Here is a 60,948-nt window from a genome sequence, read left to right as displayed (position 1 = left end):
CTCTCTCCTATTAATATTGCTAGAAGCAGCTAGCAATGTGAATGGGTGTTTCTGGCAAGGAGCAGACTTTCATTTTAATTGACACTTTCTTTTATATACTAAACCATGGGTGCCAAGTGTGCGCCTCACTAGTGGTTGTAAATGCTAAATCTATACATGGTTTCACCACCTCCTGTCAAGATAAATGCAAGCTTCATTTCCCCTCTGAGGAGTTGAGAGGAATAATTTATCCCTGGTTTGTTTGGGAAGATGTTTGCAGCCAGCCTCACGTGGACCCAGCTGCAAACATTTCCAGTGCCTTAAACAAGCTCAGCAGTCGTTTTTGTTCCTGTGAAACATGGGGCAGTTGGAATGAGAATTCAGATTGCTCACTTGTTCAGATGCTGTGATACAGAAGTGACAGCCGCAAAGGCCTAAGTGGGGGTGGGTTGATGGCCTCAGGTTCAGCCAGGCACTCTTGAAAGCAAAGCAGTTATTTACACAGAGAAAGGAAACAGGGAACCCAGGATGTGGGAGAGGGAAAATTGTTTTTAATAAAGATGATCACTTTTTGAGTGAGTTCCTTAGAAATAAGCAGGCTCGCATCTTCTCTCCTGTAATCTGGGTCTCTGAGCTGAGGCACACACATAGGACCAGTAAAACCACAGGGGCAGGTTTAATTTTTAATACTTTATCGCTCAACGTAAGGAAGGCTTGCTGTTAGGCTTTGGGGTGGTTTCTTCTAATAACCAAGTATGGTAGTCCATCAGGCAGCTGTCATGGCCGCTTTCTGTGGCCAACCACAGCAGCCAGCTACCCTGGGCCTCCCCTTCAGTTAGGTCTGTGCTCTTCAGAGTGACCCTGTGAAGTAGGCAGGGAAGTTACCTTCATCATACAGACTGGGACTTCTGCATCGGAGAAATGAAGCTTTTCTGTTCTTATACTAAACAGAACCAGCCTTGGAACCTGGGCGTTAGGGTCGCTGGCCATGCCTTCGTTACAGTGAACTGGCCACACTGCTAACAGTCCTGAGCATGCCTTCTCTATCACCAACAGGATGGGCTGATTTGACACATTCTGGTACATGCGAACTAATTTTCTGCATGAAGCCTCAGATTCTAAGCTTGCTTATAGAATGTATATTCGAGGAACTGAGCATTAAAAGAGCCCACAGTCCTTGAGGTTTTCTTTGATGATGATGTCTGTAACTGCATCGAACACGAATTTGACGTTCTGTGTGTCTGTAGCACAGGTCATGTGACTGTAGATTTCTTTGACATCTTTCCTCATGTTGAGGTCAAGGAACTGACTCTTGATATAATTCCCGGCATCCTCATAGGAGTTGTTTCCTAGTTTATTTAAAAAAAAAAAGTAATGTAGAATAAATTAACCTATAAATGTTCAATTTTTAGGTGACTGATTTGGTCCTTGGAGTAGTGTGTTAGGTCAGTGGTTCTCAACCTGTGGGTCCCGATCTCTTCACAGGGAGTGCAGCATATCAGATATCTACATTCTGATCCATAACAGTAGCACAATTACAGTTATGAAGTAGCAGTGACGTAATTTTATGGCTGGGGGTCACCACAACATGAGGAACTGTATTAAAGGATCGAGCGTTAGGACGGTTGAGAACCCCCGGGTCTGACTTTCTGGTAGGTGTCCTTGGAACGGTCAGTGGCTCTGGTGTATCTGTCTGCTCTTTCCCAGACACATCTGAACTTGAACCTTGTAACCATCCATCCCTTAAGTCAAGCTCCCTCGTGTGTCTTGGCCTATGGATGAGACAATCCCATCACTATGTTACTCCTGCCTGCACTTACCGTCATACTCCGGAAAACAGATACTGAGGTGGACTTTCTTAATTTTTTCCTCAAAGAGGTCCTTCTTGTTGAGAAAGAGAACGATGGACGTAGCCGCAAAGAACTTGTGGTTGCAGATGCTGTTGAACAGATGCAAAGACTCGTGCATGCGATTCTGGGGAGGAAACATTGTGTCATTTCAGTAGCTCTGAATCGGGTGAGATTATTAACATCTTGCAGTCTCCGTTTCCTTAAAGAGTTATGAAAGCTATGTGAGGACATGTGTTTGTGGTAGGAGCTGGCTACAGGGATACCTAAATGTGGAGACAGTTAGATGCCAGGGTACAAGTAACTCCGTAGTGCCACTGCTAGGCTGGAGCCAGGTCCACTTTAGCTCTTTGTCACTTGTATCTCCAAGATAATTTTGCTAGGCTCCTCGTAGGGGATCCCAAGTTTCAGCAGGGGGAAGACTGTGACATGGATTCTTTGGCCCTGGTGTCACAGGTAAGGGCTGGAGGATTTCCTAGCGCCATACCACCAACACTTCTTACTTCTCTCGTAGCTACTTTGACAGAGGAAGAGAGACATACTGTATGTCTACAGAGTCCGGAGTTAGCCACTGCTCAAGTCAGGTTAGCATTTAGGGAACAGCCCTTTGGGAACTGAGGATGCCACCATCTGACTTGAATTCATTCCTGTCAACTAATCAGGGAAAACTGAGTAGATGAAGGTGAGGAAAGCCCTTACTCACTCTAATGCTCCTGCTGTTGATACTTCAATACCTTGTAAGCTCAGTAAAATGGAAGAGATCTTGGAACATGAATAATTAAGACATTTGAGAACTCTACTGTGAGTCCTACAGTTAAAGAGAAGGAATGACAACCAAAGCTGGAATGACAGGAGGATAGACCAAAGCTGGAGTGACAGAATGATAGACTAAAGCTAGGAGGATAGATCAAAGCTAGAGTGACAGAAGGATAGACCAAAGCTGGAGTGACAGGAGGATAGACCAAAGCTGGAGTGACAGGAGGATAGACCAAAGCTGGAGTGACAGGAGGATAGACCAAAGCTGGAATGGCAGTAGGATAGGCCAGAGTTGGAGTGACAGGAGGATAGACCAAAGCTGGAATGACAGGAGGATAGACCAATGCTGGAATGACAGGAGGATAGACCAAAGCTGGAATGGCAGTAGGATAGGCCAGGGTTGGAGTGACAGGAGGATAGACCAAAGCTGGAATGACAGGAGGATAGATCAGAGCTGGAGCGCAGGAGAAGAGAAGCTGTGTTTTCTGTTGGGCAGCTGGCCATCATGGAATACATGTTTATGTGCAATTAGTGTTTTCACATCTTTGACTATTTATCTCGAACTCAAGAAAAGGGAATTGGCATGAAGGTAGACAACATAAGTTCTCCCTGCACTGTCTGTCCATCTGTCTCCGTCCACTTAGCATCATTTCCTCTGGATTTGTGATGGCCTTTAATACTTGGATTTCTAACCTCAGATCTAGATCATGCTCAGTCAGTTTGGAGCTTTGCAATACTAACCTAGATGCTACAGCAGAAAGGGTGTTTTCTGTGGTTACTGATAAAGGTAAGACAGACTGCTCTGTTAGGAGATAATCAGGCTGCCAGCTCAAGCTAGTTGGGGCAGTGACATGACGAGGTTTGGAGGAGGCTCAGGAGGAAAACCAATCCCACTGAAACTACAGGCCGGCCTCTCACCACTTCGTCATCCTCCACCAGCACCATGTCGTAGGCACTGAGGGCCGCACAGAAAATGATGCAGGTGACTCCCTCGAAGCAGTGGATCCATTTCTTCCTCTCTGATCTCTGCCCTCCCACATCAAACATCCTAAGGGAAGAAACAGCCGTTCATTCTCATCGGCATGGCCAGCATATGACTCAGTTGCCTTTGGTATTCATCCCAAGGGGTGGCCACTTGGGGCCAGTTAGTAGCAAATCAGAAATAAGAGAGGTAGGAGGAGGGGGAGGACAGTAATTAAGATGGGGCATCAGCTATGGCCGAGAAAACATGCTGTGAGACCTGAGATGCCCCAGGGTGCTGACCTGAAATTCAAATCTTTAACAGAAAACTTGGTCTCGATGATGCCTGTTGTCTTGACTCTGGATCGAAGCACGTCCTGCTCGTTAGGGAGGTAGTTAGGGTCTGTAATCCGGTCCAGCTGGTTCAGGTAGCTGAAAAAGAAGGTGGCATCGGTGATGTTACACTCTCCAAAGACTAAAGGAACCAAATGGTCTCCCCATAAGTCTACAGCTAACACAGAGTTAGAAGCAGGACTGGCGTCCACAGCACTGAATCCAGGATTCTGCTTGTGAGCTTAGAAAAGGAGAGGGCCAAGGGCCACACCCTGATGAAGCAAGCGCTCTGTCCTCCATTCTGCCTTTCTAGACAGGAAAGAGAGCTAAAGAGGCTTAGAAGACAGGAGACATCAAGACAATGTTTGGACCCTAGCCCCTGAGTCAAACTGGGAAATGGGAGCACGTTTTGAGAGTTGGAGATACTGAGGAATTAAGTATTTGGGTATGATGATATGATTTCTTCTTTATGTTTTAAGTACATAATGACATTCTTAGGATAAAGTGGTAGCTGTAGAGTACTTAAAGTATCCTAGTGGGTGGGGGGTGTCAAGTGAACTCGAAATGGCCATGAATCAGCCGCAAACTAGAAGGTTCACTGTATCTCACCTTTGTGTATTTGGAAGTTTGCATAAGAATGTGAGAGAGTTTAGGAAGGGTAGAAAGAGGGCATGTGAATAAAATGACAATATGGAGAGGGAAGGAAAATTCACTCAATGTCTCATGTACTCCATGCATTTAAACGTTTAAATTCTCACTAAACCTTAGAAGGCTTGAGATTCATTAGATACAGGAAAACTTCGGAGGAATTACTTGGGAGACTGAGACAGGAGGCCTGAGTTTCAGGCCAGCTCTGGCTACAAAGTAAGACTGACGCAATCCAAAACAAGGAAGCCCTGTGGCTCACTATAAAGCCTCAGCCTCGTAGTCACTCGAACCTGGACTCACGTACAGCCTCTGCTGTCCGTGCACCTTGGCCGAGTTACCTGACGTCCCTGAACTGCAGGTTTTCTACTAGAAAATGGAGCTGATGTGCCTTGAAGGCTCATGTACAAATAGATAAAGGGCCCTGAGACATGGGGCATGTCACGTACCTAGCAGGGTCAGAAACGTAGTAAGGGAGATTCCAGAAACGAAATAACATTATTTCAAGATTAGGTGACAGGGCGTAAACATGGGGATTGTAAACACGCAGCTGGTGCCCACTTCTGATACTGTACTGTTGGCGGTTGATAGCTCTGTCCCTTATCTTTTTGGAACCAGCTTTGCAAAGTTGATTGTCTCTTAGTGTCTGACCATCTTTCTTTGGTTTGCCTCTTGAGATAGAGCCAAGGGCTGCTAAGCAGAGCCCCTGGTTTGAATGTTGTGTCTTCTGCTTCCTAAGCCAAAGGGAATCATTGTAAAGGAATTTAAACTAGTGGGGACTGGCAAATGTCTCCATAGGCTTAAGTTCAGTTTGTGGGTCTGCAGTGCCCACTGCCTGGAACTGAAGGCTGAGTGATATTTCTCCTGAGCGTGACAACACACCCCCCCCCCCCCCGCCTCCCCAGGGTCTTACTAAGATGCCGAGTCATTGAGCTGGAACTCTGCAGCTCTGTCAAAGCAGGCTTGAACTCCACCGTCCTTCCACAACTTCCTGATGACGTCCACCAACTCAGGAGGCATGGTCCCCTCCTCGGTGGAGTCAGCCAGGTTGTTGAGCTGTCTCCCGGCATCCTGTGTAATCCAGAAATCTGACTGAGAATGAGCTGGGAGTAGGTCAGTGGCTTTCCAGGCAGGCTCTGGAAACTTACTAAGTGGAAAACATCTTGCGTTGCTCCTAACACCTAAGGTAGACCAACCTGTCTCAATGACGGTGCAGTTTAAAGACGTATGCTACTTTACTTCTACTTTACACAACCCAGGAAAAGGCTCCTGTATTAGCTTATAAAAGTCCTATAGCTCGGCAAACCAAGGAGAGTATTTTAGTGATAAATTAAGATAAAAAGGCAAAAAGGTGCTAGGAGTCGGTTTTGTAAACCTTTGCTCTCCAGATGTAGCTAGCCCTGGGATGCCTAGAGGATAGTTCTAGGTGCTTCCTGCAGGGCTTAGACTTCAGATGACCCTGAAAGTGGATTTCTAGAAGATACAGGTCCTTTGCTGCAGGGACTGGAAATTTAAAGCTATATTGGCCCAGAAATAACACAACCCAGGAAAAGGTTCCTGTATTAGCTTATAAAAGTCCTATAGCTCGGCAAACCAAGGAGAGTATTTTAGTGATAAATTAAGATAAAAAGGCAAAAAGGTGCTAGGAGTCGGTTTTGTAAACCTTTGCTATAAAGGTAGGAGTTGCTTACTCTTCTAGGACTAGGATGATTGGAAGTTCAGCAGATGCCATTTGAGTTTTGCAGAACTTTTCCTTACCCGACTCTCCTTGTGGTCTGCCGGTCTCTGGTCTACTTCTTCTCCTGCTTCCACCCTGAACCAGATAACATGAATCACGTACCGCACAGCTTGGCTCTGCATAGTCAATGCCTAGTGTGGACATGGCTCTGATGATGGCCAGGATGGACTGCAGCACGTTCCCATAGATGACAGACTTGAACTCTAGGCACTCTTCGGGTGAGTAGCCATCCTGGTGAATGATCCTTCAAGGAACAGACACTAAGCTTTTAACTGGACCCTAAGAACCAGAGCTAAGGGATTGAGACTCTCATGGGGAAGGGGTGGATATAAGGGTCAGAGGAAACTACCTGTATTCCTACTGCTGTCCCCAAGGGTAGGGTGAGGGAAGGGACATTGGAGAGTAGGTCCTTTAGTCCAGGGTCCCTCGGAGCTAACACCAACACTAGCCCCACTGGCTCCCCCCACCTCAGTCCTTCCCAGTTTATGTTTCTGCTCACTTCATCTGTTTGACGATAGTGCTCTTCCCTGACTCGCCCGCACCTGAAAGGGAAATGTTCACACTGTCAGTTCTCCCCAGTTCTCCCCAGTGGTCCAGAAGATGGTGTGAGAACAGTGCTTTCTGGGAGACACCGTGAGCTCACGCCATCCAACCTGGATTTAGAGCACTCTCCCCCTTTAGCACTATTTACATTAGGGGCTGGATCTATATCTATATCTCTATATCTCTATCTATCTATCTATCTATCTATCTATCTATCTATCTATCTATTTGCAGGGGTGGGGAGAGGTTGAGCCAGGGTTTCTCTGTGTAGCCCTGGCTATCCTGGAACTCATTCTGTAGACCAGGCTGGTCTCGAACTCAGAGATCTGCTTGCCTCTGCTTTCTGAGTGCTATGATTAAAGGTATGCACCACCACTCCAGCTATGAGGATTTCTTTCTTTAATGGCTGGCCGGTACATGGTAAGATGTTTAGAACTGTCCCTGGTCTCTACCCACTAGAGGCCACCAGTATCCTACTCTTTGTAAAAACCAAGTATCTCCAGACATATCTAGTAGCCCCTGGGACTCATAGTCTCCCCATTGGGAACTACTGATAGACTCATAGAAATTCCTTTAAAATATTCACACTGCCTATTTTTGACTCAGGCAAGTAGTCTTGGGTAGGAATGGAAAGACCTGGGCCTCTTCGTTGAAATGCTTTCCCCCTACAATCTTGATGGTGTCTGATATTGGTTAAAGCATTCTAATGTCCTCAGTCAGGCTAGCCCCTTGCCCATCAAGAACTCCAGGGCTCCCTGCCAACCAACTGACTTGATCCCTCAGTCCCCTCCCACTTTGCTTGTGCCTGTTCCCTCTAAGCTGCTTATCCTGAACCTAGACAATCTGCTTAGGCTTAAAAGATCTGTCTCTGCAGTCTCTGTTCCCTGTGTGTAACTCTTGGATTCCTTAGAGCCTGGGTCCAGCTTACAGATATCTTTAGTGTGTCCTTGGGCTTTGCTGCTCCAGTTCCCCAGGTTCTTTATGGACACCCATCCCAGGAAGTCAGCTTGCTGCTACATAGAGCCAGCGATCACACTTCAGAAGGACTGTTGTTGGTTTGGTTTCTTGTGGGTTGTTTTGTTTTGTTTTGTTTTTGTAAGCCAGGTGTCAGTTTCTTATTTTCTCTTTGAAAACATGATCCATTTCCCTGACTGACCCACCGAGGCGCTTTTATCATCTGCACCAGCCAGGAATCTGCTTAGAACGCATCAGACTGATGAAGCTGCCAGATGTCAGGGGCTTTAGAGCAATTACTTAATAGAAAACCAGGAGGGAGTTTCTGTTGTTAAAGACAGAAATTCTCCCCTCCCAACCAGGATGCTCTGCAACCAGGTTCCAACATTTATCTTGAAAGCAGGGAGGATCCAGTCTACTTGGCAAAAAAACAGTAGGCTTCTCCTTGAGCCTGTTGGGATTGTGTGGTGGTGCTTCATGAATGCACTGGTGAGAGACAGTCCTGTGTACTTACTTTACGGCACTGGTCTCTGACTACAGATCTGGTGTGTGCCTGCATGGCCCGGGTGGTTCTTGATAGTTGTTGCATCAAAAGAAGGTGTTGTTGCAGTTGGGTAGCCCAGCCTTGTCTTTGCATGATTCATAGTTCAAGGGGAAGTAAAACAGTTCTGATAACCCTGACATTTTGGGTCTCCTTGCAGTGACTGCAGGCTCCAGGGTAACTTGGCTAGCTCTAAGCTCTGCTTGGTTGCTTAACTCGAGGCTGAACCAGAGGGAGAGGGATACAGCCGCACTAGTTCATCTGCTCACGTCACTCACCGAGCAACAGCAGCTTGACAGTCTTGGCTTCCTTGTCAGCATCCTCCTGCAGCTTCTTCTCCAGCTCCTTGGACCTCCTGGCAAGTTCTTTGTCCTCAGCACTGATGCCACTCCCCATTTCTGCTGTCTCCTCTGAGAAGGGACGTTCCCTCTGGCTCTTAAATTTTTCCTATCTGTGAGATAGAGGAAAAGGAAAAATATGTTAGGATAGAGTAACATTCTCTTCTTCCCGTAAAAGCTGGGCGAGAGTGCGGACCGGTGGTGCTTGCCTACCTTGCCTTGAGACTCCTTACCCGAGCTGGAGAGCTCCTTCCTAATCCGGGGATTGTCCCCTTTATGTCTAGCGGAATGACAGATCAAGCCAATTAAAAGCTTTGCCAGGCAGATAAAGGGCAAAGACTAACATTTTGTTTGTTTGTTTTTTTGTTTTTGTTTTTAACGAGGGAAATGATCTGGCTTCTGACATAGCCAGAAGAATGCAGGTGCTGGAGCTCTGGGAGCAAGCGGCCAACTCCTCCCTTCTGAAAAGCTCATCTCAAAGCCTCCGGTCCTGTGGACTCACTTGCATCATAGAGCTGAAGGTTAAGGGTACAGCCCAAGTTGAGTCTTCAGATTACAAGGTCTCGGTTTTAAGAGATCCAAGGGATAATCCTGGCAAAACAGATGTGCTGCTCCAGGAGCTATTACTGGTTCTTTGTCCTGGCTCATCTCTCAGGATGCCTATCTTGTCCTTAGCACGATGTGTGTGTGTGTGTGTGTGTGTGTGTGTGTGTGTGTGTGTGTTTGTGTGCGCGCGCGTGCGAGTGGATGTATGTGAGACAGGGTCTTACTGTGTATCCGGCTTGCTCAGACTAGGCTAACCTCAAACTCAGATCCGTTGTTTTCCTCTTTTATCTCCCACTGTACGTTTTTTCCACTCAGGGATCAAATCTGATCTGCTAGTAGGTTCTCATCAAATCTCTGGTAAGTGAAGAAGTGAAGGACAGAGTGTGTGCAGAGAGACTGACTGTGTGTGCTTCTTCCCATTCCACACCAGCTTCACTTGGTCAAGTAGACTTCACTGGCATTTTGTGTGTGCGGACATCAGGGCCACCTCACACAGCAAACTTCTTCCTTGGGCAGCTGGACACTAGACTCTGCCTACTTAGAGGCTGGGTTAGCTCTGCCCCTCGCCCTCATCTCGGTGGTTCTTCCATGGGAGTGAGGAGACGACCAGCAGAGCCTCACAGACACGGAACCCACCTCATCTGTCAGCTCTCTGTGTCAGTGGTTTCATTTAAATGAGTCTTTCCGGGGCAGCCCCCTCACCTAGAGGACTTTAGCTCAGTGGCTCTCACCCTTCCTGATGCTGGGACTCTGATGCAGTTCCTCAGGTTGGGATGACTCCTATTCTGCTACTGCTCTGAATCTTAATGTAAATATCTAATAGGCAGGATATCTGCTATGTGACTTCTGTGGGTCTTGATCCACAGGTTGAAAAACACTGCTTTAGAATGTTGCTACCCCATATGTAATGCAAGGACCACATACCCTGGAGTTTTGTTAGAAATGCACTCTCAGTTCAAAAAGTCCAGTAAATAATCTACATTTTACCAAGACCTCAGTTAACCCACAGGGCATTCAAGGTTGGGAAGAAATGCCCTCAGGAACTGTTTCTTCCCAAACTTGCCTACTTCTTATGTCTGTTCCCTAAAATATGGTTGGAAGATCACATGCTTTTCAAAAATGTTAATCCTTTAAAATATTTGGAAATGGTATGTTTTAGAACCTATACATTTCAGTAACAGTGTTAATTCTGGAGCCTGAAATGTAGCTAATATAAATGATTATTATCATCTGGCAAGTTGGAAAAGTCTGCCCTACAAAAATACAACTTGGTGTGTATACATTGGCAATTCCTAGAAAGATTTTTGCTGTTTTTTAGCGATGTCCAAGTAGCTTAGCACAGGTTTGGACTTCTATAATGAAGGATGAGTGTGAAATTCCGATTCTCCTGCTTCCGCTTTCCAAGTGCTGCCATTGCAGTTGTATGTGTAATCCCAGGCCCATGTGCATATGAGACAGGTTCTCCTAGAACGCCTGTGTAGACCAGGCTGGCCTCAAACTCGGCCTGCCTCTGCCTCCCAAGTGCTGGAACTAAAGGCATGCGCCACCAATACTACCACCTGTTTGTTTTTAAAGATTGATTAAATTGGTCTGGTGTGCAGTCCAGGCATCAGATTTAAATTTCTCCCCCAGGTGATTCCCAGGCACAGCCAAGGTGGAAAAGAACCCTAAAGGTAAGCATACTGGCACCTTTTAGAGTCCAAATTTTGTCACAGTTGGGTGAGAAAAGGAGGAGAAGTTAGGTCCCCACCGACCAAACAGTGGAACCTGGATCCACAACTTAGCATCTTCCTTTGTCCTCCTTCCTGTGAGTATCTGGGAGACAAGGCTTTTGAGACCATGAGAAATAGCTGTGGAGGTGCCTGCCATGGCAATCCTGCTTTCTCAATCCCAAATTGGCAAGTGCTTAGTGACTTAAGGGAAAACAAGAGTCTTTTTGAAATTGTGACTGTTTGGAATCTTGGCTAGGAGGTTCCAGTAATTATACCTCACCGCCAGCCCTACCCTGCCCTACCCACAGTATTGGTAACTTACTCCAAGACCAGAGCTGTGCTGAAGGCTGCCCTGTTCAAAAGGGACCTGGCAGCAAAGGACAGCGCTGGGCCTATGCCTTTGCTGCAGGTGGCTCTGCAGCTCATTTCAGGTCACATAGCTTAGTAAACAGAGGTAATCTCCCTTCCCCTAACCCCATCCCACTGACAAAGAACAGTTGAGCAAAAGAGAAAACTGGACTATGAGAGAAGCCACTAGCTTGATTCACAGGGGGTGGAGTGGGGGAGCACACGTTTTTCACAGCCTCTGGTACTGCTTTTGCTTGGTCTGTGGCTGTTGCTGGAAGCACTCCATCCTCAGGCTTAAGTTGAAGAATTCTTGGTCCTCCCCTAGCTGCTGAGGGTACAGAGTCCTCCTGCCCTCCCTCTGGTTGTTGCACTTGATTACTAAATTTAGGGACAGTGTTCTGGTGAAGAGGGCAGGGCACAGGGAGGTACAGTGCCTGTCCTAGAGGTGAGAGACACACAGGGTATAGTGACTCCTTCTGCATGAGGGGGTGTGGCCAGCATCTCCCGGTGTTTGATTCACAGCCTTAGATGGCCATTTCATTGTGAGTGAAAGCAGTTGTTGTCTGAGGAATTTGGGCATGTTTCCTAAATGAAGGAGATTTCAGGATCCGCCTCACATTTAGTGAGAAGCTGGGCCCCAGATGGAGTGTGGGACATTGACACAGGAAGAGCTGCCTTTGGGAACTTGCAGTCTACAGGAGGAGGCTGGGTGAGGCTGGGTGAAGCAGAGTAACAATTAAAGGGTTGGTGCTAATATGGGGGATTCAGAACTGTTGAAAGCCTTGCTTCCATCCCCTGGTAGGAGAGGCAATTATATACACATCTATTGTGACTTTAAAAAGTAAGTGTGTGTGTGTGTGTGTGTGTGAAAGCCAGCAGCGCATACCCCTCACAGAGCATGCAGTAGGTTGATTCAGAAGTATCCTGAGTTCAGGCAGTGTTTTAAATAACAAGGGGTGGTTGTGAGGTAGACAGACTTCCCACAGGGAGCCAGGTCAGCAGAAGTGGAGGATGTGAGTCTGGGGAGAGGAGAGGATGAAAGAGAAGAGGTTTGAGGTAAATGTGGGCTTAGAGAGACTGGAAAGTTTGGTGTGACAGGACATGACAGAGTGGAAGTGCCGGAAGATGAGGGAAACTGAGGCCAGCTAGTGAAGGGCCTCGGATGACAGGTTCAAGGATTTGGCTGCAAGCCACTGGGTACCTGACCTGCAAAGATGCACAGCCGGTGCTCAGTGACTGGGGTGAGGGAGAGGAGTCAGCTGCTGGGTCAAGCTGGAGTCTAGAACGGTCTGCGGATGGGACGGGGTGTGGGAGGTTGCCCTGGGCAACCCTTTGCAAGTTTTAGATGCTTTCTCCCGAGTCTGTATCTGCTCACACATGTCTACCCTAGCCAGGCTGACATCACCAGGGAAACGAAGGTCAGGAAATCAGGGAAGCTGTTCTTCAGAAAAAACAGGAGTGTGCTGAGGTAGAGAGGGGTTCGGGAAGGTCCCCACTGAGAAGCCATGGTGAAAATAGGCTGGGAGGAGAAGGCTGTTTGTTTTTGGAGGGAAGATCCCAGCATTAAGGCTTCAGTACCAGGAAGTCCAAGGCCACAGGCTGACTCAGGCCTGCAGTTCCCAAACTCTGCTCTCGACACACAGTCTTGCCTGGGTTGAGTGGGTGGGGGACTGAGGCTTAGCTGGAAGCAGGGCAGACTTCCAAGCAACCACTGAAAACCATGTGACCTGGAAATATGGGGGTGGGGGATGGTTATAGACTAAAGGGTGTGTTGTTGCTGGTGGGACTTCAAGATGAAGGCTCTCACGAACTGGTTTGCCTGGCTTGGGTGGAGAACAGAATTGCCACCCAATTGGCTGGGTAGATCTGAATTAGGGGATCCACAGAGGCCTGGCCCAGGATAAGGCTGTGACCCTTTAAAATTATGTCAAAATCTGCATCTTACCAGAATGTAAGTGAGCATCTATATGGTCACATGGTACCTGATCGTTAATGTTGGGATTTATTTTGTTCACTCTCGGAAGCCAACAGTCTTACAATGTCTAAGGGCTGTATTCAGAATAGCCCACTTGCTGAGTCTGAGGGAGACTGCAGGTGATTGGAGAGCTCTGCTGGATTCTTGTTGATTTCTACGGTAACTTTCTGCCTGTTTCTCCTCTGTGTACTTCATATACATCACATGATTAGGACCATCCTGTCTGTGTAGTTCTTCGACTCCATTCTTGCATCTAACTTTATGTTGTAAAGATTTTCATACAATTAAAGAAATTCTCCAAGAACGGTGTTAATGGTTATATTTCATTGTGTTCATTTAACATTCCCCTGTTGCTAGGCCTTTATGTTTCCAAATTTTCTGTGGTAAACACTGCAATATTGAACAACTTTGTGGATATTTTTCTGACAACCCTCTAATTAAGAACAGATTTGTGATTCGTACACCCTGAGAAAATCCCTATGAGGTTTTCTGGGCCCTCCTACCTTCCTGAGCTAATTCAGAAAGATAGAACTTTTTTTTTTTCTTTCTCTTTCTTCCAACGTGTGTTTCCCTTCCCTTCTCTTCTTCCAGGAAGCTGAGAGTTACAACTTGTACACCCTGGGGCTTTTCCTTTAAACTCTAATAAAATTATTTTTGAGTTAAAAAAAAAAAAAGACTTGTTAGAAGTGGATTACTGAGTCAAAACAGTGCAACTTATAGCGATACTTGATTTTATTTTGCCAAACGGTTCTTAGATTATATTAGTATTTACAGCCACATAATGCGTGCCCCAGCTCAGTACACCATCACCTGTATCCGATGCTTTTAGTGGTTCCTGTTTTGATATTTAAACGTAACGGTGTAAGAATAAGGTTCTCCTTGTTCTATTTTAGTCTGATTCTCTGTGAGCTGGATTCCCATAACCCACTGGTCTCCCAAGTTTATGGAGGCCACCTGTAGGGTTTTTTAAAAATTTGTATTTTCATCGTTTTTCTGCAATTCTGGGGTTTGCTTTCGCATGTAAGGCAGAGGGATACTGCCCCTGAGCTGACACCCCCAGCCTAAGGCAATAGTTTTTAAAGTTTGTTTTAGTATAGCGGATAGGAGACTCCCTAGAGGCCACATCAGATGCAGATAGAGATGGGGGATCAGGACTCAGAGTTCCAGTTGGGGAGAGGAGGGACTGAAAGCAGCTGGAGAGACTTCAGAGCAGCTGGGTGAGGGGGCAAAGACTCCCCCAGGGGAGAGGCGAGGGAAGGGACCAACTGCTGCTGATAAAGGGGAGGACTTTCCTTTTCAGGGTTCCTGTAGGTACAGGCTGCCCCTGGGAGGCAGGAATCCTTGTTTGAGAGGGTGTCTGTGGCCCTATTCAAACAGCCCAATTTCTCATAACCCACAAGGAGAAATCAGTGAGCTGGCCATAGTGATCCCAGGCCAAAGAAATCTTCCAGGAACACTGATTGGGAAGTAACTTACAGGCCAGGCACAAGTCTAAGCACTTATAATTATCTCCTTTATCTTCATCAGAGCGGGTGTAAGAGCCAAAGTTAACCAGTAAAACCCAGAGAGAAGTTCACCATCAGTCAGAAAGTAGGTGGAGATGTCTGAATTTGAACCTAGGCATTCTGGCTAGTCTAACGTCAACATAGAAATTAATGTGGGATGGTGAACCGGCTTTGAAGGGCACATCCTGCCTACCAATGACTGATAGAAGGAAATAGATTCAGGTGGGAATGCGGAGAATTCAAGGGCAGGGCTTCTGCTTGAAATGGATTCTGGGACCCTAATAATAGCTACCTGACTTTGTGCCAGACATTGTGCAAAGGGGATTTACCTTCAGTCCTCAGTAACTCCTTTCTTTGGATGGGGTGTTTCCATTGCCTCATCCCATCTTACTGATGAGGAAACTGACGCACAGAAATCGCCCAAGACCAAAGGGCCAAGCCAAGGCCAACCCTGGTCCGGAGGCTGCCCACGTGGCGTAAGGGAACTGGGAAAATGGTTGGGGCGTGGCCAGGAGGCCAAGAGGCGTGGCCGAACGGGGCGTGGCCGCGGACTTGGCGGGGCCTGGGGTACGCGAGATTGGCGCGCAGCCCGGAAGGTTTCGGCGGGGTCGCACCTGTTGCGTGACTCCCCCGTAGCCCGGCCACAGGAGCCGGATCCCTAATTGATTCCCAGAAAGTGGTGAAAGAACCCTAGGCGAATTCCGGGTCCGGTTTTCTGGGGAGCACGTGGCCTGTTTCCTCTTGAGTGCAGGCTTGGGGTCGCGACTCCGGGGTCTCCTGAGGTCAGTCTGGCCGCTGAAGTCGGCGGGAGTCCGCCCCCCGGCCAGCTGGCCATTTTGAAAACCTTGCCTTCCTTCCCGCTTCTCAGTGCGGGTGCAGGGGCCAGTGGCGCGACTTCGCCCCGGTGGGGGCCCTCTCCCCTCTTCAGCCCGGCTCCCTCGCTGTGCAGACTTTCGTAGGCTGCCTTCCTGGTCCACGCGGGACTTGGGCAGCATGGCCTCAGGTAAGTGTGTGGCGCGTGTGTGGTTGATAAAGGGACTCCAAGGCAGAGGTGCCTGGGTCGGGTGATAAGTGGGTGGGGGGTCTTGGCAATGCCTGCAAGACCTAGGGGACGTGAACGGCTCCTAGAAGGGTCCAAGGAAGCAGATCTTGAGTGTACAGGCAGAGCGACAGGTCAGAGTAGGCTGGGGTCTTTCCCATCGACCTCAGACAAGACCCAGCCTCCTACTCTTCCTGTCTTCCTAGGAGACAGCTTCTGCCGGTCAGTGGAATTTTCCCAAGACAGGCCCCTCCCTCCTGGGCTCGAATTCTCAGTTCTGCCTCCTCCCGGAGCTGGGCTGTCCCTAGAGCAGGGGTCAGATGGAGAAGAAAAGAGGGGGGCTCTGCCCCAGAGGCTCTGGGTTTTCATGAGTACCGTTGTTCCTTCCCTGGAGGAAATGGGTTTTGAGGTTGGAGCTCAGGCGGTATTCTTGCCTATTATTTTTCTCTCTGGCTGGCTGGACCAGCCTAGCCTGGACTTTGGCTTCTTTGCCTTGGAGCCTTGGCAAGGGATGAGGGTTCCCGAGGTGGGGTGAGGGTAGTAAAGAGCTTAGAGCTGGTGCTGCTCCATCTGTTTTCTCTGCATCCCGACCCCGGCCCTAGCCACCATCAGACAGGGCACTCTAAAGACTGGAGTGGGAAGAGAGGGATAAGGGGCAGGATGGAGGCCCCACTCCCCGAGGTTGCCTAGACAACATCAGAAATCGTGGCCAGAGCCTCTTCCGCCTGCGGGGCGCTGCTTCCTGCATCAGTCACTCCCGCTGGGGGCGGGGCGGAGGAAGGGGTTGGATGTGGGAGAGCTTGGCCCCAGCCGGTGAGGTTCCTCCGCTGTCGCCTTGGCCCCAGCCATGGCATCCTATCCTGGCCCAGGCAAGTCCAAGGCCAAATATCCCTTTAAGAAGCGGGCCGGCCTGCAAGCTTCCGCTGCCGCTCCAGGTGAGAGTTCTTGGTTTCAGGCATGGGTTCCCCTCCTCTTGTCCAGGCCACTGAGTGCCTCCGATAAGGTCCCCTTCTGCAGCACCCTCTCTGCAATGATGCCTCTCGACCTCGGTTCCCCGGTTCCCCGGCTGACTGGCTGACTTGATGGCGCAGGGAGGGAGGTGGGAGGGGGTGCCTGAGGTTTCCATGTCAGGGGTGCTGCCCTCCGTAACAAGGAGTGGGTGTGGATGTGGGTGCCCACGAGATGTATATGCACACGTGTCAGCTTGTGCAGATGCTAAGACTGCGTGTGAAGTGTATGTGAATGGAGTGGGGAGGGTGTGGGACTGACTGCGGACTGGCTACTCTGATTGGTACCAGGCAGACTCAGGCTAGACTTGCCTTTACTTATTCTTTCCAAGACCCTAGATCTAGAACTCCCTCCCTGGTGAGTGGGGTGGTGAGGTCTGACATATGGGGTCATGCATTGCTAACACCTACACAACCAGATTGCTAACACCTATTGCCAGTGTCCTTCCTGTTGGCTTGTTCCAGGCCTGTGTTGTGAATTTCTTCAGGAGAGTGGGGAGCCCTTGAAATGGCTGGTGGGCTATGTACGCTGCATCCTTTGGACCTAAGTGGGCATCTCTGCACCATCTGCAGCTGGCCCTGTGGTCCATCCTGGTGAGGACTTAGCTACTAGAGTTTGTGCTTCCAGGGATGTGTCTTTAACTCTCAAGTCTAATGGCTAAAAGAAAGACATTTCGATGATTGATTGGGTGTTATCAACTCCTTATAGCTGCCTGTATTGACACCCTGACTAACCGCCTCTGGCCTATTCTTATCCTGCTGACTGTGCTTATCTAGGCTTTGTACTGTACTGAGATAGATTCTCTGTGCTCGCATCTGTCTTCTAGGTGTATGCCCTGGGACTAGCTCTGTGCTGGTTACTCTGTTGCTGAACCAGAGACCCTTAGGTGCTTATACCTTGAGAGCATCTTCTACTTGGGGTCAAGGCCTAGTGAGGCAGTCTTGAGTGAGTGAGTGAGGATGCTCCCAGTCAAAGGTGATTGACTAAGCACCAGAAATCCTGGAGCTGATGGAGTGGTCCCCTTTGGCTTTTGCCTGTATGTGTGGTACTGTAGATGCCAAGTTTTGGCACAGGGCCAGGGAGATGGATCCTGGCTTGGAGAGTGGAGGATAGCGCCTGTGCTTCTCCTCTGGTGAGTCCCTAGCAGTCGTTTACAGTCTTGTGGTATAGTAGGAGGATGGCTCTGGCTGCTGGTACCCTTCTTACTCACCTAGCTCGTCTGTGTAGTTCCAGGCCTATCTGATAGGAAAGGGTTTAAAATGAGGACTCTGTCTTCCTTTCTGCAGCCCTGTGGTCTGCCTTCAGGGACTCTAGAAGTGGTTGGTGGCTTGGTGTAGTGACACATACCTGTAATTAGCTATTTGGGAAGCTGAGGCGGGAGGATCATGAGCTCCAGGCATGCAGAGACACTTGGTAAGATCCTGGCTGGAAGTAAAAATAGAAAAGAATGAGGATATGGCCCAGTGGTAAGGACTTCCCTAGCTTACACAAGACCTCAGGTGTGGTCCCAGTAAAGCAAAAGACAGAAAACAAAGCCCCCAAGTGGTCTGGAGCTGAATTTAAGAAGGCTCTGGGTTCCTTTTTGTTTGGTTGTTTTCTGAGACAGGGTTTGTCTGTGTGTAGCCTTAGCTGTCCTGGAACTCACAGAGATCCACCTGCCCCTGCCTCTGCCTGCTGAGTGCTGGGATTAAAGGTTTGTGCTACTACCACCCAGCCTAGGATCTGAACCCTGGGTTGGGTGAGTAGGTGTTGATCCTTGCTTCTTCCTCCTATTCTGCTCTCTTGCAAGGGGGAAGTTGCATCACCTCCTCCCTACAGAGATCTTTTCTCCTCGGTGCTCTGTCCCTCTTATCAGCCCTGACCCTGCACTGGGCTCAGAGACCCTCTCACCCCCCTCACTGAAGGGTCTCCATGTCGGAAGTGTTTAGAGGGTCCCAGGAATTCCTAATTGCAGTCACATGGGCTTAGGGCTCTAACCTAAGCTTTATAGAGTGCTTGTAGGACATTTCCCTGTGAGTCCTGGGGCTGCGGCCAGGTAGGACAAGGCTGCTTCTCACCCACTGATAGCCTGTGTCCAGAGGTTAAAACAAGCAAGTAAACAAAAGCAGAGTCCTATGTGCCTTCCACATGCAGTTCCCATTTTCCAAGGTGCTCTTCCTAAAGAGGTTGTCCTCACCTGACATTAGCCTTGCAGCTGCTGTGAAGAGTGCTGCCCGTGTGGTCTAGGAAGCCTCCGTAACTAGCTCCTATCCACATTAGACCAGTGCTCCAGCTACCAGCCGGATCCTGGGTAGCACAGACCTTGTCTCTCTTGAAGAGTCTGTAGTCAGGGCCCAAAAGACAGTGGTGGGCAGAGAAAGCCAGCCTGAGGCTGCAGGGCTCAGGGGAGGATTGTTGGCCTCCCTCTGTGTCTCTCCTTCTACCCTTTAGCCAGCCAGGCTGTGTCCACTTTCTGTCCCCTGGGGCTGTGGTTTTAAGGAGACTTGGCCCCTCCCCTGCCAGGCTGCCTTGGCCACATCAGCTTGTCTTGTTTCTCCCTGTTGAGACCCTGGATCTGGGTGGTCTCACTGGCATGGAAGAGGTTACAGCCATGTTAGAGTTCTCACCTCTCAACTCTTGCTCCTTCTCTGGATTTCTGAACTCCCCTGAACTCTCCCAGCCCCCTACTTGTGGCCATCTCAGGGTCTCCCCTGCTTATAGTTGCACTTGGTATGGCCCATGCCAGCCCCTGAGCTGTCCTGGGGGACTGGCTGCAGCTTTACAAGGCAAACAGACAGACAAGGGGCACAGGGCTGCTGACCAGAATACTCTTGAACTCTGCAGGTAGCGTTCCAGTAGGGACCAAGGCAAGTAGGTAGCTGGGTTCTGATCTAGGGTAAGCACCCCTCTTTGTCCAGCATTGGGACTGTACCTAGAGTACTAGGAAGTGGGCACAGAGACCTTAAGGCACAATGCCTAGACAGAGCTTCTGCGTCCTTTTCTAAGCCAGAGTGGAGGTGGGGGAGCGGGTTCTGGAGAGGTGGGTCTTCTACAGCTGGCTGGAAAAACCAGATAGTCTGTGGAGAGCTTCCAGCAAGAGGAGGCTGAAACTGGGAGGTTCTTTTGTGGTGGGCTAGGAGCTTAGGCAGCCCAGGAGACTAGCAGCTTTTGACGGTCCGTGTTAGCCTTGTAGGAGGGCCTATGAAGAGGTCTGCCCTTGTTGGAATAGAAAGAATCCCTGGCTTCCAATTCTCCCTTTCCCAGGGCCCTCCATGGGGCCTCCAGCTTAGCTCCTAAGGCCTCCAAGTGGCACGGACTGTGGCAGCTCCCTTTGAAGGGTCAGCCAGATGTGGGACGGGTATCCTGGAATCTGTCCTCATCTTGGCAGCTCCAGCCAGGGTCCTGGAGAGGACAGGCCTCCAGTGGGAAAAGGGGTTTCTGGCTAACCAGGTCCTCTTTCTTGAGAGTTGCTTCTCAGGTCAGAGCTGGGTGGCTGCTGTACTTTGCCTGTGCCTGGCAGGTCAAGGAAAGCAGCCAGTGGTTCTGTTCATCTCGGTGAAGGATCTGTTAGGCCAGGGTAAATCTGACCCTGGGTTAGTACCCTAGAAGTTGATGATCCTTAGTGTAACCACTAGTCCTGACTGAGTGTCTGGTGTGTGTGTGTGAGTGTGTGTGTGTGTGTGTGTGTGTGTGTGTACATGTGTACACGTGTATCCCTTTTTGGAAAATAGTCATAGGCAGATAAAATTTTTTGAACTAAGTAAGGGAGTAGGCTACTCCCACCTCAAGTGCTTATTGCAGAGTTGACTGGATCCATTTGCTCCACAGGCAGGCCCAGGACCTCATCCCTAGCCTGGGGTGGTGAAGGGCCTCTGTGTAATACGATGAATACCCTTAGGAGCCCCACATGGCTGGCTTTTCTGTCTCAGTGGAAGTATTGTCCAGTGTCTAGGCCCTGACTTTTAATAGGGTCTGGCCCCAGGATGGAAAGGGGCTCTTGGCTTTCAGAGACATCCAGGCCCTGTCCCTCTTCCCCTTGACCTTGGCCCCACTGTCTCTGCAGAAGCTCGAAGCGGTCTGGGGGCCTCTCCGCTACAGTCTGCCCGATCCCTGCCAGGCAACGCCCCTTGCCTCAAGCACTTCCCGCTTGACCTGCGCACGTCTATGGATGGCAAATGCAAGGAGATCGCTGAGGTAGCACCCTTGTACCTCTTCACCTCAAACTCTGCATCTGTTGCTGTCCCCTCTACCTCAGCCACCTCTCATCTTGGGCCATCCTCGCATCATCCTGTCTCTGATGCTAAGCCTCTCCTGGGAAGCCTGGCTCCTGCCTCACCCTTTGCCCAGGCTCTGCAGGGAGGGCAGGGGCAGAGGGCTTGGAGGCCACCTAGCCTTTCCTCCTTTCCCTTACTGGTACCAGGAGTTGTTCAGCCGCTCACTGGCTGAGAGTGAGCTTCGTAGCGCCCCTTATGAGTTCCCAGAGGAAAGCCCCATCGAGCAGCTAGAAGAACGGAGGCAGCGGCTGGAGCGCCAGATCAGCCAGGATGTCAAGTGAGCCCGCTGCTGCCCCTTCCCTGTCCCGTTGTCTCTTTGAGGTCTGCCTGGAAGGCAGCATAGAACACATTCTTTGGAGTCTAGCTACTGCTGGATCCCTCTTCCTGTAGGCTCCCAGTCTACTGGATAACTAACTTCTGGAGTTGTTTTCTCACCTTTGAAGTGGGGTGAGAACAGCCCAGAGCGTACAGGCCTGCCCATGGACCGCATGTGACAGTATGTGGTCAGAAGCTGGGACAGTGCTGGGACCTGAAGGCTGCAGCCATTGCTTGTGCTCTACCAGACTTGGCTCTTCCCACCTTTAGGCTGGAGCCAGATATTCTTCTTCGAGCCAAGCAAGATTTCCTGAAGACAGACAGCGACTCAGACTTACAGTAAGGAGAGCAGAGGGGCATGCGCAGATGACACGGGGATGGGTCTGCACCATGGCTGTCTCCGACCCATGTTTTATCTCTCTTTCCTATAGGCTGTACAAGGAGCAAGGAGAGGGACAGGGTGACAGGGGTCTTTGGGAACGTGATGTGGTATTGGAACGGGAATTTCAGCGGGTCATCATCTCTGGGGAGGAGAAGTGTGGGGTGAGTGTGGAGTGAAGCCTTAAGTTTCCACCCATATGTTTTAGAGGGTTCTGGCCTGGGGAACTGGTGGGAGCTGGAGAGGGCATTTCTTTTTCTGGTGCCTGGAGTGGCAGAGGCTGTGGGCTCACTGATTCTCTGGGACCAGAGAAGGCTGGATGTTCCCTGGTTTGAGGCCTTTGGTGCTGGGGATGGGCAGTGTGAGGTCTGGGCGAGGCCACAAGCAGGAGGTGAGTGTGAACATGAGTGAGCACAGAGACCAAAGAAAGTGACTGCTTGTCCTCGTCTTCAGGTGCCATTCACAGACCTCTTAGACGCAGCCAAAAGTGTGGTTCGGGCACTTTTCATCCGGGAGAAGTACATGGCCCTATCACTGCAGAGCTTCTGTCCCACCACCCGCCGTTACCTGCAGCAGCTGGCTGAGAAGCCCCTGGAGACTCGAACTTATGAGCAGAGTCCTGATACCCCTGTATCTGCTGGTGGGAGCGCCCATCCCTCTCCAACCCCAACTGTCCTGGGTGTCTAGGCTTGGAGCCTAGGCACTTCTGTCCTATGTGCCTCTCCGCCACCTCTGACCCCAGGCTCTTTCTTGCTTCTTGACATCCAGGAGGGTGGAGGATGGGAACCATAGCTACTGTTTTGGGGCTTCTGACATACCTTGCCCTTCATGGAGCCCATAGATTGGGTAGCTGCTGGCCGTGAAACTTCCCAGTCCTGATTCTTCCTCTCCTCCTTGCAGATGCCCCAGTGCATCCCCCTGCACTGGAGCAGCACCCGTATGAGCACTGTGAGCCAAGCGCCATGCCTGGGGACCTGGGCTTGGGTCTGCGCATGGTGCGTGGTGTGGTGCACGTCTACACCCGCAGGGACCCTGATGAGCAGTAAGTGGGGTCATGTGAGTTGGGGTACACCCTATGGAATGACACCTTGGCTTGGGAGGGGCCGGAGGACTTGGCTTGCTCTCCTCAGCTGAGCGTCCTGTGTGCTAGCTGTCCGGAGGTGGAGCTTCCATACCCTGACCTACAGGAATTTGTAGCTGACGTCAATGTGCTGATGGCCCTGATCATCAATGGTCCCATGTGAGTTGCCACCTGTCCATTCAGCTCATCTCACCCCAGCCCTGCCCCAGACAACTGTCACCTTGTCTCTTGCCACTCCCTGGTCACCTCCTCCTAGTTGGCTGCCCTCCTTCTGTGCTCCTGTCTTCAGCTAACCCAGGGGCTCACCTGAGCTCTCTCTTCTTTCCTCTTCTCCAGAAAGTCATTCTGCTACCGCCGGCTGCAGTACCTGAGCTCCAAATTCCAGATGCACGTTTTGCTCAATGAGATGAAGGAGCTCGCTGCTCAGAAGAAAGTGCCACACCGGGACTTCTACAATATCCGTAAGGTGGGCCCTCAGCTCATGGCCTCTGTGTCCTGGCCTACTTCTCTCCTCCAAAGACTATGCTGTCCCTCCCCACTGCCCCCAGCATCCAATATGAGCGTCCTTTTATACCTACTGCTTGGGCCGTGGACCCTTCCTTTAAAAGGTGAAAATTTTATTATACTTTAATGTAATTTTTTTGTAATTAATGCCCTTTAATGTAATAAAAATTTAAATAAAATTTAAAAATAAAAAATAAATTTTTATTACATTTTAATTACTTTGTGACTGTGGATGTGGACAGGTGGAAGCAGAGGAAAGCTTACCAGGAGTCATTTCTTGTCTTCCACCGTGTGGGTCCTGGCCTTGACTTTCTCAGGTTTAATGGCAGGCACCTTTATCCACTGAGCTGTCTCTCCCAAAGTATATGTGTGTGTATATGTGTACGTGTGTGTGTGTGTGTATACACATATACATATGTATATGTATATATATATGCATGTTTACAAGTATGTGGCGTGTGTGTATATATATGTATGTGTATATATATATGTGTGTGTATATATGTATATATATGCATGCTTACAAGTATGTGGTTGTGTGTGTGTGTGTGTATGTGTGTTGGTGCATATACGTGTAGTGGGCATGTACAGTAGCAGGGCAGAGTTGATATTGGGTATCCTCTACCTTATGTACTGAGGCACAGCTTCTCACTTCAACGCAGACTTGGCTGTTGGTTAGTCTAGCTCGCCAGCTTATCTTTTGTATCCCCTGCCTCCGCCTTCCTCATATTAAGATTATAGGCAGGCTGCTGCACATACTTGGCTTTTATGTGGGGTCAGTGGATCGCACCTGCAGTCCTCATGTTTGTATAGCAAACAAGCACAGATGGCTGGGCCATCTCCCTGGTCCCAAGGCCTACCCTTTGTTGGACACAGCAGCCCTTTTCCACCGCAGGTGGACACACACATCCACGCCTCGTCCTGCATGAACCAGAAACATCTACTGCGCTTCATCAAGCGGGCCATGAAGCGGCACCTGGAGGAGATTGTGCATGTGGAACAGGGCCGCGAGCAGACGCTGAGAGAAGTCTTCGAGAGCATGAACCTCACTGCCTACGACTTAAGTGTGGACACGCTGGATGTGCATGCGGTCTGTCCCATGGGCTCGGCTGGGGTGTTGGGTCAGCACTAGGACCAGGGGTGAGGGTGGGGGTTGACCTAGGCCTTCCCATCTCCAGGACAGGAATACCTTTCATCGATTTGACAAATTCAATGCCAAATACAACCCTATTGGGGAGTCTGTTCTCCGAGAGATCTTCATTAAAACCGACAACAAGATTTCTGGGAAGTACTTTGCTCACATCATCAAGGTATGGAGCCCATTCTCCCCTGCTGAGCCAGAGCCCATGTGTAGGAGGGCTCAAGGGACAGGAGGGGGCGGGTTGAGAGCCCTGATGAGACATGGGGTGGGAGACACGGGACAGGGAGGAACGTAGATGTCATTGCTTCTGGTGTCTAGGAGGTGATGGCAGACTTGGAGGAGAGCAAATACCAGAATGCAGAGCTCCGGCTGTCCATCTACGGGCGTTCGAGGGATGAGTGGGACAAGCTGGCACGCTGGGCAGTGAACCACAAAGTGCACTCTCCCAATGTCCGCTGGCTGGTGCAGGTGCCCCGCCTCTTGTGAGTGTCCCTTGGAGGAGGAGGAACCTCCCTAGCTGTGTACAAGGGGCCAGGGCCTGCTTCCTGCTCTACTGGGATGGCCCAGCCTTCAGTGGCCAAGCTAGGTACTCTTGAGTGCCAGGAGAGGCCAAGCCACAGTCTGTCCAGCCTGGTTTGTCTGGATGTCCCACTCTCCCACTGTGGTGCAAATGCACTCCGGTGCCTCTCATGACAGCTCTGACTCTTGCTGGCCTGCTGCTGGCCCTGACCTGCATCTGTTTGTGTCCTGTCTCCCCGCAGCGATGTGTACCGCACCAAGGGCCAGCTGGCCAACTTCCAAGAGATGCTGGAGAACATCTTTCTGCCCCTGTTTGAGGCTACTGTGCACCCTGCCAGCCACCCGGAGCTGCACCTCTTTCTGGAGCACGTGAGCGGTGGTGGCATGGGCTGGGACAGGGCAGGATAGCTGGGGTTGGCCCCAGCTGTGGCTCTAGGTCTGACCACCAGCTCCTCGCCAGGTGGATGGTTTTGATAGCGTGGATGATGAGTCCAAGCCAGAGAACCACGTCTTCAACCTGGAGAGTCCCCTCCCAGAAGCTTGGGTGGAGGAGGACAACCCTCCCTATGCCTACTACCTGTACTACACCTTCGCTAACATGGCTATGTTGAACCATCTGCGCAGGTGCGTGCCCCAGGGGTGCGTGCTTCCTGAGCTGAGGTCAATGGTGCCCTGACACCCATGGCCCCTGTGCCTGGACTGACAGGCTCTTTCTCTGCCCTTAGACTTAATTTTCCATCCTTTCCCGTTAAGGCTCTGCCCCTGTCTTCTCTCCTAGTTCCCCACTGTCACTCACTGGAGGGCATACATATGAGTGATGTGGGATCTGGGGTCAGGTGAGCTTAGGCGTGCCCAGGCTCTGGATCTGACTCTGTCTTCATACCCCACAGGCAGAGAGGTTTCCACACGTTCGTGCTGAGGCCGCACTGTGGGGAGGCCGGGCCCATCCACCACCTGGTATCAGCCTTCATGCTGGCCGAGAACATCTCCCACGGGCTGCTCCTGCGCAAGGTCAGGGTCTGCACCCCCAGCCTCCACGTGCAGCTGCTTGCCTTCCCCATCCTCCTCCTCCCCCAGCCATGAGATCAGATTCCTCCTTCCCAATATAATTAGCTCTTCCCACCCATCCTCTAGCTGGGGAGCCCAGCCCAGGATTCATCATTCTTATGTGAGTCCTCGCCTGGACCACCCTCTTCCCCTAAGCCCCAGAGCCAGCACGCATGCCCTCCCAGCACTGAGGCCACCTGACAAGTCCTCCATTCCCCCTTCCTGCCCAGGCCCCCGTCCTGCAGTACCTGTATTACCTGGCTCAGATCGGCATCGCCATGTCCCCGCTCAGCAACAACAGCCTGTTCCTCAGCTACCACCGGAACCCTCTCCCTGAGTACTTGTCCCGTGGCCTCATGGTCTCGCTGTCCACAGATGATCCCTTGCAGTTCCACTTCACCAAGGTCAGACCCAGGCCAGCGGGCAGCCAAGGGCAGGTATCTGGGGGATACTGGGTGCCTCTAGGTTGGTGCTGCCCCCTTGCTGCTGGAGCTTAGCAACTGTTAGCTAAGTCCTTAAAGGAGGGGGGGACGGCAGGGGCCTGATACCTGCCTCAAGGAACCTGGCCTGTGCAGGAGCCCCTGATGGAGGAGTACAGCATCGCCACCCAGGTGTGGAAGCTCAGCTCCTGCGATATGTGCGAGCTGGCCCGTAACAGCGTGCTCATGAGTGGCTTCTCTCACAAGGTATGGAACTCAGCCTGCTTGGGGCTGGCCATTACCCTTCTCCCTTCCTTTGTATTTGGGGTCCTGACCTTGTCCCTGTGATAATTGGATCTACCTGCATCTCTGCCTGTTACCTATACCCCTGCAGGTGAAAAGCCACTGGCTGGGACCCAACTATACCAAGGAGGGCCCTGAGGGCAATGATATCCGCCGTACCAACGTGCCAGACATCCGAGTGGGCTACCGCTATGAGACGCTATGCCAGGAGCTGGCACTTATCACACAGGCCGTCCAAAGTGAGATGCTGGAGACCATCCCAGAGGAAGTGGGCATTGTCATGAGCCCAGGGCCTTAGTGCACCTGGTCTGTGCAGTGCTCGTCCCATCTCAGCGACTTGACTGTGACCGTGATTAGACCCCTCCCACCTGATGTGGTCTCTGCATGTCTCCGTGCTATGTTTCTGTCCTGCATGTCTTCGACCATGTCTTGCCTCTGGGCCACCTCAGTGAAAGCAAGTCCAGGAATCTGCTTCATTATTGTCTCGGCTCAGGTGGTACCTGGTGGCTGAGATTTAAGAGTTGGCCCTGCTCGTGACCCATCTCAGAATTGTCAGAAGTCTGGCTGTCCTATGGTATCCTCAGTGTCCACAGGGGCTTGGGATGGTTGTGTAGGGCTGGCCCCTTGAGCACCGGGAACCCAGGCTTTGGTTAGAGTTCAAGTTGAGTTTCCCTCTTGTTTATGTGGCTGTGGGACAGGAGGGGCTCGTTATCTCTCTGCTGTGGCACTGGCTGCTCAGCCTCTGAAGTTCCAGCTGGTCTGCGCTGGGCAGAGCAGGACTTAGGCTCACTCACGGCCCTGGAGGCCTGGCCTGAGGGGCTGGCCCACTGTCCCTGCTGAGTCACTGCCCATCAGCCCCGTTCCTCCCCAGCCCACGTGTTCCTTTGTTACCAGCCCCCTTGTATCCCTGTGGGAGGGGGCAGCTGCCCTGACCTGTCTCAGTTGGAGGCTATTGCAGTTGGAGGGTGCTGGAACTGTTACTAGCTCTGGAGGTGGCACCTTCTTTGGGGGTTTCCAGGTCTTTGACCAGACCCAGTTCCCAGCCAGCCTCTTGTGTTATGTTCTAGACCGAGGCCTTTGCTATGAAGAACAGTGTTTCATATGACCCATTTTTTCCTAGTGCATGAGAAATAAAAAGATTATTTAATTAATGAGGCATGTGAAGGTGTCTGTTGGTGGAGGGGGGGGAAGGGCGGCGGAGTGGTAAGGCACTCCGGTGGAGTACGGTGTGGGGCGCTGTATAACATAGACTGGCCGTCCTGCCGACGCTTCTGAGCGCTTGGATTGCAGTGTAGGCCGCCAACCTGTGAAGTGATGGCATGGGTGAAGTGGATTATGTGCGCACTGACTGAGGTGTCTGTAGGAGAGGAGATCCCATTGAGCCTCATCCAGTTCACCTCTTCTGAATAGGTCATGAGGCTCCAGGTCCATGTTGTATATTCTTGACATACTTGCTTGAAGGATGGCATCTTTCCCACCTCCTGCCTCCTGTACAGCCTCTTAGGGCAGCGAGGTAGATGGGAAAATATGCTCCTACATGTCTGCCTGAGGCTTTTAGGGAGCCTGTTTAAAATGCTCTTCCCGGGTCCCTCCCTCAGGGATTCTGACACAAAGGTGGCAGATGTGGTGACAGATATACCTGTCAGATTGTACAGCATGGAGCTGGGGCTGCTTGTATTGGAATCCATCACTAGCAACTCCCTTTCCACCCGTGCCTATGATGCAATTTGCAGAGCACCTTTTTGCCACTAAGGTGGCTAGAACCTGCTGCCAATGCAATGGAGGGGGGGGGGCAGCGCAGGGTTCTTAGTGCATAGGCAACAGACGCTTACACAGCTGCTGCTGGGTGGAGAGGGCCTAGGGGCTGCCTGCCTGCCCCAGAATTGCAAGCCTGTGTGATGAGAGGTCCTGGTTGGGTGCCCATGGAGGTCCGTATCAGCCCCCACCTCTACCCCTCACCCCCCACCCCAACCCCCGACTCTGAGCAGGCAGGAAGGCCTCAGACTGTTGCAGGTGCCCCAGAGACCCAAGGCAGAGCACTCTTCACCCATCTGCCTCCTGCTGGCTCCTCGCCAATTCATTTTATCTGTTTTTGTATCTGAACTGAATGCTGGAGTTAGGGCACGAGCAGAAGGCTGGACAGAGCAAAGCTGGTTTCTGCCTAGGGAAATGGGCTGAGGGTTCAGAATGGCCGGCAACAGGACAGAGACGAGCACCACTGCGTCAGAGGTTCTCGTGCCTCCGTGGGCTTTGTCTGCCCTTCCCCCAAAACAAAGCTTTTCAAGGGTGATAGCCACTAACTTGGAAATCAAGCAAACTGGATTAAGGGATCCTTCTAGGCTGTTCCTCGATGGCCAGCATTGTCTGTCCACACCAGCACCGAGGACTCTGTTATTCTTCACTGTATTTGTCAAAAGGTCAAATCCCTTTTTTCATTTTCCTGTCCAGCTTTTCTCTGTGATGACACGCAGCCCCCAGCGCCTTTGCTAACTAACAAAATGTTTCTTAGCAACCTCTCCAGTTTCATATCAGCTGGACTTTGGTTTTTCATTTTTCAGACATTTTTCTCTCTTTTTTTTTTTTTTTGGTTTTTCGAGACAGGGTTTCTCTGTGTAGCCCTGGCTGTCCTGGAACCCACTCTGTAGACCAGGCTGGCCTCGAACTCAGAAATCCACCTGCCTCTGCCTCCCAAGTGCTGGGATTATAGGCGTGCGCCACCACGCCCAGCCGACATTTCTCTTTTAAACATTCATCAAGAGTGAATCTTTTGAAAAATATCCTTTTTAAAGTTTGATTTTTGTGGTGCTAGGGACTGAACACAGGACTCATATACTACGTGAGTGATCTGTACACACAGCCCAGGAACGAATAATCTTTAAAAGGTAAGGAAGCTTTTCCTAGCTAAAAACAGAACTCTTTCTCCGCTTCCATAATGGGTCACACGAACTTGCTGGCTGATGCTCTCAAGAGTGTAAATGGTGCTGAAGAGACACAGCTCATCCTCACCAGCCCATGCTCAAGTTCCTGCTTCCTAACCGTTAGCCAGGAGGAAGCATGGATGCCCTGCTCATCACTGACGGCTGCAGAGCCTCACTGCCAGGCTAGCCACGGATGGCATGGGCAGCCCCAGATTTGCTTGATGTGCAGCTCAGAGACCTAGGAGAACCCTGCTGGCTTGGTTTCATTGTACTGATAGTCTTAGATGGCAGCACGAGCTGTGAAAACACCCAGGAGGAAGATTACTGGGATCTTTTTCCAGGAATATAAAACAAAAACATGAGTATAAATAAAATGCCTTGGTAGAAAAGGTTTCTTAAAAGGGGACTTAAGAAAATAGGAAGCAAAAAGCCTCTCCTTGCTACCAGTTTTACCAAGCATACCTGAGCTATCTGTATGCATGAATATATTTTACATATTCATGCTTTCCTTCTAGTTCTTTTTTCTTCAAAAAGCCTTTTTATTACATTGTGTGTGTGCACGCGTGCATGTGCATGTGTGCATCTGTGTGTACTCGCCATGAAGCACATGTGCAGGCCACTTGGTCCTCTCCTTCCACCACACGGGCCCTGGAGATGGGTCAGGTTGTCAGGCTCGGCAGCCATCACTTAGTCGCCTTGCCATCCCACTTCTTGTTTGCACGTTTTGAGACGGGGCCTTCTGCAGCTCAGGCTGGCCTTCCACACAGCCTTCTTGCACAGGTTACAGGTGTGTGCCGCCACACGCTAAGTTCAAGGGATTTGTTTTTAAAAACACAGATTTTGTTCTTATTGAACTTACATTTAAAATGATTGGCACCCCTTTCATGTTTTGTTACTTGTATTCTGTGTCCTGTCCCATGATGGTTTTCCACCATAGATTTTCTCTGTTAAGAATGACTAGGGCTGGGCTGGAGAGATGGCTCAGCGGTAAAGGACACTGCTGCCAAGCCTCACACCCTGGTTCAGTGCTTGGTTTACATTGTGGAAAGTGAAAGCAGATTCTTGAAAATTGTCCTCCAGGAATATGCACCAGGGCATGTGCATATGTGCGCATGCTCAAAATGTTAAAAGAGTAGTATGTAGGCCTGGAGTGTGTGACTGGCTGTGCACTGTGGAGCCGTGACACCTGGCCTTAGCTGTAGTCCTGATCTGTGTGACCATGGGCAAGGTACTTCCTTCTTTGTGCCGCCAGATTCTTACCCATAATGCTTTCCTCATGCTGGATTGGATTTAAAGCATTAGGTAAGATTCTAGTAAGCTTTAGCTTTGGTTTGCTCAAGGCTTGAGATTCTCACACTAACCTACATGTCCATAAGAGAGAATTGCCAGGTTTGAGATGTCAATTTCACTTGATAGGATGAAGCAAAGCCCTTCCCTTGCTTGCCTGCCCTCTGCCTTGACAGACCTCTCATCCGGTCTCCCTGTCAGCCCTTCCAAGTGACCTGCTTGGAGGCTGCTGAGTGTGGACCCCTCTTGAGGAAGGCAGCACCTTACCACCGTCCAAAGGCTGACCTTGAACTCGTTATGTAGTCCTTGCTGGGGCGGGAACTCCTTCTCATTTGCTGGGTTGAGATTGGTGGTGGGGACTTTTAAAATCAATGCTTTAAAATGCCCCAAATGGTGTGTGCAAACAGCAGAAGAACCTTCCCCTTGTGGCCCTCGGCCTAGCACATTGTGAAGTCTACACCTAGGCACTACAACTGTAAATCCTAGCCAAGTAGACAGCAACCTGGGCTGCTCTGCGGCGCCCCCTCCTGGGGAGCCAGAGAGGAGCAGGTGGGGACATTTCTTGTGCTCATCCAAACCTTGTCACACTATTACCTCCTGGGTGAATTTATTAAAGGAAAGTCCAATAGAACATTTAAACATTAACTCATGTTTATCCTAATGTTCAATAGTTCACTTTGTTTTCTATATGGGAGCAAAGCCCCTCAACTTGACCTTGCCTGGTCGATGACTTAGGGTAGGTGGTCTCTGCAGCTAGAAGCCACGGGGCTCCTGTAGCATCTGGAGTTAGGAGTGACCCCGGTCCCTAGTTCTGGATGTAAATCTGTGGAGTAGGCTTTCAAAGGCTCAAAGATGGCTGGGAAGCTAGAACTTTGGAGGCTGTAAAATAAGAAAAGAGGAGAAACTGAAACTAACAAATGTTTAAAGAAATGCCTTCAAAACCTAGCATGTCAACTTCAATATTTGTTAATTTTAGTATCCCTACAAATGTCATTATATTTGGAAACAATTTGTAAACTGCATTTGGCAAACGCTCCAGAATCCGCAGCATGACTGTAGCCATAGCCAGTTCTAAACTAAAGGAGTTACTCAGTCGGGTAACTTCAAAAGCGGCTTCCAAAGCAAGTCAAAGGGGCCCCTTTAAACCAAAGACGAGTTACATCGAATGAGGATGTGTGTGCGTTTGAATGTTGGTTACTCTTGGAGGGGAGCGTCCTCAGAATCAGATGCTGGGTCTGCACAGAGCTCAGGAGAGCCCTACCCTCCGCCCCGCCCGCTTCCAGATAAGATTGGTTCAGCCTCAGGTCCAGCCTTCAGATTGGTTCTTCTTCCTGGTTGGACAAGCTGAGCAGAACTGCTGTCTCTGCTGCAGTGCAGCCTGGCTCCTGTCAGCAAAGCAGCCACATGGAGGGTTAGATGTCCAACTCCACTTCGCTCCTGAAAAACTGGCCTGGTTGTGAGCCTCTTGGCTGGGCAAGTCAGCCCTGAAACATACAAACAGGTAGAGGAGTAAAGTCCTGCCTACCCCAACCTGGGATCCTGAGGAAATGAGGGGACTAGGGTGTGTTTATAGCACCCTGAACACAGAGGTCCAAGTTCTTTCTGTGTGAGTGTGTGCAATGTACTAAGGGCTGCTTTGCATGTCAGCCGGCATCATATTCCCACTCTTTCATTTTGATGCGGAGGTGCTTTCTCTATCCCAAGCTTGCTTGACTCACTCCGTAGCCCTGGCTGGCTTTGAATTAACAGCAGTCATTCTGCCTCACTCGGCGTAAGTACTGAGATTGCAGGCATTCACCTCCAAGTCTGGCATTCTCCTGCCCCCAAAGAGAAACACCAGGTTCAGTGAGGTTGAGGAAGTACAGAGCTGACCCCTCAGCCACTCTACTGTGGCCCTTAACGTCTGTATCTGGTTGAGGGCAGAAGTTGTCTCTGAGAAGGGACAATGTCCTGCCTCTTCCTGGCAGGAGTGAGCTAGATGTGGCTGATAGCTGTGGGAGTGGAGAAGAGCATTTAGAAAGGCAGTTAAGAGCTGTAGTTAAGCTGGGTGGTGGCAGCCCATGCCTTTAGGCTCAGCACTTGGGAGGCAGAGGCAGGGGCAGAGGTGGGGGGGGGGGGGAGGGGCAGAGAGGCAGAGAGGCAGAGAGGCAGAGAGGCAGAGGGATCTCTGAGTTTAAGGTCAGTCTGATCTACAGAGCAATTTCCAGGACAGCCAAGGCTATGCAGAGAAACTCTGTCTTTAAAAAAACCAAAGCTAACTAACCAAACAAAAATCTGTAGTTAATGGCTGGAGGGCTGGCTAAGTGGTTAATAACACTGGCAGTTCTTCCAGACACTCTCCAACACCAACGTGGCAGCTCACAATTGTCTGCAACTCCAGTTGTAGGAGATCCAACTTCTGACCTCGGTAGGAATATGGTGCGCAGACATCCATGTAAGCAGAACACCCATGCACATAAAATAAAAATAATGAGTACAACTAAAAAGGAAGATCAGTGGTTAGGGCCTAGGGGGGTAACAGGTAACAGCTGGTATAGCACTTGCCTCTCAAGTACAAAGACCTAAGATCAGTTCCCAGAATCCCAGAGCTGGGGAGGTGCGGGCAGGAGGCTCACTGGGGATCGCTGGCCAGCTAGTCTAGCCTAATTGTCTCAAATGAGGTAGACAATGTTCTAGAGAATTATATCTGAGATTGTCTACTGACCTTTAACGTGTGTGTGTGTGTGTTTTAAGATTTATTTATTTATTATATGTAAGTACACTGTAGCTGTCTTCAGACACTCCAGAAGAAGGCATCAGATTTCGTTACAGATGGTTGTGAGCCACCATGTAGTTGCTGGGATTTGAACTTGGGACCTTCGGAAGAGCAGTCGGCGCTCTTAACCACTGAGCCATCTCACTAGCCTATGTGTGTGTTTTAAAAAAACAGGGCTGTGCCGGGCAGTGGTGGCGCACGCCTTTAATCCCAGCACTTGGGAGGCAGAGGCAGGTGGATTTCTGAGTTCAAGGCCAGCCTGGTCTACAGAGTGAGTTCCAGGACAGCCAGGGCTACACAGAGAAACTCTGTCTCGAAAAACAAAACAAAACAAAATAAACAAACAAAAAACAGGGCTGTATAAGTAGCCATAGTGTCATGATTGGCTGGCACAGTCTGACAAAAGATTGAGAGCATGCATGCTGAGAGGTGGGGACAAGTCCAAATCTCTCTAGGCAAGAGAACGAAAGCTCAGAGTCCATAACTTTTTCTGAGAGCTCATGTTAATAAGTGACAGTGTGTCAGAGTGTGTTAACGTTGTCACTGGGGCAGAAACCTGGGGTAACTTAAAAGAAGGAGAAGTTTATCTTGGCTCACATTCAGAGGCCTGCATCCGTGTCCACTTGCTCCTTTCGCTATGGACTGGTGACAGCACAGCACTCAGTAGAGGGAGCATGTGATGGAGAAGGTCCCTTTACCTCCTGGAGACCAGGAGGCATCACACAGGGTCCTAATATCCTCCTCAAAGGCAAGGTACCAACTTCTCTAACTCCGGGGCCTCCACTAAGGGCACTCTTTTTTTCAACATAATATTTTTATTATTATTTGGAAATTTCATTTCATGCACCCTGATCACACTCACTTCCCAGTCGTTCCAGCACCCCTCTCCCCCATACTTGTGGTCCCTCCCAAAAAGAAGAAAAAGGAAGGGGAGAGGTCAGGGGAGCGGGAGGGGAGGTGAGGAGGAGGAGGAGGAGGAGGAGGAGGAGGAGGAGGAGGAACAGCAGCAGCAGCAGCAGTGTCACACTCCCAGTAGCCATCCCCATAAAGAAAACTTCCCCACCCCACCCCTGCAGAAGCCATCAACTGTGGAGAGCCACACTTTAACATCCTTATCACGATTTTTCTTTTTAAAAGATTTATGTATTTATTTATGAATTTATGTATTTATTTATTATATGTAAGTACTGTAGCTGTCTTCAGACACACCAGAAGAGGGCATCAGCTCTTATTACAGATGGTCATAAGCCACCATGTGGTTGCTGGGATTTGAACTCAGGACCTCTGGAAGAGCAGTCAATGTGAAAGATCCTGACAGAATGTAAAAGGACACAGAAGCCCTGAAATTGGCAAGATAGACGTCAGTGTTAGCAGAACTAGCTTCACTGATTTAGAAAAATAGAGGTGCACAATGCTCTGGCCACTCCTTGAACCTGTGTGTCTGCCAATGTTTTGACCAGATATTGGTTGCTGAGAAAGAGTCAGAAAATCTCCCCAGCAACCACAGCCTGGCCAATCCTGAGTTGCTACACCTGCACCAGACTCTTTCCTTGTACCCCTCCCATACCCATTTCTTGAGAATAGACATTGTTTAGATCTGGAAATCCCCTACACCCCCCTTCTCCTTTCCCCCCTGAGGGCCTATAAAAACTGGGACCTCTTTCCTCTTGAGGTCGACTCCTCTACCCCTGCGTGGGATATGAGTCGTCCCCAGAGCTCTGGCTTTCCCCGAATAAAGCCTCATGTGGTTTGCAACAAGCTCAGTCTATCGTGAGTTCTTGGGTGTCCGCTATTGTCCTGAGGCCTGAGCGAGGGGCTCCTCTTGGAGTCTTTCAAATGCTCTTAACCACTGAGCCTCTCTCCAGCCCCTCACATCATGATTTATTTTTTAATTTTTCAATTTTTATTTTTATTTTTTTTTTGTTTTTTTTTGTTTTTTTTTTTTTGACAGGGTTTCTCTGTATAGCTCTGACTGTCCTGGAACTTACTCTGTAGACCAGGCTGGCCTCTGAACTCAGAAATTTACCTGCCTCTGCCTCCCAAGTGCTAGGATTAAAGGCGTGAGCCACCACTGCTAGGTGCTTATCTTTGAGTTCCTTTTCAATGGCTTTCTGCCTAGACTGTTACTCTTTTGTTGTTGGTGATGGTGTTTTGTTTTGTTTTGTTTTGGTGGAGTAGAGTGGGGACAGGGGTTGTCACAGAAACCTTCCGTGTCTGTCTTTCTCAACCATGAGTCTGCAATCATCAAAAGTAGTTTCCTTGCCCTTTGCAGTCAGCATGGATCACAGACTTCCACGTGGTTTCTGGTGACAACGTGGGCCATAGACATTCACATGGTCTAGGTGTCAGCACATACCACGGACCTCAGCATGGTCTCCAGTGGCAGTAGAGAGCATGGATGTCACCATGGCCCTCTGCTGCTGCATGGGCCACAGACTCCATCATAGCCCTCGGCAGCAGTGAAGGCCAAGGACATCAACACGGAAGGGCACACTTTTGAAGGCAGGCTCCCAGTGTCTCTTAGCTCCCAGGATCTCCTCCTTCTCTGTTCCTACTGTCACCGCAGCGGTGGCCCTGAGCACCCTGGGGGAGCCCCCGTGATCGTGGGTCTTAGGAGATGCTTTGGGAGTGACAGTGGAGACTCAGGCACACTGTCCCCTCCCAGGGCTCAGCGCTCCCAGCCCACACCAGCCAGCCAACATTCTATTTATCATGTTCTTTTCCTGGATTGTTTCATTTTCAGATCCTCACAGCTCACTCGATAGGATCTCTTTTATTAGCCACAGTTCACAGGTGGATCTCTCTCTCTCTCTCTCTCTCTCTTTCTTGGCTTTGGATTTTTAAAAACTTTTTATTGATTCCTTGTGAGGTTCACGACATGTACCCTGCTCAGTCCTGCTCATCTCCCTGTCCCCTCATATCTACCCTTCGCCCTTGCAATCTTCTCCCACTGCGTGTGCACACACACACTCATTGTGGAATCTATAGTGCCCCACAGTATATCCCTCTGTTCTCACGTCTTCCCTTGTGAATGTTCAATACAATGAGTCATTGGTCTGGTTCGAGGTCTCTGGCTTCTGTGACATCATCAATACTGTATCCTCCCTGCGACTCCTCCCAGTTTTCCTGTTGTTGCCCTGGGTCATGGAGATCCTGCAGCCCTGGATCAGCAGGACCGGCCCCATCACAAATCCCAACCATTTGCAGATGATACAGATTTGGGGTAGGCCAACTTAGAGCCCTGGATTTGGGTCTGGATGGCAGACCAGCTCTCCCTTATCTGCACACCGGGACAAGCTGTCCAGCACTGCTCCAGCTAGGCCACCTCGTGCCTCCGTCTGCAGGAGGCAGGATCAGCTCTTTTGCTCTCATGCCCTTGGAACCAGATCAGACATGCCCACATCTCCAAAGCCAGCTCCACTGTGCTGTCCCGTCAAGGTGCAGGGGCTCACTCTCCCAAGTGCTGCAGCCTGGGAGGGGCTGGGCCAGTTCTCCTGCTCTCACACCCCCAGGGCTAGCTCAGCCAATGCCTTCACCATAGAACCAGCTCCACTGTGTTGCCTAGGCAAAGTGCAGGACTCACTCTCCTGAGTGCTATAGCCAGTGAGGGGACAGGGCTAGCTAGCTCTCTCAACTCTTATGACCCAGGACGAGCTCTCTGGACTACTGCAGGTGAAGCGGGGAGGGCATCACCCCACCACCACCACCACACCACACCACTACAAGGCTGATGAGTGGTGGGGCCAGCTCTCCCACACTCTCACCCCCTGGGCTAGCTCATCTGAGCCCCCTCCACCAGAGCCAGATCTATTGTGCTGGTCAGGTGAGGTGCAGGGCTCCATCTCATGAGTGCTGCAGCAGGCAAGAGGTAGGGCCAGCTTACATACTCTCATGATCCCGGGGCCAGTTATATCAACTGCTGCAGGTAGTGAGGGGGTGAGTGAGTGGAGGACATCTACCTCACGGCAGATGAGTGGCAGGGCTAGCTCTCTCTTGCTCTGTCCTCAGGGCTAGCTGTCCCTCTCTGTCTAGGGACAGCATTACTCTGCTGCCCAGGCAAGGTGCACAGCCTTCTCTTCTGAGTAATGAAACCAGCAGTGGGCAGAGGTAGCACAGGTGGATTGTCTAATCTGCAGATTAAGGGATTTTCTGGTTGCTCAGTGTTGTGATGTGAGAGCCAGGCTTTCCAATTCTCATTTGACTCCAGATTCCAATCTGAGCCACTGTGGCGTACCACCTCTAGTGTTCTAGAAACCTCTGGAGTTTTGCAGGTGACGTTAACTTGGAACATCTGAGTTTCACGTTGAGATGCAGTGATGCTCAGCTGGTGTGGGGAGGTGCTTACAGGTTGTGACAAAGCAGGAGAACCCACAACCCACTGGTCTGTCACTAGAGTCTGACTTGTCTGTCCTGCTTGGTAAGCTGTATTTTCTTCTGTGTTTCTCTGCCAGGGGTCACCCAGGGTAAATTATTTTATATTATTCTGTTTCTTTTATTAATCAATTTGACACTTCCTTCGTCTGTGGATGCCACCAGAATAACCGTTTTTCTTTTTTTTTTTTCTTTTTCATTTCAAATATTATCATTTTTTTAAGATTTATTTATTATTATATGTAAGTACACTGTAGCTGTCTTCAGACACACCAGAAGAGGGAGTCAGATCTTGTTACAGATGGTTGTGAGCCACCATGTGGTTGCTGGGATTTGAACTCTGGACCTTCGGAAGAGCAGTCGGGTGCTCTTACCCACTGAGCCATCTCACCAGCCCATAACCGTTTTTCTATGCAGGGTTTCTCTGTGTATCCCTGGCTGATCCGTAGACCAGGCTGGTCTCAAACCCAGAGATCCTCCTGCTTCAGTCTCCTTAGTGCTAGGAATTAAAGGTGCATTCCACCACTGCTTGATTTAGAATAACTTTTCAATAAATAGGTCTCACATACACACAGGCGCGCATGTGCACACACACGAACACACACATGAACACACACCCGAACACACACACACACACACACACACACACACACACACACACACAATTTCCTCCTTTCTTTACTCTTCTACTGCATCAAACTGTTTCCCTGGTCCTCCAAATCTTGAGCCTCTGCTACCCAGCAGTCACTTCTCCCAGGCTGCTTCTCTGGTCTCTTCTTTGAGGTTTTCCCATCGTGTGTGTGGGTCATGTGTGGGTCTTGGAGCTACCCTCTGGTCTCTCTGCCTTCTGCTGCCCATCTCGTCACCAGGCAACCCTGTCTCCTGAGAAGGTCTAGGAGACACTTCTTCTGCAGTTAGCTGCTCTTTGCGATTCTTCCCTCAGAGCTTGGAGTCAGAGGCTCCTGTGCACACAGACATGGGGAGGAGAGAAGAGGAGCAGAGCCTTGGCAGTGCTGGCAGAGGGCCCAGGTTGGATGGGTTTGTTAGACGTTGCCACACTGGCAAGGAGATGATGCCCATCCTGGAGATGAGGCCTCACACGCCGCATCCTCAGCTGGGCCTCTAGAGATGGCCAATCCTGGAACCGACTCCGTCTGACCTAGGATTGAACAAGGTGCAATAAAGACTCAAAATACCAAGCAGAGCATTTGCAAAAACGTCAATCAGGAGCACTTTGGGGAGCCGGAGGTTGAAGCCATGGCTTTGAGAAGCAGGAGTCAGTCTTGCATTACCTCTTTTTCTGTATCAATGTGGCCCTGATCAGAGACAGGCTACTCTACAGTTCAGTGCCTTTGTGCATTCGGAAGGTTTTCCCTCCATGGCTGACACTGCTGCCTGTAGGGAAACTTGACCTTCAGATGCAATGGCCAAGAGAGGCTCTTGTTAGATAACAACTTGTTTTATTCTTGTGGTGGCCTTGGCCTGGGGTCCCCAAGGCCTTCCAGATTCAGCTGAGTTATCAATGATACCTCTGGTTCTTAAAAAATATGTTTTAAATTTATTCTTTGATAATTATATATATGCAATATATATGTTATAAAATATATGCAATTTATCTTGACCATAAATTTATCTAACTGCTGCTGCCGCCGCTGCCCCACTACTGGCTCTTGTGCCTGAGGTTGCTACCTGGCTGGGCGTGGAAGCTGCAGACAGCCTCCTACGTGAGCCTATATTGGCTGATGGTCCAGCTGCTCCTGTTCCCACACCACTCCAGTCCAGTCGCTTGTCAGAAGTTGAGTATCTGTACAGCTGGAGGTGTTCCCAGATGGCCACGTTTTGCATATTCACATCAACGTATCCCCAGGGACCCCACTGCAGGGAATCTTGGTGTATGGCTTGTCCCCTCTCCTCTGTCACATTCTGTCCCCATGAACCTTGCTGGGCCTTTGTATTATGTGCAAACCCATGGCTGTTCTTCACCCATGCCATCTTTGTAGGAATGAGGAAAAAGGTGGGTTCCTTGGGAAGATAGCTCTGGGTGTGATAGCTCACGGAACTGAAAGCGACTTTTGTTAAAGAAAAATATATGGCTGTGTGGTGTTTGCTGATTGAAGACAGTTCTTCCATAGAGTGGGCTAAAAGAACCTTAAGGCCACTGCCTTGTAGTTGCACATTTTGGACAATAGGGGTCACTGTAGGAATTGTTAATTCAAGAAACCTCGTGGGGATTTAAATCTCTAAAGCATACTAGTTACTTCAATTTGCAGCCGGGTTGACTGGTGATCAGGACGTCTAGTCACTTTGGGTTGTCAATGTTTTCCTGTTTCACTTGTTGACCCAGTAGGTCTGTGGTTAGCTCTAGCCCCAGTGGCAGGTTTCTGAAGGGAATCCGGGGTTGTAAACATCTAAGAGGAGGAAGTTGCAGTCCACGCTCCCTGTACACGATATCAGCATTTGCAAATGGACAGGAAGTCTGCCCAGCTCCCATGTGTCTGAGGAGCTGGGACCCTTGTCAATAATAGACATTCACTCAGGACTTCATCTGCCCCTCATAACTATAAACACTAATACCCGTCTTGTGGGTTTAACTATTGTGAGCAGATCAATTGTGTTTATAAAATAAAATCAAGAAGCATAAAAGTATAAATACATATCACTGTAGTTAGGACTTGTGTGCATCCAGCTTTATAACTGTATTCATCTAAATATCTTAATGAAGTCTTTAAAAAAACCAAATTTTTATTATATTGTGTACAGGTGGGCACGCACATGCCACAGAATATATATGGAAGCCAGAAGACAACTTTATGGACGCCAGTTTTCTCTTTTTATTTTTATGTGGGTTCTTGGGATCAAATTCAAGTCAGCAGGCTTGTGTGGTGTTAAAAATCAGACTGAAGGGGCTGGAGAGATGGCTCAGCGGCTAAGGGCATTTGCTGTTCTTCCAGAGGACCTGATTTCAGTTCTGGCTCCATGGGATCTAACGACACCCCTCTGACCTCTGCAGGTACCAACATGCATGTACACAGATACACATACCTACACATAAATTGTAGTAGGAGAACAGCCCGAGGCCTACATGAACGGGGTATTTCTGGAAGGCAGGCTGGGGCTGAAAGAGAGAGAGACTAGACGGTGAGAAAAGAATGAAGCCAAGACAAATGTTTCTCTGATCAAGGCCCAGCCTGCCTTCCAGAAATACTCAGTTCATGTAGGTCACGGGCTGGCCTCCTACTACAGATTGGCTCCCGAACCAGGGGCCTGGAAACGGCGGGAAAACACTGAGGGACCGCTGTCTTGTGTGGAGCTCCAAGAGAAGGGAAGAAAAAGAAGATCGTATTGGGCACAGTGAGCAACAGGTATTTATGCTAGCGCTGGTTTTAAACTTCATTTTTTAAAGTGTTGCTGGAGGTGCGATAGGATACTGGCTAAGTTGGAACAGTGCTGACCCGGCACTGATTCCACTTAGGGTTTGGCAGCGAAACATGTGTGGGACTAAAAACTTTGAATCAGGCAGTTGTCTGTAGTCAAGGACTGCATCAGGGGAGAGGAATGGGGTTTAAAATAATAAAATAAAATAAAATAAAATAAAATAAAATAAAATAAAGGAAATTGGATTTTGAAACTCTCCCAGAGACAGAGAGAAATCGGGGGACACCCTGTGTTATTCTCTCTGGTCCCTACAGCAGAAGTTCTCTGCCCTCTTTGTGTTGTCTAATGTCTGGTGCACCAATCCGTTCATGTGTCAATTCATGTGTGCTTTGTTTCGTTGTCTGAATGACTGAATGTTCTGTGTTTCATGTTGGAAGATAAAAATGGCTAAGACTTTATCTGCTGGTTCAGCAAAGCCCGAGAGTGGCCCACACTTTAGCCAAGAATCAAGCACAGCAGGGGAGCCAAAGCCACCTTGTCATCTCTCATTCTCAACAAATCTGGACGGTAGCGGATGTGAAGGAGCTGAGACAAGTTGAGCAGTTCTCTGGTGGGCAGGTACAGTTAGAACCCCACGAGGGGAAGCAGCCATGATTTTAATTTCTCCCTAATAGTCATTATCTATAACACCTGGATAAATCTGCAGACCTTTTACAATAGAACCGCTTCGTCCTAAAAGAAAACCACAAGTTTCTGCAGGTAGAAGTCCAAAAACTCCTGTAGGCAGAGTTTGAACTCCCATTTCTGGAGTTAATACTGTGTGGGTGGTAGAACAGAGGTCCAATCCTGCATTTCCTGGGGTTCCCCTGACAAGTTCAAAAACAGATTTCTTTGGCTGGGCAGCAGCTTCATGGCCACTATCTGGGAAGGTTACAGTCTGGGTAGGAGGTGGAGCCTTGCTGGAAGGAATCAGTCAGTCATAGGAGCAGGTTTTGTGTTTAGAGCCTTGCTCCACTTTGAATTTGCTTTTCTGTGCCCCATGCTTGCACTTGAAGATGTCCTCTCTCTATTTCCTGTTGCTTGCTGTCATCGTTCCTCTGCCATTTGTTCTGCCATGGGTGGCGGTACTCACCTTAAACCCCAGCTCCTTCCACAACCAAATGCCGAAAATAAACTCGTTCATCCACAAGTTGCCTTTTGGTCATGGTATTTGATTATAGCAACAAAAAGTAACTAATTCAAGAAGCTCCCCTTTGAAACCTTTCTCAAGAAAGAGAAAGTGGGGCTGGAGAGATGGCTCAGAAGTTAAGAGTACTGGCTGCTCTTCCAGTGGTCCTGAGTTCAATTTCCAGCAACCACATGGTGGCTCACAACCATCTGTAATGAGATCTGATGCCCTCTTATGGTGTATGCAGACAGGGCACTCACATATATTAAATAAATAAATACATCTTAAGAAGAAGGATGAGGAGGAGAAGAAAAAGAGTAAGACAACAACAGGAGGACTAGAGAGGAGAGAGAGAGACAGAGTAAGAGATAAAAATGCCTTATTTTAGAATTTTCCCTAGGGTTGAAGAGTACAGCCATAAATCAAACCTGTTTCAAGGTGGCAGGTGTGTGTGTGTGTGTGTGTGTGTGTGTGTGTGTACAGGGGATACCGAGTTGTTTGTTTAGAGTGAGGGATACAGAATGTCTGCCTATGCAGTGGCTGAGGAGGCCTGGCCTCACTTCTGAGACAAAGAGGAGGGAGCTACAGGGTCTGTGGTCTGATGTCTCCAGCCTTTTTGTTGTTTCTATAAAAAAGAAATAGAGGAATGGCTTTATAGGAAAAGGAAAGTAGAGAAGGGACCAAGGGAACCTGGTCACTGAATTCAAGTCTCTGGCTTCCTCAAGTTGACTATTGAGGTGTAGTAGGGTCGTGGGGGGGGGGTGCTTCTTTTGTAGCTGTTAAGTCAGGCAAGGCTCTAAACACAAAACCTGCTCCTATGACTGACTGATTCCTTCCAGCAAGGCTCCACCTCCTACCCAGACTGTAACCTTCCCAGATACTGCCACGGAGTGCAGGAGACAAGTATTCAAATACATGAGCCTACCGGGACCATTTTCAATCTAGCCACCACACCTCCCCTCTTTTCCGTGGTCTTTGAGGCAGAGGTTGGTACCAGGATTTATGAAGTGGGGAAATATTGTCCATATAAATGCTGAATGGCAACCTGGGTAAATCGAATCAGCAAGCAGAATAGAGCAGGGCTCACAGGTGGAAGACTCAAAAAGTAATTCCAGGAAGAACCACAAGTGTAGATCAGGGATTCTATGACAAGCTTTGATATTATTTTTGGATTGAATTTGTTAAGAAGGAGGGATGAGGTAAATAGAAGTGTTAATGACAACGTGATCACTTTGCTTTTGTTTCTGAGGAGCATCCTCACCGTGTGGCCCTGGCTGGTCTGGAACCCACAGAGTTCTGTTTGCCTCTCTTCCCACATGTTGGGGTTTAAGGTGAGGTTAACCTGTGTAGGTTAGCGGAGGGGATGGGGAGAGCATCAGTGGGCCAAGAGGATGCTTCACTTTTTTATTGCTGTGATAAAACACCCCGATCGGAGTAGCTTTAGGAAGAAAGCTTTTATTTTTTACTTACAATTCTTGAGTGGGTAGAACCAATATGCCCTGAAAGGCAGTCTGGAATTAGGGTGGTGGGAGACAATGGGGGTGGGGGGAACTACAACACAGGAGGTAGGGCTGGGTTATAAAACCTCAAAGCTGTTGGGCAGTGGTGGTACATGACTTTAATTCCATCACTCTGGAGGCAGAGGCACATGCATCTCTTATGAACTTGAGGACAGCCTGGTCTCTAGAGTGAGTTCCAGGATAGTCAGGGCTATACAGAGAAACCCTATCTCAAAAAATCAAAACAAACAAAAATAAAAGTCTTAAAAACCTAAACAAAACAAACAAATAAAAAACAAAGCCATAAAACTCATCCCTGGTGATGTGCTTCCTCTACAATACTTCACCTTCGCAAACCAGAACCAAGTGCTTACGCACGTTGGGAGACGTTTCTCATCCAAGCCATAACAGACAGGCGTTACTAGAATTGGTTTGTCCTTAAAGTTTATTTCATTAAGCAGTTTGGAGTTCCCATAATAGGAATATTACACCATACACAGAGGTAAGCAACAACAGGCTGAGTACTAATAAGGCTAGAGTAACTCAAGATAATTTTGGCTTTGGAGTTGTACCAACTTTTCTGTTATGCAGAAAAGAACAGCTCTCCATATTCAATGATGCTATAGGGTTTACCAGGTGAGTTGTCTTGGAAGTTCTAACCCAAGCCTTTTGTTGCTTGATCTAAAACAATGATGGCCCTGCATACCTGCCGTCCCAACAATCCCAACACCGGGAGTGGGGGAAGAGGCAGGGTGCTCTGAAGTTTGAGGCCAGCCTGTGGCTGCATAATAAGACCCTGTCTCAAAACACACAGGAGCGAACCACCTTTGTGGGACTCCCTACCCTTGTGGATCATTGGCCATTTGGGACCACAAGGGAGAGGGAGTGGAAAAGCTGAACAGAGGGTCCGGAAGCCCTGTGAATACAGATGGTAAACGACCACACCGGGACCCCTCGACGGTAGGCAGATCAACTTTACTTAGGGTGATTCAAGGCTTATGAAGTTTTTGGGGACTGATAGTAGGGACATCCAGGATGGGCAAAGGTCACTGGGGGCTTAGGGGACCTGGAATGCCTCTTTAGCGTGGGGAAGCATTTCAGGAATCTCAGATGCTGGCTAAACACCTTTTGTCAGGAGAAGGGAAATTGATCCTATAAAGTAATTGAGGCTCCATGACATTCCTCAGGTAGAGGAGAGTCTGGGGCGTAGAATTCCCCAGACAAGGTCAGAGAAGGAAAAACTCTGTTAATAAAGGGAGTCCCCCATTACACACTGAGCCTCAGAAGGCTATCAGGTCAATGGTAGTCTTTGACTTTAATTAGAATTTTCCCTCCCACCTTGAGGCTTTCAGTACAGTTAATGGTTGCTGGCGGGAGGAAGAGATATTTTGAGATATTTTCTTCAGTGGTGTTAGTTGCCCATACCCCTGTAAAGATTCCTTCATACATATTCCTCTTTGGATAATAAAATAGAAAAGGAAAAAGACAGTGCACGCCTTTAGTCCCACATTCATGAGGCAGAGGCAGCAACAGATCTCTTAGTTTGAGGCCAGTCTGGTCTACCCAGTGAGTTCCAGGACAGCCAGGACTAAAGAAAAGAAAACAACAACAACAAAAACCAAACAAAACCTCAACTAAGAATAAACAAACACATGGTGGCGCACGCCTTTAATCCCAGCACTCAGGAGGCAGAAGCAGGTGGATTTCTGAGTTCGAGGCCAGCCTGGTCTACAAAGTGAGTTCTAGGACAGCCAGGGCTATAGAGAAACTCTGTCTTGAAAAAAAAAAAGTAACAAAGAATAAACAAACAAAAAAGAAAGAGAAACCAGAGCTTGGGTTCTGGGCCGCGGCTTAGTGGTACAGCTTCTTCAACCATGTGCGGCAGTGCGTTTCTCTCTGCCACTGCCCATCTGTAACAAGACAAAAAGCCTCTGCAAGTCACCACAGCCCACAGCACAGGCACTCGATCAAAGGGGTGGAATCCTTAAAAACTTCATCTTCCACAAATGCAGATGTGTGAAAAAGAACATGCCCTCACTTACCGGGAAGTTTCAGCATTTTCACATGCATGGGCAGTGCTCAGTAAGTCACTGTGGTGGAACTGAATTTCCATAGAGTAAAATTTGCAAACAAAATGGGAAAGCTTGCCGTGAATGAACTCTGGATGTCTTTGTAGAATCTATATTTCCAGGATTCAATAGAATGCAAACCTGAACTATATGGCTTAGCAAATTGTAAAAACTAGTGCTGACAAGTAGGTGAAGAGACCCTAGCTAAAAAAGAAAAAACGAAAGAAAGAAGGAAAGAGAGAGTGAGAGAAAGAAAGAAGAAAGCTGAGAAAGAAAGGAAGGAAGACAGAAAGGAAGGAAGGAAGGAAGGAAGGAAGAGAAAGAAAGAAAGAGAGAGAAAGAAAGGAAGGAAGAAAGGGAGGAAGAGAGGGAGTGAGTGAGGGAGGGAGGGAAGAAGGAAGGAAGGAAGGAAGCAAGCAAGCAAGCAAGCAAGCAAGCAAGCAAGCAAGCACAAGGATCTGAAAAATGCTGGTGAAAGAGTAAACGTAAAAACAAAATTCTAGGCCTTTAGGCCCAGGCTTGGGAATGTGGCCTTTGTGACTCAGTGCTCCTAGGTGTGCTGGTCATAAAACAGATATCGACATCCCTCCACCCACCCACTTCCTGGGTTCAAGGAGTATTCATTCAAAGAAAGTCACCTGACCATTACCGGAACCTGCAATGCAAATGTGCTACTGTTAGGGGCTCTTAGAAACTGTCTTGAGAGTTAACAATTACCAGGTATTCCTTGTGACACTTGTGACTTTGCTCTTCCTTGTGACTCTTAACTGGTATTTTTGGTATTTTCCAACAACGCCCTTCCCACCTCCTTGAGTTGTGGTTTCTTCCTTTAAATACTCCCTTATCCAGCTACTCGGGGCACTGCGGTCCTCTACCCCTGCGTGGTGTATGACCGTGGGCTCGAGAGTGCTCTTGAATAAAAATCCTCTTGCAGTTTGCAGCAAGATCGTTTCTTGTGGGTGATTTTGGGGTGTCGCCTCTCCTGAGTCAGAACGTGGGGGAGTCCTCACGTTGTGGGTCTTTCACTGGCACAGGTGCTGGACTCCAAAGGCCAGGGATTCTGGAGGGCTGGTATCCAAGGCAGTGGCAACAGGCTTGGTCTCCACTTTCAGAGATAAGTTAGCTTTCTGTGTTTGTTCTTTTTAGCTGGGCATACTGGATGGTGCTGGTGGGAAAGGCTATTCAAAAGAGAGACACGTCTGTACTACCACACCATTGAAATAATGAGCTTCAAGAAGTTAAAAATTTCCCATTAATCCCATGATGGAGGAAGGGAAAGGCTGAAGTCTTTGTGCCAACCAAAGAAGGAACTTGCTTACCATGATGAGATTTCACACAGTCTGACACTTGTCAGACCTCCAGGCAGGACAGATCAGAGCCAAGAAATTGTGAGTGCTGGGTGGGATCAACTTCCTACATTGGTACCCCAAAGACCAACTCGAGTGTCACCTGGCCTCATTATTTGTTCTTCTTTCCAACGTGATGGTGTTGAATAACTCTTCTTTCTACGCTTTTCAATATCACTTGTCTCTTTAATTGGTGTGTTGGGAACAGATGGCTCAGCCTACCTTGTTGGGACTGCCAGATCCCAGGCTCTGACCCTAAGATCCGGTAACAGTACCACACTGAGGCGTTATCTTCCCTGAATAGTCCACTCAAACTCCCACACTAATCTTCTCGGGAAACACCTTCTAGGCAAGCCCTGAAAGTGCTTCACCACATTCTTAGGTTTTTTTTCCACCTAGCAAGATGTGAACAGTATACAAACCCCAGACCGCGCTGATTCTCCCCGCTCAGGCTGGCTGGCTGCCTGTCTTAAGCTTTCGGGATTTCAGCATCTGGGATTTTAATCTTTTGAGGTTGTGATTTTTTTTTCAGGTTAGAAATTTTAATCTCTTGGGATTTCAACAGGTAAGATTACAGCATTTAAGAGCCTGCCTTTTAGGATTACAAGTTATTAGGTAGACACAAGAATTTGCTGTCTCTGGGGAGAAACATGTGTCAGAAGGGGCAGTTTCAGTGGGAAGAGCTAGAGGGGCAAGTCAAATGAATGGCTGTCTGTGACTTGCCTGTGTGTGAGTCAGTCAAAGGCAAAGCCATCACCATTCAGAACTGGACAGGGCCTCCTGATTCCAGACAAATGAAACTAGGTTTTAGGAATTGGGGAGGTGGGGAAAGCCAAACCCATTGTTTGTTGTTGTTGTCAGTTTGTTTTTAAAATTTTAATAAATTTTACTCTGTCCTTATTTCTTAAAATGCAGTAACTTTTAGAGATGCTAACACATGTGTGTTTGTTTTAGCTTTACAGAAGGTTTGAGTAACGTGAGACACATGCTTGTAGAAAGATCGCTCAAGTACCAAGTTATGGTTAAAATAAACCCTTGGTGTGTTATGGGACAGGAAGATGACTACAAATAATGCCATGTGTTCTTCAGAAAGCTGGAAGGAAAGGGTCCGGATGTTTTTAACTATAAAGAAATAATTAAGTGTGAAATATATTTAACATGATTTAAACAGTACATGATGTATAAGCTTATCAAAAATAATGTGATACCTATTATATGTGTAATTTTTATGTATTAGTTAAAAATAAATTTAAAGGGGTTGGACATGTAGTTCAGTTGGTAGAGTGTTTGCCCTGCATGCCCTGGGTTTGATTCCCACTACCACATAAACTAAGTGTTGTGGTGCAGTACTGTGAGCCCAGCATTCAGGAGATTCGGTCTGAAGGGTCAGGAGTTCAAGGTCATCCAGGCTACATAAGAAGTTTGAGGGCAGCTTGGAATAACTAAGACACTGTCTCCAAAATAAGCTAAAAAATTTAAAAATAGCTCAAAAGTTTAGAAAACTTTTTTTTTCCTCTTGGATTATTTTGTGTCTAGAGAAAATGAAAAAAAGATTGGTTACTCTAATTAAAGAAAATAAATAGGCTGGACAGTTATAATTGCACTGATTGCAGTAATTACAGAGAGACCCAGTTATGTGTGCAGAATGGGGAATGGTTTTATGCTTGTTTAGAAAACTTATCACTAACTGATGATTTTTAAAACTTACTTTATTTAGCATGGCCAATAAATCAATTATATTTTAAATGTATATAGTTCAAGGCTTTAAAGCATGTTTTTCTGCTGAGTGGTGGGTGTTCTTGGTTTATTTGCGGTATCAACCTCTCATTGGGTATGAGATTCACAGATGTTTTCCCTACTCTGTTGGTCGCTTCCTGTACCTCGTAGAAGTTTTGTAGCTTGGTGTCACCCTCTTGGCCTCTATTTTTACTTTTGCTGTCTGTGTGTCTGGTACCATCTCCAAGAAGTCTTGCTTAGACCATTGTTTTCTTCTAAGGGTTTTATAGAATCAGGTCTCAAATTTCAACCTCAAACCCGGTGTGACTTGACTTTTATTGATGGTCGAAGGTTTCAGCTTCGTTTTTTTACGGGGAATGAGGAAGGTTAGCTCTTTCACAAATGGTACTTACAGTTAATTATATGCCTTTGTGTCTCTGTGTGGGTGTCTGCACATGAGTGCAGGTATCTAAGAGGCCAGAGGTGTCAGATCCCTCTGGGGCCAGACTTTAAAGGCAGCCACATTGAAAAGAAAGAAGAAAATGGTTGTGAGTCACTTGATGTGGGTGCTGGGAATTGAACTCGGGTTCTTGGGAAGGGCAGTGCTTTTAACTGGTTCAAAATAGTATCTAATTTAAAAATTATGTGCACTTGTCTGTGGTTATATGTATGTGAGTGCAGGAAGCCAGGAGAGGGTATTGGATCTTGTAGGGCTGGGATTGTAAGCACTTGTGAGCCATCCGGTATAGGTGCTGGCAACCAAACTTGGGTTATATGTAAGACTAGTATGTGCTCTTAACCAGTGAATAACTTCTCCCGTCCTTAATTATTTGTTTTTATTGGTACTAGGGATTGAACTCTGGGCTTTGCAGGTGCTAGGAAGGTGCTCTACCACTGAAGCATACACCGAGGTTTTCTATGAGTAAATTTGTAAATCAAGGTACATTTTCTTTTCTTTGCCCTGTGGGTGTCATTATCTCTTTTGCTTGCCTGATTGCTGTGCCACAGCTCTGGTGCTGCGTTGAGCAGGAACTGTGAGAGCTAACTAACATTGTTTGTTTTGTTTGTGGTCTTTGAGTAAGGGGCTGCAGGAATGGGTTAGTGGTTAAGAGCAGTGGCTGCTCTTGCAGGGGAGCCAGGTTGGATTTCTAGCACCCACATGGCACCTTAGAACTGCCTGTAACTCCAGGGCATCCAGTGCCCCCTCTTGACCTTCTTGGGCATCAAGCACATGGAACACAGATATGCATGCTCTTTGAGAAGAAAAATTCCCAGTTTCTACAGCCAATTATGATGTAAGCTTTTTATTATGTGGACGTGTCTAGTTGACATGTGGGTATAAACATAATCAAAAACTTCTGTATTTATTTTTTGAGTTATTTAATCATGAGAGTGGTTGAATTCCACAAGATGACATTTCTGTATCTATTTAAATGATATGTGGTTTTTGTCTTTCCTTCTGTTAACATGGCAAGTCCAATGGATTGATTTGCATTTGTTGAACCATCTTTGCAAAGGACCAGAATTAGACATTTCTCCAAAGAAGACATGAAAACGTTTAACAGATGTGTTAAAAGACTCTCAACATCAAACCCACAATTAACTATCATTTTACACCTGACCAGAGTAGCTACCTGCCCCAGTTCCCCATAACAAGTGCAGAAACTAGAATGCTCATATACTGTTAGCAGAATAGAAAGTGTCAAAAACCCTATGAAAAACAGTATGGCAGTAGTTTAAAAAAAAAAAAAGAAACTATCACATGACTCCAATATTTCCATGTCCAGTGATATAAGCTGCTCCCAATTGAAATCAAGATCTCAAAGAGATACTGCTATTCTTCTTTTTATTGCTGCACAAAACCATGGTCAAGGCATGCAAACCACTTAAATGCTCATCAGTGGGTTAATGGATGGAGAAAATGTGGTCTATTACGTAGCCTTGATGAAGAGAGAAATTCTGCAACATGCAACAACATGGATAAACCAGGGAAGTGAAATGAACTATTCATAGGGAAACATATATTGCATAATTGCGTAGAGGAGATGTTTAACAAACGGGAACTTGTACAGTCAGAGTAGTATGAGAATGGAGTCTGCCTGCGGCTACTGGAGCAGAAAATGCCAACTGCAAAGAATGGGTTCATCACCTCAGGGACTCAAGGGAAATATGTTCTATGTGTCCGCTATAGGATAATATGCTTGCAGAACTACACTGTGTACTTAAAAACTTATCCAAAGCTTTTAGTAGGGCATGGTGGCACATTGTATAATTCTAGCACTTGAGAGGCAGAGGCACAAAGAGGGAGACTGTGAGGCAGCCTGGGCTACCTACAGAGACCCTGTCTCAAATACAAAGAAAGTAAGCTTTAATATATCATGTATGTTTTTAGTTTATGTGTGAAAATTGACTGCAATCTGTCACAAATATAGTGTCATGGTCAGGGTTTCTATCCCTGCACAAACATCATGACCAAGAAGCAAGTTGGGGAGGAAAGGGTTTATTCAGCTTTCACTTTCATATTGCTGTTCATCACCAAAGGAAGTCAGGACTGGAACTCAAGCAGGTCAGGAAGCAGGAGCTGATGCAGAGGCCATGGAGGGATGCTACTTACTGGCTTGCTTCCCTTGGCTTGCTCAGCTTGCTTAGCCTAGGGATGGCACCACCCACAATGGGCTGGGCCCTTCCACCCTTGATCACTAATTGAGAAAACGCTTACAGCTGGATCTCATGGAGGCATTTCTTCAAGGGAGGCTCCTTTCTCTGTGATAGCTCCAGCTTGTGTCAAGCGGATACACAGAACCAGCCAGTGCACATAGCATGCTACAGGGGTGGATTTAGGATGCGGATTTTGCATGCTAAGTGACTTAGTTATTGTGCACCCAGGCTCCTAGAGCTTTTTCTCCCGGCATTGTTTTGTTAACTCTCCATGCTCTTCCTTTATTCTTAACTGTTTTTGTTATAAAGTCGCTTGGAGAGTCCTGACCTGGTTTTATTTTCTCATGTTTTTAAATGTGGTGACAGAGGCTGGAGAGATGGCTCTGTGGTTAAGAGCACTGACTGCTCTTTTCAGAGGTCCTGAGTTCAATTCCCACCAACTGCATGGTGACTCACGACCATCTGTAATGGGACCTGATGCCCTCTTCTGATAAATCTTTCTAAAAAATGTGATGACGGAGGCTGGAGAGATGGCTTAGGGGTTAAGAGCATGCACTGCTCTTGCAGAGGACCTGAGTTTGGGTCCCAGCACCCACACTGGGTGGCTCCCAACCTCCTGTAACTCCAGCTACAGAGAAGATCTGATGCTTCTGGCCTCCTGGGCCACTTGCAGTTGTGCTCACAGACACATATTTCTAAAAATCTTTAAATAAGTTAGCGTAGACCTAAATTCACCCTTAAAATATAGACCACTCTGGAATGAAATCACTTCTGGTATCCAAAATCATTGTGAGGTTCTGTCAACATTGAATGCATTGGAAATGTAGAGGTTTCTGGCTTTGGCAAGAATTATAAAACTGCAGTAACAGATCCAAATGAAACACTGAAGCCCCCTGTGGTGTGCTTGCACCTTGTGCCCCAGCTCTCAGGAGCATGAGGCAGAAATATTGCCCGGGGGGGGGGTGTGAAATCAGCTTGGGCATAATAGTGAGTTCCAGCACGGTCTGGGCTGTAGTGTGAGATGCTGTTTCAACAAAACAAACCCAAGACTAAAACAAAACTCACAGTCAAAACAATAACAAACACCCCCCCAAACCAAACAACCCCTTCCAAAAAGAAACCCCAAACCTATAAAACAATAATTAAACTTTTAGCTTTAATACAATTTAAATAAATATCTGTTGAGCATGGGATCTAGAACTTCAGAGAAGAGCTTTAGGCAAGCAGCGTGCTCAACACAGCAACAGTAACCAAGACTCTAATCACCTGGAAAAGACAGGCTTTGGAGGAACTTGAAGAGATTGCTTCTAATTATTACAAATAAGTGACTCAAAAAAAAAAAAAAAGGCAGAAAACCAGGAAGCTTTGAGTGCTCATTATCTGGTCAGGATGTCTGCTCATATTATAAAGGTAATTTCAAAGGTAGCTGAGCAAAAGTGTCTCATGGCACATAAATCAGCAGCAATTATAAACCAACATCGGTGCTGTGACTTCACAGATGTAACCAAAGAGGTTTGAAAACTATGTCTTCCTGCCAGCTGTGTGCTGCTAATCAGTGTAGTGTGCGATGTGGAACAGAGCCAAGATCTTGGAGACCTTGCCAACCTCTAAATGGATGGACTGCCTCCCACAGTGGAATATGCTCTGATGACTTCCCAGCTCCCTTCTCCACGCAGGGCAAATTGAAGCTTTTCCTTTCTTGTATTGCTTTAACTGTGCTATATATATATATGTATATATTCATTTTCAGGGGAAAACTAGAGCTACTAAAATTGTAAAACTAAACAAACCAAGCCCCCTTTCTCCCTTAGCTTAACACTTTACCAGTGGCTTTAAAGAATACCAGATCAGTCCCTTCCAGGCCTGGGGATGACCTCCTGAGGAGTTAATAAGATGCTGGCCCATGTGTTTGAAAGTTTCACCTCCAATCTTAGGCGCGATGTAATTGTGATGAACTTCAATCAAGGAGTGTAAGAGATTCACTTAGCACCGACAATGCTATCAAGAGGTACTAGCTTCAATGTCAAACTCCCTAGCTATTGTCTATAGCATGAGACTATTTTTAAAGGCCTGAGAAGAATTTTCCTTTAGTCAACATAAGAAGGGTTTTGTGAAACTCTAAAATATTTATCCAAAGGTTAGTATTGATCAGCTTGAAGAGTACATATTCACTCCAAAGCACTGAGCACCCATTCTATCGGAAATGGTTTTGTTTGTTTTTGTTTCTTTTGAGACAGGGTTTCTTTGTGTAGCTCTGGCTGTCTTGGAACTCATTCTGTAGGTAGGCTGGCCTCGAACTCATACAAATCTGATTGCCTCTGCCTTCTGAGTTCTGGGATTAAACATGCATGCCTCCACCACTCAGTAGAAAATTTTAAAAAATTATTAATTATTCTCCATGTATGTATGTATGTATGTATGTATGTATTGCATGTGTGCAAGTGCTCATGGAATCCAGAAGGGGTGTGGGTCAGGAGGTAGTGAGCTACCTGATATAGGTGATGGAAACCAAACCCAGGTCCTCTGCAAGAGCACTAAGTGTTCTTAATTGCTGAGTCATCTTGCCAGCCAACCATAGAAATCTTAAAATGAGATCCCTGGGAGTCCTCTAGAAGATGCTGAGTCACAGGTAGACAGCTTCCATGTCAGACACTGGTAAAGATTAACATTCAGATCCAGAGCCCTTTCCTGCCCATTAGTCCTTCTCTTCTTTCCACTTTGAAGCTCTCAAGTCAAAAGCGTTATTTCTCCCATCTTGATCCTTCTATGTCTGATGCCAGGTACTCTCTACCTGTCACTTAAGAGTTTATAATACTTCCCTGCCCTTCTCCCAGATCACCGCTGCAGCTCTGGATCTGAAGGTTGCTAACTTATGACCCTCACATGACTCTGACAACAAAAATTTCACAGCTGCTTTAAAAAAAAAAAAGTCAGAAGGGAACTTCCCTTTAAGAGGCCCCTCTGGTAGTTACCTTTGCTCATGGTCTGGATTCCAGTCTCCAGTCTTGCAAAACTTTTGGGTCCTCCTGAGGTCACTACAAGCCTATCAGCAAGGCCAATCAACTATAATTTATTTTGGGGTTACTCAGGCTGCCACAGCTTCTTGCTTTCTTCAGGGCTATCTAAACCTGTCTAGCAGGAACTGTTTAAATTCTATTCAATAAGTCTATCTTGTACGGAGGTATTAAATAGTCAAAAATAAGTTGTTGTTGTTTTAAGCAACAAGATGAAACAAAAAACAAGAACCCAACGCCCAGAACTTTGTTCATCTTGAGACACAAAGGATGCTCACACGTCTGGAGCCATATGAGTTCCACCATGTCTCTAGTGACATGAGGCTGACACCTTCTCCTGTACACTAACTTACTCTGATTCCAACTAGTCCTTAGAGTGTTCCAGATATTTAAAACTATCTGCCAAGAAATCACGCTTATTCAAGGATAACTAGATAACCCTTTCAAAACGAGGCAAGCACAGATAATTTGGGAGAACTCCCAGGAGGGTTACGGGATTCCTTTTTATAAATGATCACTTCCATAGTGGGACTGGGACAAAAATACATACAGCAAAAATTGGCAGAAGGAACTCTGTGAGTTACAGGGCAGCCTGGGCTACATAGTGAGACCCCTAATCTCAAACACCAAAAATCAAAGAGACAAACACATTGAGAGATATGTAGAAATAGTTCTATGCTTGATAATGAGTAGGGAAGTCAGAAGACAAGCAAGGGAAATGGCAAGTTAAGCAACACAATAAACCAACATGCAAAACACATGCTTTGCCACAGCAGTAGAAAAGTCACTAAGACAAGTACACAATTAAGGATTACAGGTCCATGTGTGATGACACACGCCTTTAATTTCAGCACACAGAGGCAGAGACAGGTGGATCTCCGTGAATTCAAGGCCAGCCTGGTCTATACAGTGAGTTCTAGGACATCTGGGGATATGCAGAGAGTGACACATCCTTGTCTCTGAGAAACAACAATAAAAACCAAACAAAAACTTGCCCCCCCCACCCCCCCAAACCTTCAAAACACCACCATCATCAACCAAAAAACCCAAAAAACAGATTACAGCTGCGTGTTATCTTAGGTCATAGAAGTTTATTACATGGAAAATCCAAGACAAGTATTTCTTCTTACATCATTCTCTTAAAGGAAGGCTAAACAGACAGACAGAGTACATAGTAGAATAGCAAGCTTAAGGGACTTCAAGATGTATTATTAACTCTTGCTGTGAGGTCCAGTGAAAGTCCCAGTCTCTTAGAATGTGAGAATTATTTTTGTCACAATGCATTGCCACAGTACATTCTTAACATTAGTAAGAATTGTAAGTATGGTCACCTGCCACTTTAGCACATTTTAGTTAAAGATGGACCCTATATACTCAGGAAGACTTATAATGGAGCTTAAAATTCTTATTTGGTGATCTTGTAGAAGTCTTAATGTAATAACAAAATGCAGTGAGTGTGTGATGTCTGTTGTACAAAATGAGAGCCCACTTCCCTAAGCCCCCCTCCGCAGACTACAGTCTTTGGACACATACGACAACCAATGTTGTGTGAAGAAACAGTGTGCCTTGCTATGAACAGCAGCTATTGAGAACTCAGACATCTCTCTCTTGATTGCATTTGCTATAAACTAATCCTGAGTTGTCACATGCTGACCCTGTGTACCCTCGGACATTTCAGAAGTCTTAGGTCTGTGTAAGTACACACTAAGACGGTCACTCAATAGAGAAAGCTGCCTCTGTCCTTGGGTAATACAGACATCCTGACCATGTATGAAACTTCAAATTTTCCATTTTCCACCCTTTTTTTGAGTCAGGGGTTTATCTGTGATAGAAATAATCTCTTTGAATTCAGATGAGGAACTTCTGAACAGAAAGACAACATGTTCTCTGCCAGACGGAAAAACATCACCTGGGGACCACTGTCATCAGCAGAGCCCCGCAGAAGTCTGTCTTGTTTGACAGCAGGGTTGAAGTGCTTAATCAGCACTTCCGGGTTGGGGCCTCTCCTAGTGGCCTGACCCTCCCACAGACCGAAGGCAACAGGGTAAGAAGGCAGAGCGGTACGGCAAAGGCAGGGAGTTACTAGAGCTCTGCATCTGCGCACCGGGCTGGACGATTGGGCGGAACTGCAGGCGGGATCGCTTATTACGCTTTCCGGTCTGTTGGGGGCGGAGCTCAGTAATTTGGCTTCTGTAGGTGACTGTCAGGGGAAAAGCTGTAGAGCAGGGTGTGTGTTGCGGGGCAGAGTCTGGAGGGGCAGGATCACGCCGGGCACCAGCCCCGCCCAGGGACCCGAGGGCACTAGGATAAAGTCAAAGTTGCTCACACCGGAGGCCGGTGGACTCAGTCTCAGGCACCAGCATCATGCCTATGACACTGGGTTACTGGGACATCCGTGGGGTGAGCAACCACCTGATGAGTGGGAAGGATTGCAGGGTTAGGAGAAGGCGAGCTGGGGGGTGAGGATGGGGTGGGGCGAGAGGAATCCCTTGCTTGTCTGGCTCAGGGTCTTGCACACATGTCCTTGCTGGTTTGTGCGCCCGTGTATATGCACTTGGAGGAGGTGAAGTCACACAGAAGTCCCCCGCCCCCATTCCTATCTTTTCAGCTAGCTCACGCTATTCGGCTGCTCCTAGAATACACAGGCTCAAGCTATGAAGAGAAGAGATACACCATGGGAGACGGTAATGCTATTTGTCGGTCAGACGTCTCCTGTCCATTGGCGCCTAGCAATTGGTGCCTACATTACATTTCACGCCTCCCGCACTACGGGGCTCCCCCAGATGGACTTAGAATCTGCCTCTTTCAGTAAGCCCCAGAGAGCTGGGCTTGACCTTCCTTCCTCCTGGAAGTGAAGGGGTGGATACCCCTCCTGTTGAAATTAGATCACATTCCTCATCAAGATTTGCCTAAACTTTGTAGGCCCCTCAGTTCCAAGCACTCTTTATTCCTGAAACTTTCAGGGATAAAGGCTCACTGTGTGAGGTTACAGATCCTTGTCTTAGGGGGTTGGGTCCCTGAAATAGGTGTGTTGGACACTGGGCTGATTTCTCTTTATGCAATCTCATCAATCACAGCTCCTGACTATGACCGAAGCCAGTGGCTGAGTGAGAAGTTCAAATTGGGCCTGGACTTTCCCAATGTAGGTAGAGGGGGACGGGGAGGTTTGGGGACGGGGAGGTTTGGGGAAGTCATCTCACCTCCTCACCTGGAAGAGGGGCTTGGAGTCAATGCTTCCTTCTGTTCACTTGCTTCCGTTCCTGGTGGCGTTTCTGAGATGGGCTGTGTCCTAGCTTTTCCATTCAGTGTGCAGTGTGTTCGTAGAGGGCTTCCCATGCTAGCCATGATGAACGGCAGGCCACATGTCAGTCCTAATCCAGAGAAGGAAGGCTGGGACCTCACATCCTGTCTGACCATCCTTTATTGTCCAAGCAGTTGCCTTACTTGATTGATGGGTCACACAAGATCACGCAGAGCAATGCCATCCTGCGCTACATTGCCCGCAAGCACAACCTGTGTGAGTGGGGCGTCAGCAGGGTGGGGTGGGGGACAACCCCCTTGGCTTGGCTGGTGTGAGGTGTTGAAGATGCGTCTGTGCTGTGTGTGCTGCAGGTGGGGAGACAGAGGAAGAGAAGATTCGCGTGGACATTTTGGAGAACCAGGCTATGGATGTCTCCAATCAGCTGGCTCGAGTCTGTTACAGCCCAGACTTTGTGAGTCTCATCTCACTCCCTCCCTGGGCTGGACCAGGCAGCGTTTGGGTCAGGAGTCAGCTCCCTCAGGTTCCCAATCTGCACAGATCTTATTTACCTTTTGAATTTCTTAGCCTCTTACCCTCCAGGATGTTTCATGTGTTGTCATCAGCTGTCCCCATGACACTGAACTATCAAATGAATGCTCTTACTTAGGCCCCACCTATTTTAGGGTGCAGTCCAGACTTCCCAGAGTGGACATTAAGTTCCTAGATAGTGGAGTTGTGTTTTCCAAGTGTTTTCTACCTGTGTCCTCTGCCAGCTAGTTCATATCTTTGCTGGTCACGAAATACAGGAATATCCCATGGATTAGAAAATGAAGTCCAAGATGAGGGACTGTCACAGAACCCTTTCCAGCCTCTCAGAGTGCTTCTGTTCACACCCCCTGGAGTCAGCATATTCCTTAGGTAGCACAGGGTCAGCCTGAAGGATTTTCTCTCCTTTTTTGCTTCAGATTCTCCTCAATTTATGGGGAAAACTCAAGTATATTTCATTCTTCTGGACCCATTGTGTGGACTCTCATCTCCTCTGAGTATTTTAGTTCTTGATTCTTTGATGCTGCCTGGCATTGGTACCTGCCAGGTGCGCAGGGTACCCAGCCATGTAGGCATCAAGAATGATGATGCCCCACTGTGGGCAGTCTTATTCTTCCCTGGTCTTCCACTGCATTTGAAGGGTGGGGTGGGCTACCGAGGCGTCTAGTAAGTAAGTGCTCATATGTTAAATCGAGACCTGGACTGTGACTGAGTCTCCATCTTAGTGGAGACGGCTGCCCACCTCTGGCTATTTAGGGCCGTGCATGATACTGAAGGGCCAGTCCTTCTTCAGGAACTTACATGGTGACAGCTGTTTTCTGCCTCAGGAGAAACTGAAGGTGGAATACTTGGAGCAGCTCCCTGGAATGGTGAAGCTCTTCTCACAGTTCCTGGGCCAGCGGACATGGTTTGTTGGTGAAAAGGTAAAGGGGGAAAAGTTGAGCATTGTCATTCTTCTCGGGGACAGAATTCCATGCCATCTCTCATTCGTGGCCCTTTGCAGATTACTTTTGTAGATTTCCTGGCTTACGATATCCTGGACCTGCACCTTATATTCGAACCCACGTGCCTGGACGCCTTCCCAAACCTGAAGGACTTTGTGGCCCGCTTTGAGGTGATGCCCTGGTCCTTCTTCCCCTTGGCTGTCAACTTTGCCTTGATGTTTTCTTGGGCTGAGGATAAGAATCAGGAATTGAGCAATTGCTTTCTGCCAGTGTCAGTGCCGAGCACCCTACATCTGTTGATCAGGCTTATAGTGATCAGCGTTCCTCCGTGGTGGAGGGGACTATCAGTCCCATTGCTTGGCTAAGCAAATGTGAAACTGTGGAGTTATACTTGCTCAGGGCTTCAGCACTAGCAGAGCTGTGCCAGGGTCTCCCTTGACTTCCCTTGGATACAGGCAGCTCTGGACCTCATTGATGTCTTTAGAGATATTCTAGGGGCTCACGCTCCTGCTAGAAGGCCAACAGCGTATGTAAATGCCAGTGCACCTTGTCCATGCCTGTATCGAGGCTGGAGACGGGATTGGATGAAGCTCAGTACCAGGTTCAGAAGTGTGGCTTTCTCCTTAGGGAATGATTACAGTGAGCCTGGCTTTTCTTTTCTGATCTATCTGTATCTATAAACTTTGACCCTGGTTTTGCAGAGTCACTGGATGACATAGGGGTTATCTTCAAAACATGCCTCTTTGTCCTGCTAGACAGATTCATAGTCAGTGTGCAAACCCAGGCAAGATGTGTGCAAGAGGAGCATGGGGAGGTCAGGAAGGGAGTGGGCCAAGAGAGTACAAAATCTGAGAGACAGAGGCCAGGCTAATCCCAGATGGGTGCCATGTAATAGCAGTGTGGGCAGGAGGAAGCTGTTTAACCTCTCTGGCCCTGAGCAAATCTTAGTGTTTGGTTTTCTGTTTTTCTTTAACTCTCAGGTACTGAAGAGGATCTCTGCTTACATGAAGACCAGCCGCTTCCTCCGAACACCCCTATATACAAAGGTGGCCACTTGGGGCAATAAGTAGAGCCTTGACTGGGCAGGAAGTGGGAACCGGGGGTTCTGGGAACAGTTGAACTTCCTGTAGCCCTAGTGCTGCTTTCTGTCCATCCCCTTCCTGACCCCAGAGTGTCAAAGGTCCTCTTTTCTTTCATCCAGTCCCTGCCCTTTCAAACCCTCTAAAGCCTAGGCTCCTAGTTTTCCTTTAGCAAAATGCCCTTCTAGCATGACTGTGTCCCGCGCCCACTTGATGGTCTTGCCTGCCAGCAGC

At 48.2% G+C, this 60,948-nt stretch overlaps 4 protein-coding genes across 19 annotated transcripts in view; 2 read left to right on the top strand and 2 right to left on the bottom strand.

Moving 5' to 3' along the window:
- Positions 1–508: 508 nt before the first annotated feature.
- On the bottom strand, positions 509–15,153 carry Gnat2 (guanine nucleotide binding protein, alpha transducing 2). 3 transcript variants are annotated; one of them, XM_006501008.3, is made up of 9 exons: positions 15,050–15,153; positions 8,575–8,747; positions 6,758–6,800; positions 6,361–6,502; positions 5,434–5,591; positions 3,846–3,974; positions 3,501–3,630; positions 1,800–1,953; positions 509–1,328 (listed from the first exon to the last, which is right to left on the bottom strand). In XM_006501008.3, exons 2-9 carry the CDS (start codon positions 8,690–8,692, stop codon positions 1,138–1,140), a joined length of 1,065 nt encoding a protein of 354 aa, XP_006501071.1. In that variant the 5' UTR covers positions 8,693–8,747; positions 15,050–15,153; the 3' UTR covers positions 509–1,137. The 3 variants fall into 3 exon arrangements, with proteins under 3 accessions (XP_006501071.1, XP_030108291.1, NP_032167.1); NM_008141.3 differs by lacking the exon at positions 15,050–15,153 and adding an exon at positions 8,848–8,875 and having other exon boundaries at positions 511–1,328; XM_030252431.1 differs by lacking the exons at positions 6,361–6,502; positions 15,050–15,153 and adding an exon at positions 6,279–6,333 and having other exon boundaries at positions 8,575–8,703.
- Positions 13,930–15,965, bottom strand: Gm12500 (predicted gene 12500). Its single transcript, NM_001358018.1, has one exon. The coding sequence runs from the start codon at positions 15,713–15,715 to the stop codon at positions 15,098–15,100; it is 618 nt and encodes a 205-aa protein (NP_001344947.1). The 5' UTR covers positions 15,716–15,965; the 3' UTR covers positions 13,930–15,097.
- Positions 15,254–27,882, top strand: Ampd2 (adenosine monophosphate deaminase 2). 9 transcript variants are annotated; one of them, XM_030252355.1, is made up of 19 exons: positions 15,254–15,502; positions 15,589–15,723; positions 20,810–20,940; positions 21,167–21,297; positions 21,606–21,674; positions 21,767–21,878; positions 22,168–22,354; positions 22,615–22,756; positions 22,865–22,954; positions 23,132–23,261; positions 24,195–24,389; positions 24,478–24,609; positions 24,759–24,922; positions 25,202–25,328; positions 25,420–25,583; positions 25,850–25,970; positions 26,237–26,443; positions 26,582–26,692; positions 26,820–27,880. In XM_030252355.1, exons 2-19 carry the CDS (start codon positions 15,714–15,716, stop codon positions 27,024–27,026), a joined length of 2,430 nt encoding a protein of 809 aa, XP_030108215.1. In that variant the 5' UTR covers positions 15,254–15,502; positions 15,589–15,713; the 3' UTR covers positions 27,027–27,880. The 9 variants fall into 9 exon arrangements, with proteins under 9 accessions (XP_030108215.1, NP_001276648.1, NP_083055.1 ...); NM_001289719.1 differs by having other exon boundaries at positions 15,275–15,502; positions 26,237–26,410; positions 26,820–27,879; NM_028779.5 differs by having other exon boundaries at positions 15,275–15,723; positions 26,237–26,410; positions 26,820–27,879.
- Positions 27,883–56,761: 28,879 nt separating this feature from the next.
- Positions 56,762–60,948, top strand: part of Gstm4 (glutathione S-transferase, mu 4) — a 14,609-nt gene continuing 10,422 nt past the window's right edge. Inside the window, exons 1-8 of one of the 6 annotated variants that reach the window (XM_006501020.4) lie at positions 56,762–56,948; positions 57,513–57,588; positions 57,982–58,046; positions 58,340–58,421; positions 58,517–58,617; positions 59,519–59,614; positions 59,695–59,805; positions 60,616–60,948. The exon at positions 60,616–60,948 is cut by the window's right edge and continues 585 nt beyond it. In XM_006501020.4, coding sequence (XP_006501083.1) covers positions 57,579–57,588; positions 57,982–58,046; positions 58,340–58,421; positions 58,517–58,617; positions 59,519–59,614; positions 59,695–59,805; positions 60,616–60,705 — 555 coding nt within the window. In that variant the 5' untranslated portion in view covers positions 56,762–56,948; positions 57,513–57,578 and the 3' untranslated portion in view covers positions 60,706–60,948. The other 5 variants (XM_006501021.4, XM_006501018.2, NM_001160411.1 and 2 more) reach the window with 5 other exon arrangements.

The sequence above is a fragment of the Mus musculus genome, chromosome 3, assembly GCF_000001635.26.
Source record: "Mus musculus strain C57BL/6J chromosome 3, GRCm38.p6 C57BL/6J".
NCBI classification, from domain to species: domain Eukaryota; kingdom Metazoa; phylum Chordata; class Mammalia; order Rodentia; family Muridae; genus Mus; species Mus musculus.
This window is presented reverse-complemented; position numbering and strand designations above follow the sequence as displayed.

Excerpts from the sequence above, each read along its gene's own strand:
- Gnat2 (XM_006501008.3), bottom strand. The coding sequence starts at position 8,692 with ATGGGGAGTGGCATCAGTGCTGAGGACAAAGAACTTGCCAGGAGGTCC. Across the intron at positions 3,975-5,433 it reads CTCAATGACTCGGCATCTTA|CTACCTGAACCAGCTGGACC; the intron begins GTAAGACCCTGG and ends CTTCTTTTTCAG. Across the intron at positions 1,954-3,500 it reads TGGTGGAGGATGACGAAGTG|AATCGCATGCACGAGTCTTT; the intron begins GTGAGAGGCCGG and ends TTTCCTCCCCAG.
- Gm12500 (NM_001358018.1), bottom strand. The coding sequence starts at position 15,715 with ATGCTGCCCAAGTCCCGCGTGGACCAGGAAGGCAGCCTACGAAAGTCT.
- Ampd2 (NM_001289720.1), top strand. The coding sequence starts at position 16,607 with ATGGCATCCTATCCTGGCCCAGGCAAGTCCAAGGCCAAATATCCCTTT. Across the intron at positions 20,941-21,166 it reads AATGCAAGGAGATCGCTGAG|GAGTTGTTCAGCCGCTCACT; the intron begins GTAGCACCCTTG and ends TACTGGTACCAG. Across the intron at positions 26,444-26,581 it reads CAGCGGGCAGCCAAGGGCAG|GAGCCCCTGATGGAGGAGTA; the intron begins GTATCTGGGGGA and ends TGGCCTGTGCAG.